The sequence below is a fragment of the Parambassis ranga genome, chromosome 1 (assembly GCF_900634625.1).
Source record: "Parambassis ranga chromosome 1, fParRan2.1, whole genome shotgun sequence".
In the NCBI taxonomy this organism is placed as follows: Eukaryota; Metazoa; Chordata; class Actinopteri; family Ambassidae; genus Parambassis; species Parambassis ranga.
This window is the reverse complement of record NC_041022.1, coordinates 2480924-2541871: the sequence shown is the minus strand read 5'-3', so window position 1 is coordinate 2541871 and position 60948 is coordinate 2480924. Positions and strand designations below refer to the sequence as shown.

Sequence of the window (60948 nt, the reverse complement as noted above, 5' to 3'; positions counted from 1 at the left end):
AGTCACGCATCACAAAGCAAACCACCATTCAGACTCACACCTACGGCCAATGTAGAGTCCTCAATTAGGACTTCGTGCCTTCCAGGTTTAAACCACAATTCTAAAACCTGTCCTTAAAAAAAACGAGCTGAAAATCATCCAGGAATTCAGTCACAGCCAACAAGGTGGAGGTGGAGGTGGTGGTGGAGGTTTAAGCCTCCCACACAGACTCTTCAGAAACCTGAGCTGTGAGCCTGTGATAGAAACACTGTAGAAACGTTTCCAGAGGACTCCTGTACAGTCTGATGCATCGTAGACTCTGAGGTTACTTAAGTCTGCCGCTCATCAGTGGTTTCAGGAAAAGAGCTTTAAAGTGATCCTGATCTGAGCTGAACACACTGTTGGCTCCTTATTTAGCCTCAACATGTTGCTTTCTTCTTTATCAGTTGCCCGTTATAATAATATGCTTCTTATTGTGTTGACCATTTTTGTCAGTTTGCATGACGTCACAGTACGACACACTCTCAGGTGTTTACATGCACATCACTTCACTTCAGGACATCCGTGTGCAAAAGGTCACAAACACTCTGTGATGCACAACAACATGCTTCATCCATGGTCCTCACAGAGGAAACACTACACACACTCAGCTTCTCACTTATTTCTCATGTTGCACAAAGCTGATGTCACAGATTTATGAAAAGGGTTAATCAGCTTCAGGTGAGCACGGCCACCAATCAGCAGTTAATCTGCACTGCAGCACAGTGAGCAGGTGATGAGCGTCATATTTACCTGCTGTGACCTCCGTACAGTCCACTCTGAGATTTGGGTTTGACATCAACAATAAGACAGTTTGTCACTTTGCAGGCTTCCTTTGAAACTTCTACAAGGCAACAGGAAGTGGAGCAAACACTTCCTGCTAACCTGCCAATCAGGAGAGAGAGTCAAGGAGGGACAAATCTTAAAGGGCCGGCAGCCTATAGTACCTGTCTGGTTATAAAGGAAGTGAGTCCTTAGATGTGTTCAATGATACAAAATGTGACCAAAAGTAAACGGACACCATGTGTGGTCTGTTTCAGTCAGTCTGAAGCTGATGATCGCTTGCATGATTGATCAGTTTTCTGACATTTTATGGACACATCAGTGGAAAATGTGCATCCAATGACTGATAGCTGCAGCTTCAGAGCATAGAATGAGGATTGAGATTATAACTTTGTGTTTGTCTGCACAAAAAAGCTCAAAGAAATCATTATCCCTGTTTCCCTGTTCCGACCTTAGCTCGCCACACATCTGGCCTCATCACCCTTCATCAGATTTTTACAAATGCTTGACTGAAAGGAAGCAGGTGGACACAGACAGTGGATGGGTGTCCTCACACCTGGACATGGACATCTTGTCCATGTGTCCCAGTAAGTGGACTCAGTAACATCATGACAGAAAACTGCAGACACACCAGCTTTCATTTGAAAAATATAAAACTTTAATAAAGGCTACATCTCTCAATAATTACAATAATTATAGGTCCATGTAAATCTTTAAATGAAACTCTTTATATAATGTATAATTTACAGTTTAGATAGAATGAACCAAAACAAAATAAAAAGGCTGTGGTGTAAAAACAAAACAAACAAAAAAACAACATGATTACAGGATATTATTAAAAGCATAAAAATATCTTTTCAACATAAAACCCTTCTGAAAACCAAGGGATATATATTAAAACCCTGAAACAGGGTAGCACATGGTATGGCATCCATGTAGGCACAGGTGCTGTACTCATAAAACACCAGCGATCGTGTGTTTCTGTGTGTGTGTGTGTGTGTGCATCACATGTGTCGGTATCCATACTTCAAAATGCATAATTACAATGTATACAGGAGCTTTGCTATGTACGCTGTTGCAACAACATTCAAAAAGATACTGGAGCCATAATTCATCACTTCTGTTGTTGTTGTTGTTGTTGTTGGTGTTGTTGGTGACCCAAACGGATTCTTGTTAGCACAAGTTATTTTGGTGTGCGTAAACACTGCCATTATTAGATGGTACAACTTGTGCTGCAGGTCTCCTCTGTTTGTGTGTGTGTGTGTGTGTTCCCCTTCCCTCCCCTCCCATCCCTGTGCAATGCCTGGTTTACAAACAAAGGCACAACAAAAAAGATTGAGCTCTGTTACCGGACCGAGAGAGAGAAACAAAAAGAAGAAGAAGAGAGGGGAGGAGGAGGAGCAGAAATGCTAGTGTGACGAACGTTTCAAACTTATCAGCAGCATATAAGACTGGAATCCAACGTTAGAGCGGTGGAAGGGGAGCGGCCTCGGACAGAAACCACCGCGAGGGCTGGCGACAACACTAGACAAGGTTTGGCCTGACTCTGGGCATCATTTTTGGGCCTGATTTCACCCTCATCACCGGGGCCAGTTTGTAGCTTGTCAAAACCAAATGTGTGGTGTCGATACAAGCAGCATGTTGCATATTTTTACAGCTGACAAACATGGCGTCAAGCAACACATCCAGAGTCAGATGGGAGTGCAGAATTAAAATGCAATAAGGCCAAAAAGTAAAAGTGTGGCTGTAACAGGTGGGTGGACATGCTAATGCTAACAACGTAGCAACAAATTTTAGCATCGACCGAGAAATCAACATTTGTTTGCAGCTCTGGATGTGAAGCGTCGGACAGTGGATCGTCCTCCATGTTTGTTCTTCTGATATGACCATCGTCTAGTGTGCAACCAGCCTAAGTCTGGGTCAGACGTGGCTAGAAGGCTATGGGAGGTGCTAGGCTAGCGTCATGTCCTCTTGTGTAACATTTTTTAGATTTAAAAAAAACAAAAACAAAAACAATATCACCACAGTATTCTCCCAACAATCAAAGCAGCTTGCCCATTGGCTGGAAATAAGGAGGGAGGGGGGACACGGGTTTAAGAAGGGAGAGAAAGGGGTTTCAATAAATACTTAATAAAAACTTTCAACTCAAAATGCATCTATATATATAATACATGTATATATACATATATGCATGTATGTATATGCACACGTACGGACGTTTTCTGTCGGAGTGTAATGTTAAGAGCAGGTCGGTGGTGCTGCCTGTCTTCAGCGCCCGCCAGTCCGTCGCACCGCCACCATCACAACAGTCATCTTCAGTGGTTATATTCAAGAAGAGCCCAAGCTCATCATCCTCATCCTCATCAAGTCTCTTGTGTCATTCCCTTGTGTTTCTAAGGCTGATTGGTTGAGAAAGTCAGGGAGGGGCAGCACCTCCTCTGAGTTCGGCATACTTCATTGGCTCGTCTTCCTTCAGTCGCTCCTCTTGTGCTGGATATATTAACTCTGTTTAGCTTAATATTAAGAAATACAAAACAAAACAAAACAAAACAAAAAAAAGTAGTTTTTTCTTGTAAATTACAGAGTCTGTTGCTCAAGTTTAGCTTTTGGTTGGTGTGGGGAAACAACAAAAGTGGCCTTTAGTCCATCCTCTCCACCTTGCCCAGGACTTTGCCCTCATACATGGGCAACACAGTGGCATCCTCCCACACCTCCTCAAACACGGCGCCGCATTCAAACTCATCGCTTGCCTTCTTGAAGTAGTACCTGAGGAGGAGAGAGGAAAAAAAAAGACAAAAGAGAGGTTTGTGATTAGAAAACGTCAAGCGTAGGTGAGGAACAGAAACCCAAGCTGACAGGACGGCAGCAGGAGTGCAGCTGATACACATCATCGTCGTTTTGAAAAGGGCTTTGAGGCACCTACACGACTAAATACATATACACGCTTGTGCACAGCTCCCTTTAGTCCAAATCAAACACACAGACTCTGAGAGCCAGAAATGGATCCTGCTCAAAACAACTTAGTCATAGCCTTCAATGACATCCCAGCGCACTTCAAAGGTGGAGGCTGACTCCACATCACACCGCTGCACAAACAGAGCTGAACTCTCAGTTTAAACACCCCCTGTGATAATTCAAGCTGCTAGAGAACAGCCTGTGTGTGTGTGTGTGTGTGTGTGTGTGTGTGTGTGTGTGTGTGTGTGTGTGTGTGTGTGTTCATCCATGTGTGCTCCTCATCCACTTGTTCATCTCGACTGCTGACCATTCTGCAGATGCTTATCTGTCCTCCAAAGGCCTTATTAAAGTTGAAGGGTTAATCAGAGGCTGTTTTAAGGCCCTCCCCTTGTCTCTGTCTCCGTCCCTCTCTCTGTCTGTCCCTCTCTCTCTCTCCCTCTGTGTCTCCATGGCTTCTAATTGGGCTGGCTGTCAAATGAAGGGCCTTTCTGTCACACAGGTTGACATTTCAGGTGCCTGAGAGTCTGCAAGACCACACTCCGCTGCCTGCACATGAACTCACAAGCTTTCACACACTCACTGTGTCACACACACACTCACTGTGTCACACACACACACACACACTCACTGTGTCACACACACACACACACACTCACTGTGTCACACACACACACACACACTCACTGTGTCACTCACACACACACACACACACACACACACACACACACACACACACACACACACACACACACACACACACACACACACACACACACACACACACACACACACACACACACACACACACACACACACACACACACACACACACACACACACACACACACACACACACACACACACACACACTTCAGGCAGCTTTCCGATCACCAGCAGAGAACAGAGGGTGGGAAAAAAAGAAGGGAACAGGAAGGGAAGAAAGCGGAGAGGAGGCCTTCCCTGGCTCCGTGAGCGGGTGTGATAGGTTGGATGTGGGCCCGAGTCTGAAGGGGTTTTTACCCCAGGAAGGAGAAGGAGGAGGTGGGTTGGGGGGTGGCGACAGTCTCCTGGAGGTCATGGGTCATCTAGCTAGCCCACTCTTCTTCTTCTCTCAAGCAGAGATAACTCCCAGGGTTAGCCTGGTCCCAGCGACTGTGAAGTCTCCTGGAGCTCCTAATGATTTCTCCTCTCTACTTTAAACCCAGCAAAAGATCAGCGGGAGGGGATTTAATGATAAGCTTTGTAATGGAAAAATGCCTCATTTTGCCCATGTGTGCCTGCGTTCAGAATATAAAAAGGAAAGCAAGGAGGGGGAAAGGCTCAGTGTTTTATGAGCTCAGCGTAGAGTCATTCAAACAACACATGTACACAAGGGTGTACAAAAAAAGCCTTATTTTCCATGTTGATTGTAATTGCACACAAATGAAGGTTTTTGCTTTATCACAGCTGCAGAACTTTCTTTAATGATGTGGTGTTTCAGCAAACTTTCCCTCTGCGGGGCATGGTTTCGCCTTTTTTTATTTCCATTTCCGACTAAACAAATGCATCACAGCAGAAAAAAACGCCACATTTTTTTCTGACAAAATAGTTCAAAGTCATCACTTTGTTTTGAGACAGAAAAAGACAGAAGGAGTCTTTCCATTGGAACATGTTTTATGTGGCAGGGTTTTTCTCTCTTCGCAACATCTGGCACCAATATCATCTCTGGCAGAGCCGCGGCATACTGTTCTCCGCTGTACCGCTGCCATGTCCAAATTAACCAACTCCACACATTCTGCTGCCATTGAAGCCAGACGCTTCATCCCACACCCCCACCCCCCCTTTTCTGTTGCTCGCTGAAGAGTTATGGGATAAGCAAGGGTGCAGTGACTTGTTTGCAGACCTTTGTCTTCTTCTTTCTTTCTTCCTCTCCTCTGCCTAACACGCAGATGTGGCAGAACCCTGATGTTGATGTCATGGCCGTGCGGCCCCCAGATGGGGGGCGGTTATTCGACAAAGCAAGGCTACACTTTTATGATTTATCACCTTTCTCCATAAATGATATTCTAAGTTTGCTAACAAGTCTTGATTGTGTCCCATGAAGGAGGTATTTTTTTGCAGAACAGAAAAAGCTGCTTGCAGCATTTGATTTTAATGCCTGATGCAATAGTGTGGAGGAGGAATTTGAAGGCCTTGCAATGGTCTTTGTGCACAAAATAAAATGGCTCAGGCTTCAAAGCCATATTTATTAAGGCTGCCTTAGCATGGAAATCAGTACCAGATGTGAGAAAAAATTCGCTCCAGAACCCCCCCCCCCCTCCTCTTCCTCTTTCTCCTCCTCCTCCTCCTCTCCCCTCTCGCTCCCTCTCTTTAAGCTCTGAATACAGTGGATCTGTCTGGTTTCTTTTCAACTAGTAGTCTCCAGTATTTCACACAAACACACAGCAGCACCACACACAGATAACTACCCCCATCCAAACATGTTTAAATAAATATTCACTCGTCATTCTTACCGGTAGTTGCCTTTCTTGCTGAGCTGTTCCTTAAAGTGGCCCAAGGTGAGGCAGTGGGTCTTCATCATGCTGCGATAAGGGATTTCCTCGCCACAGAAGAAGTAAGTGACCACCAGCTCCTTAGACCTGAAAAACATGAAGAAGAAGAATTTTAATCCTCAGAAACCCAAAAAAAAGAAAAACAATTTTACTCTTTAAGTCATATTTCATCAAAATCACTTTATTTTTACATGTTTGAATAAAAAATAGTGATAAAAGAAACACTTTGCACAAAAAAGGTTCTGTAGAAAACAAAGAATTCTGCCCTCCACAGCACAGGAAGGCGGCCAGGACTGGCTCACATGTGACCAGCAGCCACATGACAAACAGAGTTTGTAGCAGATGTGCAGACAGAGTATAGAGTTGTAAAAATACAATAAGTTAAATTGGTATAACTACCTGTGGGCATACATAGATTTATACAAATTTAAGAAATGTATCTTTTTTTATGGCTCTTTTTACTGCACAAAGACATGTCTGAGTTGTCTCTACTCGTGGCCATGATTGTGCCGTTTCCAAAAAGGTGCAGGACTTGATACTGCAGTGAACAATAAGGCCATACTGACAAAAAAAATGAGAGCCATACCCCCAAATGAATTGTGTTATAGAGGGTTAAGTGGCTGCACTTTTGGGGTGAGTTATCTGAGTAAAACTAAAAGTAGCATCCAACAACAAACGTATGATGGGGGCCGATCGTTCCGAATAACCAGGGGCGACTTCACATCTCTGTTTGGTTCCAGTGGTGAGCGTGTGTGTTGGGAGACGGGTGGGAAGTAAGGACTCAGTATTAAAGCATGTTTAATCTTAAATGATTAAAAAAGTGAGAGGAGTTCAAAGACATTGGTATGCTGACTCACAACATCTCTTTGAAGGGAAGAGCGAGAAAATCTGGGAGAAGAGGGCAAAAAAAAAAAAAAAAAAAAAAAAGCTGGGAGAGCGAGGGAAAGCTCAAAAAAAGCATCTCGGAGAAGAAGGATGTTTGGAAAACTAGAAAGTAAAAGTGATAAAAACAAGGAAGAAGAAAATCCGTACTCGTCTGCTCCGAGTCCAGAACTGGGTAGAGAGTTCCCTCCAGCGGGAAAGGCAGCTGCTGGATGGCTCCTGTCTCTCTGAAGGCTGTTGGCTGCTGTTGAATGCCTGTAAAAAAAAAAAAAAAAAAAAAAATCAATGAATAATCAGTCCGCATATTGTGGAAACTTATCAATACATTTGGATTCATGTGTAAAACTGGATACACACCTTTGTTTTGGCGGCTTGGATACCTCCTCTAGTCTGCGGCAGGCCTCTTCCAGCTGTGCCAGCGTGTTGGGTGGGGGAAGGGGCGGCATGGCCGGGTCCTGGATGAAAGGGTGGCCTGGGTGATGGCCGCGGAGGTGAGCCCCATTGCCAATGCCGCCTCCACCCCAAGAGGTCCGTGCAGACAGGGTCTTCGAGTCGAGTGGGCTGGACTTCTTTAGGCCTTGAGTGCTGTTAAGATTAAAACAGACCGATGAGCTGGGAACTGAGTTCTGTCTGTGGATGTTGTGGATGTCCATGTGGGACTCTTACCTGTGTGGCTTGTGCTTGCCCTGCCTCTCGCTCTCTAGGATCCACTGCCAAACATTCTGAGAGCGGTCGGTGGCGACGAGGGGAAGGCGCGGTGAAGACACGCCCTCATCAGAGGCCTTGATTGGCCGCCTGGACAAAGTGCCGCAGCGACTGGAGGAAGGTGGAGAAGCCAGTTAGGACCAGAGACAGTGGAAGGGTGAAGACACGAGACAAAAAGGCAGAGCTGAGACTCACGCAGGTGTGAAGTCGGAATAATTGGCGCCCCCTTGAGGGCAGAGGCACTGCACGCGCTGAGCCGCCTCGGCCTCGATCTGCTCCTTGGTCTTTGGCCCAGCGTGGTGATGGTGGATGTAGTGGTGGTGGATGTGCTTTGTGGACTGCCTGCCCGTCATCAGAACCTTGGAGGCCCCGGGATAAGCACCAAAGAAAGGCCCATGGCCAGAGGTCACCAGGGCGCCCGTCCTGTCAGGGGAGCGTGAGCGCGGCGAGTGACGGACCACGCCCGGAGACTGACAGCCAGGTGTCTTCAGGACACGCGATAGGTGCTCGTCGAGAATCGCCTGGGGGTCTTCCTCACACTGGCTGCCCGCTGGGAGCAGAGGGTGGTGGAGGGTAGTGCTGCCAGTGAGGTCATTGCTGTCCTCCCTTTCCTCCTCCTGGACGGGCAGAAGAATTTTTATTCAAAAACTGAAAGCAACCTCATGTCACATGTGGGGAAAGCAGCCAGCAAAGACGTTTCTGTCTCAGCTTACACCAACTTATATCTATCATCCTCTGAAGTCAGCGAAAGCAAATGCCTGGATAACTTGATTTGAGTTTCCTTTTTGCTGCACTGTTATCTTCGCTAACAGGCTTTGGGTGCACTTCATCTATAATGCAGAGTGTGCCTGTGCTTCACAAAGAGACTGGCACTACACATATTCAGCAAACGTGCCACTGGAGAGTAACTAAGTGCTAACTATTTGAAGGAACTTCAAGTGTGTCTAGAAACACAAAGTTTGAAAGTTCCTGCAGATAAAATAGAGGAGGACAGAGAGGGAAGAGAAGAAGAAGAAGCCAAACCAAGACAAGACTTCTAAATCCCTTGGTCGTAGCCGGTTCTTCGACATGCTACTTTGTAATACAGAAGCTGGAAGTAGCAGCGATGGGTGAGCGTCAGAGGTTCAACATACCTCCTGGATCTGCTGCAGCCTCTCCTCCAGTGAGCTCATCGTGTCCTGCTCTCGCTTCAGCTTCTCCAGCCGGGCGATGAGCTGGGCAGCGAAGGCCGACGGCTCGACGGGGGTCATCTCCTTAGGCAGCCGGTGTGTCCTCTGCAGGGGTAAACAACACAGGGAGAGAGATGGACACTTTAATGTGTGTAGCTGCTTAGTGTTTCTGACGGATGCAATATGGTGCATTAATCCACTGCCCTTGCCCTAATCCTATCTTGTTCCAAAAAAGACTGCTACTATTCCAAAAGTCCTAATCCACATGCCCTTGCCCTCGAGCTAACCTGGACCTTCTCCGCCGCCCATCCCCTCCCTAGATCCTCTCATGCCCAGTGCCCTTGGCAGTGCCAGGCTGCTGGGTGAAGGGGGGGTATAGAGAAATGGGTAGCAATGGCGGGGTAGCAGTTGGTCTCGCTCGGAGGGGAGGCCCCCTGCCTGCACCCTCTGTAGCCCGACCAAGCCATCAGCTAGGCAGCCTCTGAAGTCAGCACACTTCAAAGGGCCCTTGTCAAACATCAAACGCACACTAGGGGTGGGAGGGACACGCAGCTTTAAATCTCCGAATAAAAGCCAGATATCGACAGAGAGTAAGAAGAGGAGAGGGGAAGGAAAGAGAGAGAGAGAGAGGGGGACAAAATTAACAGCATGAAAAGAGGGAGAGGATTGAGATGTGCATTCGTGAAGTGGCAATGGTGGCACAGTGAGAGAGTGAGGCAGAGGGGGAGGAGGAGGGAAACGAGGGAGGGAGAGGATAGAGGAGTCAAATACTGGGAAGATCTGAGGGGAAGTAGTAATTTATTTCCCGGCTGCATGCAGGGCAGCTCAGAGGTACTCTAGTCACATTATCCTCCTTTTTCTTTAACTATATGCGCTGGCTTCTCCCTCTCTCCCTTTTCTTACTTTTTTTTTGTTATTTGGCACACTGGCTTTCTTGATTTTGACTCTTTTTTTTGTTGTTCCTCTCATCTCTTTGTAGACACGATGAAGGGAAGAAGAAGAAAGGCAAGCGGAGCTGCTGGCAAAGGAGCGCCAGCCCTGCACGGGGCCCCCGCTGCCTGGGGCTGGTGCATCATGGGAGACAGAGCCATCTCCAAATCAGGAGGGAGACATTAAAGGAGTGCAAGTGGGAAAGGAAAAAGAGAGAGAGAGAGAGAGACAGAGAGGAAGAGAGAAAAAGGAGGGAACACTGTCAAAAAGCATGCACACACACACACACACTTTCACATACCTGTGTCTGGATATGAAGACAAAAGAATTTCATATTTACTTATTTATTTATTTATTTTGCCTCCTAACCTGTGTCAATCTGTCCTGACCCAGTTCCTTAAAGCTTCTCACAACAGCAGGTCATAAAAGAACACACACTGTTTGACCCAAATACTGATGAGACCAGATACTGCTTATATGTTTTACTGTATACAGAACTCATTAGAGCCATAGGTGTCTTTAAAACATCTGACACCAGGAGGGTTTATGGCATGCAGACAACAAAAAGTTTATATTAACAGAAGCTACAGAGATGGGAGAGGAAAGGGGGAGGACGAGGAGGAAGAGGAGGGTGCATGAAACACCAACACAAGAAAAAAGAAGAAGAAGAAGAAGAAGTAATATGCAAATCCTGCCTTTCATTTACCCTGACTTTTATATGTGAAACGAGCAGGGGAAATGAAATATAGTATTCTGTCACAACACGAGCTGGGAAAATAAAGAAAGAAAGAAAAAATAAAGCACAACTCCTTGAGGGAATCAGGACCCAGTTGTCTGTCAGTGTGTGAAAGTTTCAAACAAAAAAAAAAAAAACAACAGGAAGTAGAACTTACAGGAAAGTGGGGTAGCGTGACCTGGCCATTGATTTTGACGCTGCGGTGTATCTCTCGTTGGAGCAGCTTCTTGGTGCCCAGCTTGTATGGAGGGATTCCATCTCTGCAAAAAAAAAAAAGGAAGAAGATTCAATAAAGATCCATCAAAAGGTAGCACTAGTCATCAGCCCATTGGGTGGAGGTTTTGATCATCATTCAGGTCGCGACACCTCCAACAAACACGTTGGCGCATTAGCACCATTAGCCTATGTTTGTGGAGAAAGGGCAGTTTATCATTGAAGTGACCGACACAACACCAACCCAGTGATCACCCACTGGGCACATTACTGCTAAATCAAAAGGCTGGGCAGGGGGAGGGAAGCACACAGAACAAAACACACCGAGACAATGGCAGAGATATGCTAAACAAGTCACTGTGGGCTTCAAAAGAAGAGCCCTGCCGATAAGATTACATCAGTCCCTGTCAACTCTGACAGCACACAAGAAAACCCCAGAAGAATTAGCGCTAACCTCAGTAGCAGACCAGCGCTGGCTAGCAAATGCTGTTCAAGAGCTTGCTGGCTTTATAGCTCTGACATATAAATATGAAAACAGAGATGTAGCTAGGAATACTCCCAAGTAGTCTCAGGACAATTAGGCATTTATTTTGGGAATCTCGTTCTCCGTTTTTTCCTCATTCTGTCTGCTAGCTTTTCCAGTCCGTTGCCACTTAAGCTGGGCCAATTATCTTGGCCGTTTTGGCTGCTCAGAAGTGTCTGACCTAGCCCAAACGCTACTTTTTCTGCTGCCTCTTTGAAATCTCACACTCATGCACATATGCACCCGCTGCCATCTTCGTTTGGCAAGCGCTCCGCTGTGAGCCTCTGATCTCAGCAACATCAAAAGGCTGGTTTGTAAGATAAGGTAATGTTTGAAGTTGGTGCAGCAGCATTCCCCAGCGTCCAAGTAAATCCATAAATAAGATATAAGCAAAAAGAGAAAAAAATCCCCCCTCTTCTTCTTCTTCTACACCCCCCCCCTTCTTCCCAAATCCTTCTCTTCTTGTTCTTTATCTGGGAAATGAGATTCAAATTTGCTGTGTGTCTTTTAAGCACTATAAAAGGACGTACTAATCAAATTGTTCCCTCGAATGAGAGAGAGAGAGAGAGCTCAGGGAAGATCTCTGTGTCAAAGACCTATTGAGAGAATATGACTTTGAGGACAACTGCTCCATTTTCTCATCATTTCTGTGTGACATTGGCGAGAAGATTCAGCCGAGCTGTTGATATATATATATATATCACCTGTGTGGCAGCTAGTTTCTTGTAAGAAAGAAAAAAAAATCAATGCTTCACAAACTGTACCCTTGAGATTACACGCCATCATCCCTGAAGGCGCAGGAAGAAACACAGGAAACTCTTCAAAAGTAAAAACTCAACAGCCCAGAGGAACTTGCTAACAAGAAGAACCCCAAACTTAACTGCAAAACAAAAGCTCACCAACTTCCCCTCGCATGTTTTTATCAATCCCCGCCCAGGCCAAAAAACAAAAACATGTGACGGTGGGGCGCTTTGTCCAGGTTGGGGAAGAGAAAACAGCCGTGGACTCTTTCATGGTTTCATGGGCCCTTTACTTTATGGGGATCTCCTATTCAGTTGTGCAAGTCATTTTCAAAGCAGCCAGCCACCCTCTTATCCCGCTAAGCTCCCCTCACCTAACAATAGGCTGAAAGCGATTCAGTTAAGCCCTTTATACTCCATGCACTTTATTTTCTCACTCCCTTGCACTTCGAGCCTCACCACTCCTGCTATTGGCTATTGGACGGGTGGAAGCTGTGGAGGTGATTTTTTTTTGTTTTGTTTTTTCTTCAGTGTCCTAGTCTGGCCAGAGGGGGGGGGGGTTCCTTATGTCTTGTCCCAAGGTCTAGAAATGAGTAACCCCTGTGAAAGCCTCGCAGACACATGATCTCAGCACGCCGCAGAGGCCAGTGGCAGGAAACCGACCCACCATGTGAGTAAGCCTTCTTTCATTTGGTGCCAACATTTTTCAATGAGTTTGTCTTGAGGCCCGAATGGCCATTTCCCTCCAACCTCCCCCCCCTCCTCTCTCTCCTCCAGCTCTTCAAAGGGAAAAAGCGATTAGATAATATGAAAAAAACAAGTCTGTTGTGGCAGAAGGGTGGGTGGGATGGATACATATCAACTTTGAGGAAAATGAGGCAACGCCCCCACCCACATCAAGACGTTCTCATTTTTCCTCTCTCTCTCTTTTCTCCAGCCTGTAACGCATCAGAATAAACTTCAAAAGGTCTTCAGACATAATGACTTTCCCAGAGTTATCTCCCTGGAGGCTACAGCAACAACTACACATTAATAGAATTACCTGGAGTCAATCATAGAGGATAATTAAAATACATTACAGGCCATTATTTCCAACCGTGAACTCCCTTGCCCCCCTCCCCAAAAAAAAAGAAAAGCTGAGTGTGTTGAAGTACAAGGCCAAATATTTTTCTTCACACCCCTTCGACTTTTTCCTGGAAAGGTGTTGACTGAAATCTGGTCCGTTTAGATATACAATGGAAATAATAAAAACTCGCAGGGCTCTGGCCGCGGTCAGCTGAATGGAAATGAGCCTTTTGAAGTTGCTGCTTTATCTCCAGAGCCAGCTGGGGGTGGGGGGTTTAAATGATGAAAACTGATCAAGCACACTTACACACTGCTGTCTGTCATCGACATGGAGTCATCTGTGGTGGCATCGCTGGAGATCTCGCTGTCATTGGCACTGGTGGCGGGGGCGAAAATGTAGCCGGAGTTGACAAAGTAAGGGCTGGCGGGGTCTCCTCTGCGGTGGGACCTGCGGGAAAAACGTTTAAACAATGTGATGTGAAGACATTTATTTCATCCCAACTGTTGTTTACATTAGAAAAGCTTGGAGTTGATGTGCAGATTTCTGTAATTAGAGCCACTTTAATGGGAGTTTGGAGCCTGAGGCATGCAAGTTTCTTTCTCTTTCTTTCATGTCCCTCCTCCCTAAAATGCAGGGATTGTGTATTAGGGGTTTCTTTCTCGTCTTCTTCTTCTTCTACTATCACTCCAGCCTTTTGTTTGTGTCAGACTGTGTGTTTTCTCCTCCACGTCTATCTCTTGCTATCATCCAGTCTGGGGCCCCCTTCTTTACCGACTCTTTCCTTTCTAAACTCTCTCTCTCTCTGTCTTTTTACTCTCTCCTGCTGTGTTGCATTCCTGTTCCAGTAGTGAAGGGGGTGGACAAGGAAGAGGGAGGGAAAAAGAGGAAGGGGGAACTTGAGCTTTAGAGAGGGAGTGAGAAAGAGAGAGAGAGAGAGAGAGAGAGGGAAAAGGGGGAAGGAGGGCCCCTTTCTTTATGAGAATGCCTTCTGCCGGGAGTGCTGAGGAGAACCCCAGCATGACTAAAGCCGTAGGCCCCAAGCACAAACCTGACCTTTGGAAGGTCCACGCAAAGAGTCAGGTATTTAGCACAGCTGGGCTCTCTGCACCCCCCTGCTCTCTTTCTCCATCCCTTTTCTTTCTTTCATGATCCCCCCCCTTCCTGTCTTTCCCCCTTCGCCTCCTCTTGTCTCACCCTGTCTCCCTCCAAAGCATGCTTGGATTTTTCTTTCAAAAAAAAAGTGGGGGGGGAGAGAGAGGAGAGAGATAAAAGTGCTGAAAAGAAAAAGAAAGGAAGGAAAACACTGATGGCAAAGTGGGATCGGTGGTTGAAGCTGCGGAACTGAGCTGAGGATGTTTTGTTGTTGTGTTTTTCTATCACTTTCTCAAAAAGAAGGAGAAAAAAAAAGAATCTGTGCAATGGCAAAATTAGTTCCACATGTTTGAGATGGAAATTGGTTGACCTAAAGAGATGGTGAGGGGGCAAAGGGGGGAGGGAGGGGGAGGAAAAGAGAGGGAGCGGGTGACGGAAGGGAGAAAGAGGGGGCTCTCTCTCTCTCTCTCCTTCTTTTCTTTCAGTGAAAAACAAGAATGCAGGAGATCACACCAGGAAAGCAGGATATGCCCACATGTCAACAAACCCTCTGCTTATTGGTTCCTAACTCAACATGGCCACTTCCAAGCAAATGAGCAACTGTGCTGTGATGTTATCCGACATCTGCTCCAAAAAAAAACAATCCTCCAGGGAGCTCTTAGATGGAGTTATTACACTTAATGAATTAAAAAAAAAAAAAAAAGCCACGCCGGGTGAATGTTTAGACAACTTGACAGGGATAGTATGGATTATCTATAAATTGTACTTGTTCTTACAAAAACTAAAAGACACTGTCAAACCTCTAAGTAATAATTGCATCCAGATGTGAGGACACAAAAAAATTTTAAGCAGCCTTTGATGCTGGCTCATGCATAAAATCCAGTTTTTGAAAATGTTCTTGGCCTGAAAAGACTTGGACAATGTGTGGGACGAGCTCTTAAGATAAAAGCCTGAATGCTTTCCACAAACAGTCCTCCTGCTTTCATCTCTGACCAGCAAACAATATCTGCGCTTGGCATAAGACTGACTGCACGAGTTCTTTTAGCATTTCTCTGGATTAAAGGAGATTCTGTGACAACAATAACTCTGTGGGCTTAGTGTGAGCAGAATGAGAGGCACAACTTTACAATAACATTGCAAGCGTTTCATGTAGCTGTAACAGTCGTGAGGCTTGGTGTCTGACTTCATTCCTGAACCGGAGGAAGGGTTTCAAAGCACAGGAAACTTGAGCAAGCCAGCAGAGGGCTGCCTGCAAGACACCATTTACTTAAAAGGAAGGCTCAGATGCATTGATGTTTTGTACCCACCCCGCCCCTCCAACCCCTCTAACTGCAAGGCAGGAGGGCACAAATATACAGGCATGTTCCTCTGAGACCCTTTGATCAAGTGTCTTTACCGCTCTCTCTGAGGCATTTGTGGAAAAAGAAGCCCGCCACACTCAGAGTAGTTTAACTTAATGATCTAAGGTCTATAAATCAACAGGACGAGCATCTTACCTGCAAGTGTTCTCCAGCACTTCAGCTGCTGTCCGGATGGTAGCAGTAGCCCTCAGGTTTTTCGCTGACAGTCCAATCACAGACCCTAACGTTTTTGCCTTCAGGTCATTACAACTCCACTCCTCTTCCTCCATGAGAGGAGGAAGGTATCCGCACATCAGCTTGAGGCTGCCGAGTCCGCCGTGGTTCATGTACGCAGCGTTCTCGCAGCCGGTGCGCACGTATTCGAGGTATATGTCAGAGGTCAGAAACATCTGGTACGCGTTCTCTTCCATGTTGGACTGAATTTCCATCTGTGCCTGGTCAAACATGGCAGAGTCTATTTGCTGTTTCTTAATACTATCCCTTATGAAGGTCTTGGTGGCCGGTTTCAGCTGCTTGGAGACAATGCTGTTGTTCTCGATGTACCGCTTGAAAATAACTTTGGCAACTCGCAACGTTTTGGTATCCTTTAAGTCCATTTGCCTGAAACCGTTACAGGCGAACCAAAAGTCCAAAGTGTCCACGCAGTTCTCCCGCTCCAAGAAGGTCTTGAAGAGGTGAGCACCGTCTTGATCGCCCAGGAGAAAATGAAGTGACTTTGTCCACCGAACTAAGGGCGAGTCCGGGGACGCGCTGCCCTCTGGCTCCCCGAGTCCATCCTCGTTCCTCCGCGGTGTGGAGCCGGGAGGCGCGGCGGAGGCGGCGGCGGCGGCGGCAGCGGCGGGGGTATCTTTAACCTTGCTCTGGGCTCTCATTTTGGCAGATCTGCTTGGGTTGTAGCATGACGCCTCTCCCTCCTCCCCCGGTACCGGAGGACGAGGAGCATCTTCTCGGAAGCTACTGCTGATGTGCTCCGTAAGCGCCCTGCTCATGGCTCCAGCTCTGGTTGCCGTGTGAGAGTGCCGTCGTGCCTCCACTGAGCTCCAGTCCTAATCCTCCTCACTCTCTAAAAGCAGCGGGGGAGCTTCTCAGCTCCTCTTCACTCTGAAACACACAAAGTATTGATCTAATCAAAGCCAGATCCTGCTGAACTTCAAAGAAAGACATCAAGTAAACAGTCCCTTTCAAAACCCCTCGCCGGGTTCACAGAGAAAGGAAATATGAAAGGCTTTTTTTTTCGTTTCATTTATCTATTTATAATCTAAATGAGAGATCAACTGCAGCCTACATTCTCAACGTGCATTGATCTGCCACATCAAAACACATTTTACAAGAATAATCATCGCGCACACGCCTCACTCTTCACCAAACCGGATTCTCACAACTGTGGCTTACACGTGTTTTCCTAACGAGTCCATGTCACAGGCTTCAACTCCAATTAATTCCCAATCTGTTTCGGACGACCGTACCGTACCCCTGTCTGCATCTCTCTCTCTCTCTCTCACACACACACACACACACTTCCACTCGGAGCCCACACTTGTCCTCACCATCCCAGAAATGTTACAGACGAGCAGCAGCATCTGATCTGCACCACAATGACCTTAAACGTTGTGCGTAAAAAGCCCCCGCGGGAGAAACCGATCGCTCATGCGTAAAATGTAAGCGATCAATCGGCCTTAATATCTACCGGAGAAGCTTATTACAGCGCATTATTCAAGCCACGGCACCGGCAACGTGTGTGAACTGCAAACACCAGACAAATACTGTGGAGTAGCTAGAAGAAGAAGCGATGCCGGAGCGATGTTAAGCGGAGCCGCAGCAGCACCACAAAGTAAAAAGCGGCTACACAACGACACAAAAAGCGTCTGACTGGCCGTTACAAGTCACGACTAACGTGCACAGAAACACTGCGAATCCGATGGATGGATGGATGCACACTGGATATACATGCGTAAAAAGCAACGTACCATCGCAAAGCAGATCCAGCGCGTAAAACCCGTTTAAAAAAAGTTCCGAATTATTACTCCATGTTCCGTGTGAAAGCAGTCCAACAACAAACGGTAAATCCAACACACACACACACAAATAATGATGATGAGGGAGACTCTTCACAGCTCTGCGCCGTGCCACATGTGTCCTGTGCGCGCTGTAGTCTCATGTACCCTGTCCCATTCAACAACTGACCTCGGAGTAGGCAGGCTCAGTCCCTATGTAGATCAACTGGGGGTGTCAAAATCTGGAGGAGGACGAAAAAGGAGGGGAGGGGGGATCCGACTGAAGAATACATCCCACTTTTTTCCCAACGAGAAGACGCACCAACCTACAAATATTTTTTTCCACACTCTCTCTCTCTCTCTCTCTCACACACACACACACACATAAGCTTCTTATCTATCTCACCGTATTTTCTCGCCCACAAACAAGAAACATAGCCTGCATTTCTCAACTTCAAAGCTCAGCAGCAGCACATCAAAGCGGCCAAGAGAGGGGGCCTGTGGAACAGCTTTCCGACAACTTACCATCCGTGTACCCGAGTAGCCTCCGTGATTAGCAAAAAAAGTAAAGTAGTCCAACAACAGGCTGCGCGTACAACAACCCGCCCCGCACCACCACCACCACCACCACCAATACCACCACAAATTTAAAGCGAATCAAAAAGAAAGAAGAAGAAGAGGAAGAAGAGGCTTCTTCTCCTCCTCTCTGCTTCTTCCTCCTCAGGTAGTGTTTCAAGGAGTCATGGCAGCGGGCGGCGCGGCTCCTCCGGGCTGTTTCTACACCAACTGGGCTAAAGGTTTAACTGTGGACTTCAAAGTAAAGAACCGCCGGCCTGGTCCCGGAAGATACATAAAAAACGCAGCGCCGCCTCCAACCGAACAACGACCCAGAAATAAAGACACACGGACAGAAGCAGCTGCGAAATGACAGCGTGTGTTCTCTCTTCTCGAACTGTAGCTCTTAAAGGTTTTAATAAAGTTTTTGTAGACAGAGGAGGAAGGGGGAGAAGGATTTATCTGTGCGCCAGGACCTTATCAAAGACAATCTCGAGCCAACTCCCCGGGGCTGCGCGCGTCAGGAGTAAAGTGATCCGCCGCGCCAATGGCGCTGCGCTGCGCTCACAGTGCCACAAAGTTTCAACACAAACACAACGCAAACACAAAGGCGATACTTTTGTTGCCCGTGGCTTCTTCTGCAGACAGGAGTGCAAGGTAGCGGAGGAGCAGCCACTCACAGGGTTTACATGTAATGCAGTAAGACAGTGGACGTTTGAATATTTAGTCCTGATTTACCGGAAGTGACAGTAAATAATGCAAATAAAATGTTGTGCACAATTAATTCTTCTTTAGTTCTAATTTGATCCCACTGTCAAATCATTTACATATTAGTCAGAGGATTTTTAGCCACAAAGATGTCAACCTAACACACTCGCCTGTTCCACATTCAGGCAGAATGGCACAGCATGACATTTTGATTGAAATTGGACACAGAGCAAAGGCAAGAGCTGTTCTCTAGTCTTTTAATTCACATGACTTCCCTAATGTCATTGTGACAGAATCTTAAAGAGCGGGTTAGACAGTGATCCAATCCCATGGTACTTCAAAGGCTATATTGTCCCTTTGATGTTGGAAAATCAACTTTAAAGGAGAATATAATTATATAAGTCGGAGGATTCAAATTCACAAAACTCTCCTGATGGCACAGGACAAGAGAACTAATGAAATCCAACAACTTCTGCCGAGGTCCCTGTGTGTGTGTGTGCAAGGAATTCATGTAGAGAAATACAAGCGTGCTGTGTGGCGGCTCCCATGTGGATTTACAGCTGTGTCAGCAGCTTTATGTCCAAATATTGGCCACGTCTTTGAAGGGTCACAGTCTCATCCTGCTTTGGGATGCTGGCTGACTGACCTTTAGTAGTTTGGAAGTAGTTTTTTTTTTTTACTTACGACCCGTTCCACAGACAAAAAAACCCAAATTATATGCAGATGACTGACTCTGTTCCCATTTTCAGTAGATGTGTTTGCTTCTTTTGCTGTGGCATGTTCAATGTTACCAAAAATATGGATGGAATTTGTGGCACAAAAAGCGTGTGCTACTGTATGAAAACAGACGATCATCATGGAAAAATGCACTGACTCTGTTAGCATTGCTATGATGCTGAACCAGCCCGCTTTTTTTTTTTTTTTTTTAAATAATTAATAATAAAACTGCCTAAAGCTACCCAGCAAACACCACCACACACCAGTGAGTGCACTGGAGGCAATGCGGGTAAAGTGCCTTGCCCAAGGACACACAACAATGACTAGGGACTTCACTTCAAAATCCAACTAAAATTGTGTATAGTCTTCAACAGTTGCTTCTTTTTAGGCAACGGCTCCGTTCACACAGGGGAAAAAAATCTGGCTAAAGCGGGATTCGGGCCTATCCAGATGTTTTTTTTTGTGAGTGTGAACACCTCGAATCCGGCAGTATCCAGTTTGATTTCAATCGGGATTGATAGCCGGATTGGCTCAAATGTGGCTCAGGTGTGAACGCAAATGTGGCTAGCGAATCCGGCTTGTGATATGCTACTTCCGGTTAGTGACATGCTGCTTCACGGGGCGCGACACGGGACAAAAAAAATCGCACGACGCATGCGCACACGCGGTCCTACCGCGACCTGAATGGACTGTGTGTATTACGAGGCACCACCTAGTGGTTTGGAGGACCGCAAACACGCTGGATGAAGCCGGATTGAGTGCGGACACAAGTGTGTGCTAGCCAGATTTGAAAATAGGTCTGAACGCATCCAGCTTAAAGGCTGTCTGGGCTCAATCCTACTCTAGCTGGAATGACTTTCTCCAGTGTGAACGGGGCCTATGAGTGAAAATGTGTAGCGATTTCTTAGCCACTGTCCACCCCTCTGTGGAATTTAGGTGTATAAAACATGATATTCTCGAGTACCTTTAGCGTTGTTGTTTCTTACAAATCTATGTGCACTAGCAAAACCTTTCTGGTTGCCGACCACTTCCTCGATGGCGCGTCCATTTAAGAAAGTTTCTCTGCAAGGTGTTATCAGAAAGCTGTACAACTCTCTGTTTGCTTGTGTGTGTGTGTGTGTGTGTGGGTGTGACAGTGTGAATAAGTCATTCATAGCCACTGTTTGTACTGGAGGGCTCTGCAAAACAAACGTCACTGCCACAAATCCAAACAACCTTGCACAGAAAGTGAAATCACAAAACGTTGGTCGGTTGGTGCCGCAGCGTTGGAAAGGTCAGAGCACTCTGCTGATGAGCGAGGCCCAAATTAAAGCCATGAAATACGGAGCCATAGTGTTATCTGTATGCTAACTGCTTTAAAGTCTGCTTTGAAAGGAGAGTTGAGATACAGAGGGGTTATAAAATGTAATATTTGAAGTGCAGGACAATCTTAAAAGTGGGATATTTCACACTGTGGATAAGATGCTATCTTTATTCAAATTAAATTAGGCCGCACGTATCACTGGGTTTAGTTTCTGCTGACAGGCAGGAAGCTTCACTCAGTCTCTGTGTTTTAATGACATGTAAAGTTCTGACTGTTCAGCATCATGAGGGTTCTTAAGATGCAGCTGAGGCACGAGTTACTGCCCATTTTAATTTATATGGAAAAAAGTGTCATGAGACCACACCTGTTGACCCTTCAATGTGCGCTCTTGTGTTTAGCTGCAACAAAAGAGAGAGAGAGAGAGAGAGAGAGAGAGAGAGTGGGTGCTGTAAAGTAGCCACAAGAAGCCTCTCTTTTTTTGATGTTGACCCTGCCCTGACCCCTTTGTTAGGGCCCTAACCATTTCACAGGAAGATCCGAACGCTTTAAAAGCACAATGCAGGATGAGAGCGCTGCCACTGACTTGCTATGAAGACCCTTATAAAACAGGGGTGACCTGGAGGCTAATTGAGAGCTCGTGGTTGTTGGGGTTGGGTGGGGTGGGGGGGTAAAAGAAATTAAAGGCATCTGGTGTGTCAGCGCAGGTTGGAAATGAAGCTCATCTTTAATAAAGTGCAGGATTCGACTGCACAGGTGTCACACGTGGGGGAGACGTAAATGATGATGGAGGAAATGTTTTTATTTGTCTTTGCTTTATTAGCACTGCAGTCTTTGACACTGCATCATTAGTTGCATCAGTCAAACAGTAGGCCTGCCTTCTTTTTTTTTTTTTTTTTTGTTGCGTTTTCATAAAAACCTTTGGATTTGCATCATATCACAGCCCACAATGCGTACAATAAATTCTATAAAGCCCGCTTTTATCGCTCAAATCCTACACTGCACAAAAAGAGAGAGAGAGAGAGAAGAGGGCGGATAATTGCAAATATTTGGGAGTTCAAAGGCTGTGAGTGATAATTTTGGCTGAAGCATCACCATAAACACTAATAAAATTAAGTGCGTCGGTGGGAGGAGGGGGAGGAGAGGGGGGGGGGGCGTGTCCTGGCGTCCCTTTGAACAGACCCTGTGATCAGTTCCCCCTCTCAATTAGCGTATTGTCCACTTCTCCTTTCAGCTGGGAGGGAGGGGGCAGCAGCAGTCCCCCTCTCCTCACCCCCCCCCTCCCTCTCCTCACCCCCCCCCCCCCAGCTTCCCTTTGAAGTGATTATCCCTTTATCTCAAGCCTGAGCGAGGAATATCTTGGGGGACAATGGCAAATTAAAGCCCATATGGAGAGAAGCGTGAATGTCTGTTTGTAGGCTCAGAGAGAAAAAGAGAAAAAAAAAAGAAGAAGAAATAAATAAAGTGGGAGCAAAGAGAGAGAGAGAGGGAGGAAAGAGAGAGAGAGAGAGAGAGAGAGGGACAAACAGCATGGCTCTGTTTGCATGAGCTGAGGGGTGAGCGGTAGATGTCAACACTCATCCAAAAAAAAGTAATTTAGGCCTCGTGCCTGAGCTGACACTTGTAGCCGAGTCACTTTAGAAGAGCTGAAAAGGAAAGAAGAAGAAGTGAGAGAGGGGGAGGAGGGGGGGGAGGAAACTCCAATGACAGATGGAGAAAGAGGGAGGAATGGAGAGATAGAAGGACGAGCATGAAGAAGAGAGAGGAGTGCAGTTGTCAGCAGAATCAGATGGCGGTCAGGCAGACAGGCTTGAAGAAGATACAATTAAAGTGTGGAGTTAAGACGGGCTTTGAAGTCCGACATGGTGCATAACACCCTTAAAGTTTGAGAAGGCAGCCATTCATCCGCTTGTTATGGCTTGTTAGGACCATTCCTTTTAAAAAGAGCCAATTTGAGAAACTTTAATTTCAACTTTTGCACAAAAGAAAAGAAAAGATCTAAATAAATGAAAAGCGACAACAATCAGGTGGGAAAGAAAAAACACAGGATGGTCATATTATTATCTGAGGGATTTGGTAGAAGGAGCTGACGGGGGAGCACGGAGCACTGTGAGGATGAATAATTACTCTCTCTTCCCACTCTCCCTCATTTTTTCCCCCCTTCTTCTTACAATCCTGTTTTTCGGTGGCTTAAAAGTTTAATAATGTATAGAAACAATGCCCGTGATGCTCGGCCTAATCCGGTTTGGCTCTGCAGACCTTTGTGGTAACTGAAACTCTATCAGATGTGAGCAAATGTTTGCCAAGCCGCTCTGTACGGATAAACAGAAGTCTGTTTGTGTTCCGTTTCTTTTCTTTTTAATAAGGTGTGCAAAGCTAAAAAAAACCCACTGTCTCCATGCCTGAATGAACCAAACATATGATATTAGCCATTGCAGTACATGTTCCACCAAAACAATTCTACGTTTGTCGATTTCTCACGCTCCACAAATCAAGTGATTCTTTGTATGATTGTAAAAGCGAGAGAAATGTGCGCTTTGAGCTCAGTTAGCCGTCCTTAATGAACATCAGACAAATGATGTTGAAAAATGCTTGATATGAAACAGCAGTCAGGCCCATTAGAGGCAGAACCAAACTCGTTACAGACCGACACAGCAAGACACTGACGGCGAATCCCTGTCCTGATGAGACTGATACTGAATTGATCCAGCGACTTGACTCCTGGACAGGTAGAGGCAGGAAGCGGCCGCAGCGGCACCACACACACACACACACACGAAACACAGACGGCGACAAAGGCTCATTGTTTTAATTTAAACGACAACCTTTGTGATGTCAGCGTGTCCACATCCTGCCAGTTCCACACACTCCCGACAGGAAAGCATGGCTGTGTCCACACACAGTGTGTGCTTAGCATCGAGCCGGCAAATATTCCATCACCTGTGTTATGATGATGATGATGATGGGATCGGCCCTGGTTGTCATTTTTACAACCTGTTTTCTCTGTTCGCACGCTGCTGCTGCTGTTTGCCACAAAGTGTTTTTTTTCACGGGAGCTAAACTCACAACCAGAGGATGTGAGGTTAGCAGGAGAGTTAATACAAACAAAATGAGGACTTACAAAAGCAGCTACACGCACAATTTAACCTGATTAGCAGCTTTTAAAATAAACTACTGACTGGCAGTCGGCTACTGCCAGTCAGCTACTGTTTTTGATTTCTTTATTATAAACACAAAAATAACTGAACAACAAGCAGCTGGTGAATGTCAAACACCCTGCTGAAGTGTAATCAAATAATCAACGAAAGATATGAGGAAAAACCAGATCAACACTATTGAGCTAAGTCACAGCTAGTAAACTAGTGGGCTTAGCTTCCTTGCTATGGATAATTGAGGTCCATCATATATTTTGGGGTGGTGTGGTCATTGAAAGAAATCATAACATTACATTTTTAAATACTCACTGCCATATAAGCTGCAGACAGTGTGTTCATGTTAGCTGTAAATTATTTTAGCAAGCTAGCAAATGACACAGGTGGTGTTTTGCAATGTGACATCAAGCTAAGCTACGCTTAGGAAGTATTGGTTCCTTAGGCCCCGTTCACACGGGAGAATCCCTAGCATAATTCGCTAGCCACAATTGCGTTCAGACCTAAGCCAGATGTAAGCCAATCCGGCTAGATTCACCTCCGGGAGGGGCATTGAAATCAATCTGGATCCGGATTCGCATTGTTCAGACTCAGAAAAAAACTATTCGGATAAATCCAGATACGGCCCGAATCCCGCTCTAGCCAGATTGATTTCCACAGTGTGAACGGGGTCTAGCTTCAGTATCCTGCTACATGTAGTATACCCCGTTCACACTGGGGAAATCAACGGACTCTGTATATTACGAGGCGCCACCTAGTGGTTTGGAGGACTGCAAACAAGCCTGATTAAGCTGGATTGAGTGCGGATGCGTGTGTGTGATAGCCAGATTTGAAAATAGGTCTGAACGTATCCAGTTTAAAGACTATCCAGATACAATCCTACTCTAGCAGGATTAACTTTCTCCAGTGTGAACGGGGCCGTAGTGAGCAGTTATTATCAGGCAGGCTAGCAACACTAAAATTAGACATTTTTTACAATTAAAAGAGTGCTCTGCAGATATTTGCAAAAAAAACCTTTGAAGGCCTGTCTTCATTTAACTTATTGAAATTCTTACATATGGAACCTTAACCTGCAGTAAACTGTTGAGAGACAGCAGCTCAACCTGCACACATTCGCTTCTGCTTTTTATCCTCATACAGGTTACACAACTTTCTGCCTGTCTGTGTTCTTACTGTCTGAAAAATACTGTCTGACTTTGCTTATTGTTGTTGAAAGGACAGCCTTGATGTTGTTGTGTAAAAAAAATCTTCCAAATAAAAAGGAAAACATTTGAGTATAAGAGCGTGAGGCTGTGATCGTCTTCATTCAGATGCAAATGACACCAACGAAACAAGAAGGAACAAATATGCCTGTCATAAAAAATGCATAATTATCGTACTTGTCAAATGGATATTATGGCACAAGAGCTGATTACCTGCCAATCATGTGCTGTTTTGTGTTATCCTAAACGTTTCAGTATGTGTTTAGCACGCTCTGCTACACCAGCTCCTAATGAGTATCAGCTTTCTTAATGATTGTTTAAAATGTGGCTCATTTACATACTACTTCTTCGTTGTAGATTTCATTTTCATGCTGTTCCTGGGTCTGTGTGTGTGTGTGTGCTAATACGCATGAAAATATCACGTCTGTGTGTAAACACTGGTGAGTTTTTGGTGTGTAATGTAAATTCAGTCAACAGCACTGGCTGCATTCTGTGTAGAAGTAAACTAGTACTTATGCAGACTTTCATGGGTTCTGTGTGAGTCATACTCTTTTAAGGTCATGCCTCACACTCTGACAGTCCCCACAAGTATCTCATATTAAATCACAAATTTGTAGCATTTTTTTAGTCAGAAGCCACGATGACTCATGTGTGTATAAACAAAATGGTTTGAGAAAAACAAGACTTTTGATCTTAAAATAAGAATCAGATTTTCTTCTTTTGGGTAAATATAACATGGAAATCAAATAAAATGTTGAAGCTCTGAGCAGAAACTGAGGAGTTAGTCATGTTGAAAATATCCTAAGAAAGTTTTGTTATCTTTTTTTTTTTTAAATCACAGCTCCACAACAGTGAAGTAAACAAGTCTGAAGATGGAGAAAGTGAAACACATTCACATCTGTGGATGTGTGTGTTTTCCCAGTGAGTGGCCTCACTGGGAAAACACACACAGGACTCCAAGACCGGTGGTTATGAATCTGGCACACACACCTATGGTCACATATGTACATAACTTCAGGTGTAGAATGGGGTGTAACTTAAAAAGGTGAGACACGTTTGACACATGATGTTTCATGACTTTACATTAACAGACGACACTGACTGTAAATTAATGAACGGACTTCTGTGACAGCATGTGAGAGACATTTTGTGTCTGTGCAGGGAGTTCCAACCATCCCCATGTTCACCTGAACTCAACGTTAATCCGAATACAGGCAAAGAAGTGTAGCAGAAGCTAGCCAGTAGCAGGCATGCTAATATGGTTATATCAAAATTCACCCATATAAAAAGGTACATTCTCAGCAGACACCAGTTTTTGTACCAGGGTGTATTAAAACAAAGGTCTATGGGAATTGACTCATTTTCGGAGCCAGCCTCTAGTGGCCACTGGTGGCCCTGCACTTCTTTCCGTGTTTTCACTTGGTTTAACAATCTTAAACTTAAGCTAACCATGTAGCTTTAATGCCTTATATTAACTGCGACGACAGCATTCATCATTTAAAAAAATAAAATAAAATCATGGTGCCACAACGGTAATAAAAATACTGGGTGAAAGACACAGGACAGATGTGTCATCCTGGCCACATGTGACCATGCAGAATTTCATAGGTAGGTAACCACTGAATGTAGAGTTATATACAAATGTTCTTACAAGCTGTGTGTACAATTGTTAAAGTGCTTCTCTGAGATGATGATACTGTAAATAAATGAAGGGTTAAACCCTCCCACTGTGAATAAAGGCATTCCCGGATGCAGTAAAAGGGAGCAATCGTCTGGAACCTCGGCTCTGGCCAGCTGCATATTGTTGGTTTATTCCCAAGAGAGACTCTAAATCCATAACTAAAACTGAGATAAAAGTGTTCTGACCCCATTGTGGGATGTTTCCCAGTGTCACGCAGCTACGCAGCAGGTGTGCAGAGGGAGGGTGAGTTTCAAAACACACTGCACAGCACATCGGCAAAGAGGAACATCAACAAAGCACTGCTGCTCTGCACCTCACTGACAACCGACGGGGAAAACATTCCCACAGAGAGAGGGAGAGAGAGAGAAAAGATGGAGGGAGGAAGAGGAGAGATGTAAACTGAAAGACAGAATGAGAAGAGGGTCAGAGAAGACAGAGGAGGACGGAGGAAGACAAGAGAAATGAGAAGATTGATGTGTTGTATCTTGGTTATATGCTTTAAAAACACTGAATCTGGGATCAGAACGTTCATGTCGAGCCAGAAAATAAGACAAGTGAAATCTGAGGTTGGAGAACAGCAGAGAAAAGGGAGGAGAGAAACAAGCAGAGAGGCAGACAGAGCACTGATGGAAGGGCTGAAAAATCCACTGTTGTTGTGAAAACATGTGCCAGTGATGTGCAGCTGGTGGAAACTCAGCAGCAAGGAATCAGCTTTATGTGATCATCTAGGACTCCATAAAACAGCACATTATTGATATTTATTAATCCTTTAGGACCTAGAGAGGGTTTATATGTTTGGGTTTATATGCCGGGGCACACATAATCAATATGCATTTACAGTTAGGATCAGTGTACCAACCTGGACAGGTCGGCCTGCTCTGCTGAAACACTGATCCATGCATGGTCACGTCTAAGCCTCAGTAATGCAATTTATTATTATCAGGATGTCAAATTAACCCTGAGAAGTCTGCAGCTGAACCAAAATACTGCAGCCAGTACATCCCCTGTGCCAGCTTCTCTTCTGCTTACCAGGTCCTCAGTGGCTGAACTGCACTGTAGTGCATAGTGCACTGTCCATTGCAGGAACTAACAGTGCCAGACTAACCCTTAACTATCATCTTAGCTGTGTTGCACTGCTTTTGAACCCTAGCGTGATCCCCGCTCTTCTCTTCTCTTCAAACCGACACACATTTGTAATCCAGGTTTTCTGATGTCATTACCTGTGTGTCCTCTCTCTCTCTCACTTCCCTTTGCCTCCAGAGCTGCATGCTGACCTGCAGTCCATCCTTTACTGTCTGCACCTGTTTATCTTTATAATACTAGTACACTTTTCCAACAATAATCTGTAACCTGCCCTGGTTGTCCTCTGTAATGTATGATGTTTGCTGCATGTTTGTTCCTCTCATCTGTCTCCTCTTCCTCCTCCTCCTTCACAGACTTTGCTGACCATCAGCTGTCCTGGGTTCTTCCTGTTAAAGTGGAGTTTTTCCTGTCACTGTTGGTTTAACTGTTTTCTCTGGGGTCAGGCTCTGGATGTCTGTAAAGCACTTAAACATGTAAAAGACTACACAGATATATGATTTTCAATTAATCAGTTCATGGTTCATATTCCACACCCTTGGCTGAGAGGTTAGTGTTCCAGGATGTCTTCACCATTTTATTACTTTATTAGGCTACATGATATAAAGATACTGATCAGAAACGAGGCATAAAGTCATGTGTTGAGGAGACACGTACTGCGACTGCACTTTTATGTGAGACAGAAGTTGATCTGTGTCTTTGTAGCTATATTTCTATTATTTTGTCCACCTCATGTAATGAGAAAAAAAAAGACAAAGAGGAAATAATTTTCAAACACGTCACGATTCACAACAATAAATTCACAGACTTCACTGCTCGGCACTTTTGGAAGCACTTCTAAAACCTTCCTTCAGCCAATAATGCCACGCTCAGTCCAAACATGCAGCTACTGGGAAGTCCTGACAGTGGGATGGGAGAATAACAGAGACTGTGGGAGCGCAAAGGTCATCAGAGTTCACCGGGCCTCCTGTTAACGAGCAGCACCTCCTCAGAGCTGAGGAGGAAGAAGGCCGCCAGTCATCGCCGCAGAAATGTGTCAACAAAGCTGTGTGAAGGGAGCATGCTTCTCTGTTTGCCCTCCCACACCTGAAGACGATGTGATAGAGGAGTTCAGAAAGAGAGGGAGGAGGGAGGAGGGAGGAGGGGTGAGGAGGAGGGGGCTCCCTCCTCCTCACCCCTCCTCCCTAAAATCCAGTGCCATAAAATGTGAATGCAAACAGCTCCTCCCCAGCTTGTCGGGGGAGTTTGTTTTAAAGTGGAAATGAGGCTGATGGCGCACTTGGTGATTAGCCCCGCGGCTAACATGAAAGGAGAGGAAAAGACAGCTGCTAATTTTCTCCTTTGACCTTTGGCTCCCGCTGGTATTTCATACAAACGCTGATTTATGGAGGAGCCTAACAACTCACTGCTATTACAGTGAGTTGTTAGGCAATGGATTACCGTAAGAGAAAAAGGACTCTGACCTCTCAGGACTCGCAGCATCAGAGTCCATTCATTTCATCTTTTATGACTCTGTCCTTTTTACTTCACATGTCCTTCTCCTCTCTCCCGTATCTCTTTGTCAATTTTTTCTCTCACTTCTGCCTTAATGGATTTCCAGCTCTTTATCTTTTTCTAGCTGTATTCTATCTCTGCTCCCGTCCTTCATCCTGTCCGTCCACTCACCTCTCTGTCTATACATCCAGGATATCAGGGACACGTACGAGTCCGTGTCTCACTTTGTCTAAAAACAAACCCAGACATCCTGACGCCCCGTGGTGCAAAAATAAGAAAGATAACACTCATCCTCTGCTCATGCAGTGCCCACTTCTGAGTGTGTGTATGTCCCAGGACTTTAGCTGCAGGGAGATCCATCAAAGTCAGCTCCATTTCAGTTTCCAATCATGTCAGGAGGAGGAGGAGGCCCTGAAAATGGCCTCTGGGGCAGCAGCAGCAGCAGCAGAAAACACCCAGGAAGTGCAGATCCGGCTGCACATTCCCCCCCTCTCTCCTCTTCCTCTGTCTTTATGATCGTCTGTCTGTTGTCCCCTCCATTGTTCCCTCAGTGTGCCAAAGGCTGGGAGAGGTGCAGGCAGACAACTTTCAACAACAGCCATCGCTGGAAAATCCCCACTTCAAACGTTCAGGTCGGATATTAGCTGTCAGGTGGCAGCACGATTCATTCTGTCTGCATAACATAAACAGTTGTATTAATCTTAAACTGTGTTTATATGAAGACCAAGATGTACATATATATATATGTGCTACCATAGGGTTCTTATAGCCTATATACAGTCTCTGTATATACGAAGATGCATTTGTACATATATTGAAGGGATTGTTATGATTATTCTGAGCATTTACAGCCTGTGCTTTCCAGTTGAAGTTGAGTTTCTTATTTTTCTGGTATGTTGTTTACTTATCCAGCACAGCTGTACAGTAAAACAATTTTTTACTCGAAAAATCCTCAAATAAATACAATTTACTGGCCTTTATGGAATAAAAAATGGCATGAAGAACTGATAGGGAGGTGGCTTCTACACTAAGAAATTCCTTTCAGGTTAAACAACATGCTCCAAGACAAAACACATCGGCAACACAGCAAATAAACAACAGGAGGAAGTGAAGGAGTCGCAACAGAAAGCAGCTCCTGAGCGACACACACAGACACAACAACCAGGACACAACCAGGACACAACCGTGGCGCAGCACACGCTACACATGTAACACAGGAATTCTAATTTTCTCATATTCAAGAGGGTCTAACATGTTAAAAAATGGCTTCCAGGCCACTGCTACTGGATTTATTACAAATACTTTTTCTTCGAAATGTGAATCAACCTCACAGATATCATACAGGGTCTGTCATTTTAATTAGCTTAGCATGCTATGACCATGAAAACTGAAAGATGAATGCAAATCATATCAATGGAAAAACCACCAACCGTTACTGTAGCCTCACACTATTATGATCTATATATGAGGGTAATAACAGGCCAGCCATGTTCACACACTGCACTGTCTGCACCGTCACTCTCTCTCCACCTTTTGTTCTCGCCCTCCGGGTTTCATTCAGAGTTCAAGCAGGTCATTAGCAGAGTGATTACAGTGGGAGAGAGGGCGTCCATTAAGAAAAGTGTGTGTGTGTGTGCACATGTGCCTGTCTGTGATCACCATGTGAATGTGTGCATGAATGTGTGCACCTAACAGTAATCACAATGCATGTGTGTGTGTGTGTGTGTGTGTGTGCGTATCAATCACTCCAGTGTGGGTGACGACGAGGAGCTGTTTGTCTTTCTCATAAAAGGGAAAGGGATCAAAAGGGCTGGTCCACCAGCTGGACCTTCAATCACACTGGGACAACGTGACTTTAGAGCCCTGGGCAGCTGGAGCTCTGGGGACTAATGGTGTGTGAGAGTGTGTGTGTGTGTGTTGAACCCTTTTAATCAGGGTCCCCGCACATTTTCCATCTTAGAATTCCATGCTTATCCTGCACTTTAAAGGGTAGCTCCTATTTATTACAGCTTAGGTCTTTCATCCACAGTTTTGGCCGTCATTTTTACCAGTTATGATGACTTTGTAGACACCAAGGCTTCTTCAAAGGTTCGTTTTATCTGACCAGCAGTCCGACACCCAGAGAGGTTTCATTTATTTTCATATGTGAGCATCGAATCCTACAACTGTAACACTTCAGTATAACTGTAACCAGAAAAGATTTACTGATGAGGTTTAAACGCTGGAATCTTTAACATATTTTTTAATCTACAAACTTGTTGGTGGATAAATGTCATCATCAGAACATGAATGTGAGCCTCTGCACTTATATCTATGTATCCACTAATTTGTCAACACACTGTAACAGCTAAAGAAGTGCAGGCAGTCCATTTCAGCCACAATCTGTAAAAGGTTTCAAAGATGAGTAACAGATATGTAAGTGTGCATACAGGTATGTACTGTACTGTAGCTGTCACAGACACAGTTAAACAGTTATTAGCTTTTTTTTCGAATATTTCCATGTTCTTTTTAATAGAGCAAAGACATTTCACCACATTTCTACCTTTGAGAAAGCTTTAATTTTCATAATTTCCTTCATACAAATCAAAACCTACCAGGCTCAGTATTATCAGCCCTCTGAAGAACCGTCCTCTGTGTTCATCCATAGTACAGATCACTGTTATCAATGACACTATGTGTTCTGTGCTTTACCTGAGTGACCCTGTAAACATTTGATTTGTGCAGCACACACACAAGAAACAACAACAAGAAACAAGAAACATTTAGTCTGAAAGCTTCATGACAGAAGTGACAGAAATAACTTCAGAGCTGATAAAAAGGCTTGTCAACGTCTACAGAGCAGGAGAAGGACGTACAGTACAGTGGTTCCTTGGTTTGTGAGCATAATTTGCTCCATAACCATCCCTGTGATCCAAAGCACTCAAACTTCCCCATAAGAAATAATGGAAACTTGAAACCCACGTTCACCATCATCAAGAACCACAGACTGGAGTTGTAATTCTGTGACGCTCAACGTACGAACCATATACACACAATATATGTCATATTATAAGACATCGCTCATTTATCAATTTGAAGTTTATTTAAAATTTGTGCTCGTCTTGCAAAACACTCGCAGACCAAGTTACTCGTAATCCAAGGTTTTAATGTACAACTTCATCAAAGAGCTTCAACTGCTGTGAGAGGTTTTATCAAGAAGTTCAAAGAGAAGCAGACTGTCAGAGACAGGAAGAGCAACATGTGGAAGGTTCTGGAAAGAAAAACTAGTGAGAGATGAGTCTGAAGAGCCGAGAACAGCTGCAGAGACACCAGTGAAGGGATTTACCCAGGTCTGGACCTGAAGAGTCAGAGACCGTCACTAGTCCTGCACAGGAATGGAATGCCAGACTGCAGAGAGGACATCTCCTCCACACAGTCCGTAACCTCCGGAGTCCGTAACCACGGCATCATCTTTGACTCCTCCCTCTCCTTCAAATCTCACATCAGTAACATCACCAGGACATCGTTTTTCCACCTTTGTAACATTACCCATCTCCGCCCCTCCCTCACTCACTCTACAGCCCAAATACTCATCCATGCTTTCATCACTTCCAGACTTGACTACTGCAACAGCATTCTCTACGGACTTCCTTCCACTGACCTACAAAAACTACAGTCTATCCAGAATTCAGCTGCCCGTTTACTCACCCACACCTGCAACAGAGACCACATAACCCCTGTCCTTAAAAAAAACCTCCACTGGCTCCCTGACCTTCTCCACCGCCATCCTCCTATCCGTCATCTTCGCTCTGCTGACTCCAACCTTCTTTCCCCCATCAGAACTAAGCACCGCACCTTGGGTGACCGAGCCTTTTCTGCTGCCGCCCCAACCCTCTGGAACTCTCTCCCACAAAACATCAGGAACTCAGAATCCCTATCCACCTTCAAGTCACTGTTTGAAACCCACCTCTTCAAACTGGATTTCCCTTAATTACCCCCACTCCAGCTGTTAATGTTTGTTTGTCCCTGTGCGTTCATTGTATGTTTGTAAAGCGTCTTTGGATGTCCTAAAACGCACTATATAAGTTTGATGTATCATTATTATTATTATTACCACCAAATCAGACTGAAGTCTGCTAGAGACCACCTGGAGACAGAGCAGACAGACTGGAAGTCCTTAAGTCAGATGAAGCGGAACTAGAGCTCTGTGCTCACAGAGATGTTGTCTTCATGTGGAGACAGAAAGGAGAGGCTAGAACCCAAAGAACAGGCTTCATGCAGTCAGACATGGTGGTGGCAGTATGATGCTGTGACTAAAGACCAGGGTCCATGTCAGGAGACCATCATTGTCTCCTAATTTCAACCTGTTTTGTAAAATAATGTTGTTTCTGTGTCCAAAGAAAAACACAGTAAACATCCTAAATAAAACTAGTTTGTCTAACTGCTGTGCTGTTTGTGACGAGCTTTGTAAAAACATCATACAAATTGTAACTGTATGATGTTTAAAGCAGTCCGTCCTCCAGGAGAGGGTAAAAAGAGGCCACTCACGACAGATCATAAAGCACTGAAATAAAGGAAAGCTCCATGGCCTGTCTATTCTGGGAAAAGGTGACCTAACTCATGCATTGGCTCAGTTTCTCCCCTCAATTTCTGTCACTGTCACTTCCACAAACATGGACCCAGAAATATGTGGAAACAAAAACAGAAAGCTGAAACCAACAATCGAATGCAAATCGGTGGCAAGCAGTGATGCCTGCAAAGCATTCAAATCGATCGTTACAGAGCTTTTCAAATCCATGAACATGTACTCACTCAGTGCTGCGAGTAAACTGTTTTTATGACGTCTCCAACATCTACCCGACACCTGTAAGACACACAAAACACATTATTAAGTAAACAAGATGAAAACGCCCTGATCTCTCAGCACCTTCGTTTCAGCTCCGTGCTGTTTAAAGAAAACCTGGCTGCTTGTTGAACAGGAATGCCTCAGCTTTTGCAGAAAAAAAACACAGCAGCTACACAGATGAGGTGAGAGTTCAAAACCTTTGCACATTCTTGCTGAGACATTCCACAGACATAACTTATCACATTTCCTTTCAGAGCCCCGTCTGAGCTCCAAAACGTCAGCCGACATGCTTTTCTGCCTGGAATAAATCACCTCCGTGCTTCACGAATGACAGAGGATTTCACCTGTGTGTGTGTGCACGTGCAGTCACGGGAGTGTATGAATGCATGTGTACATACAGTACATCAGGGCGGCACGATCAAGGTGGCGGGAGAGGCGTGACTCCGGAGTTTAACATGAGCCAAAGTTCAGTGCTTTGAAGAACGGTGACTTTTCATTTATGGAAATACAGACATGTTCTGTTACTCAGAGCACAGACAGAAACATACCCCAGAAAAACAACAGGTGATATAACAAAGACCTTATTTTTGGGAGTTAGATGAGAGATGTAAAGTAACATAAATCAGAATAAGATATCGTCTAATTCTGCAAAACATTTCAGAGCTTTCAGTTCCCTTTCATGGTTTTATGTCGCTCAGTTTTTCTCTTTTGATTCATTTTAGTGCATTCAGTTAAAACAGACTGCATAAAAGTTACCTGCTTGCAACAGCAGAAGCTAAAGCTAAAGAATGTATCGGCTAAATCCTCTAAAAAATAGAACGAATTTGAAGTTTAATTGCAAAGACATCAAGACATGTCAAAATGTATGATCTGGTGAAGCACGTCCTTTTTTCTCATTAATCCAAAGAATCAGCCTGATCTCTGGGACAGAGGGGGCAAGTACCAACACACACAAAATAAACACAAAAATTCAGATAGACAAAGAAAGGAGAAGGGAAGCATGCGACGAGGAAAGAGCGACGACCAGAAGGCATCGACAAAGGACGTCCAAAACCGCATGCAATGGTATGTAGGTATGAAGGTGAATGAACCAAGGTAAGCAGCAAGACCTCAGACCCTCCTGTACTCAAGGGAAGGGATTCAGACTCATTTCATTGAAACAATTTTTACCAAGTGAATGCGTACAGCTGGCCAGGCTTTATCTGGTGGACTACAAAGCCTATTTTCAAATTTTTCCTCATGCTCAACTTAATATCGACTTTTCTTTTAACTTTTCTCCACAAGATTTATTATAAGTCCATCTTTTCAGTAGCAAAACAACCCTTTGTACCCTCGGTCTTTTTCAGGTTATTGTCACTTTCGGCCTCTTATCTTGGTCATTGTAAGCGCTGCCAACATGCTGTACCTTGTTTTTTTCTTGGCAATCCAGATGTTCCATAATTTAATACACCTACATTTTAATAATAGCCTCTATATCAAGGAAATGTATTGTCCAGAGTTTGTCAGACAGACAGGCAGCAGGTATCTCTAGAAAGGTCAGGTTGTAGTTTTTGGTGTTTGAAGCACCTCACTGTAAAAAAATATTTCTAAATATATTTAATAGCAAAAAGGGGGGATTTCAATTTGGACGCCCCATGCATGCATTGGGCTCTTAAGGGTTAAATGACCAAACAAGAAGTTGATGTGTGTCATGACATCACCCACTTTGTTTCTGGTCCCCAAGTGGGGAAACAGGTTGAAGGACAAGTTTCCAAACCACACATCAGAGGAGGAGTAAGAGGAAGACGAGGGGGAGGAGGAGTGTTACAAATGATCCGAACTACAGACAGCGCGTGAAAGAGATAACCAGAGTGACAACTGCAGTCCTGCCAGAAAGCCCTCCTATAAACTCCTTCAAAGATGGAAGAGAAGGTTGATGCAACATCTAAATATGTCCCATTGTGTGTTTATATAAGCAGCTGTGTTGTTACCTTGTATGTCCAGTTTGAGTGGAAGAGGAGGATTGAAGGATTAGAATATGTCTTCTTTGGATTTAGAACATTTTTTGAAGCCAGGACTCAGAGAAATCTTTCAAAGCCTGTTGTGTAATTTTAAAAATGCATGGTCACCAAAGTAAAGCTTAGAATAGTGAGAAGTCGGTGGAAGGTTTCTGACCCTGCAGCAGTCATAGCTAAATGCATGGACGCAGCTTGGGAATGGGTTCAGACACATTCTTTAGGCAGCCTCTAAAAAGGTTCCTCTTTTTTTTTTAGTTCCTTTGGAATCTGAATGATATTTCACTCAAAAGGCGAGAGCCAAAGCTTGTGGTTGTGTGGGTGAAATTCGGATACCATCCAATGTTCAAAGCCTTGAAATACATATGCCACACAATGTTAAAGCATTCCTTTTCACAATTTACAATGCATAAACATGATGGTTTACAGAGGCCCAGGGTGATTATTTGCACAGAGGTCTAGTTTCAGCTATTCCAGGTTTTCTTGAGGCTGCTGCCCCGCAAAGTGATTCTTGAAAGTGTTAAACCACAGTCTCCCCCTCCCTTCACACACACACACATACACACACTGTTTAGACTTACCCTACACAGATTGACCAGACAGCACAAACTACAAAAAGCAAATCACTTTTGGTTGAAAAGAAAATAAATGTATGTTATTCATGTTCATTCAGGGCTCTCATAATAAACATTTCTAATTAAAAGAGATGACAGATGTCTCCTCCATGTTCTGAGACTGAAACATACCAAGTCAGGATGTTGGGTCTATTCTGTGACTATATGATCTGAATATGACTAAGGACACAAAACTCTAGAAAAGCTATGGAAAAGATGTGGTTCAACATCTCACAACTAAGGCCCCGTTCTCACTGGAGAAAGTCAATCCAGCTAGAGTAGGATTGAATCCAGATAGCTTTTAATCTGGATACGTTCAGACCTATTTTCAAATCTGGCTATCACACACGTGTGTCCGTTCTCAATCCGGCTTAACCCAGCCTCTTTGTTGTCCTCCAAACCACTAGGTGGTGCCTCGTAATATACAGAGTTTAGGCCGCGGTAGGAGGACGTTTTTTCGGTTCAAAAAGCAGTTTATTCCTTTGTAGCCCCGTCAAAAATAAACTCGGGGCAAAGCTGTCGTAGTTTGACGGTTGTTTACATACGGCTTTTGTACGCGACCCGGACACTGTCCCTGTGAACTGGAAGTATCATGTTGCTAGCGGGATTCACTAGCCGCATTTGCTTTCAGACCTAAGCCAATCCAGCTAGATCCACCCCCGAAAGGTGGATCGAGATCTATCCGGATATATCCAGATATGGGCTGAATCGCCGGATTGATTTCCTCTGTGTGAACAGGGTCTAAGGAGGTAAATTGGCAATGGCTTAATAACATTATCAGCTAAAAAGTCTTTTACATAAATGAGTGAATAACTTCAACTATTTCTGTTATTTTATCATCTATAATTTTAGATGGCAGGCTTCTGTGATGGCAATCAGTGTGGGTTCAGGAACACTACTGAAAAAACTGTCAAACAGTGCATCCACATGGGAAGTTAAAACTCTACCACACACAGAGAGATGAAGAAACGCTGCTGCCTGCTTTGGAAATCATACACTCCAGGTTTAATAGCTTGTTATTGTCACTGAGTTGAAAATCCTGAATCTCTGGTGTGCGGTGTACAGAGATATATATAATATATATACCGGTTTTGGTGCAACATCATTTCCACAAGTGAATGCCAAACCACAATATGAGAGTATGTCAACAGCATGGCTCTGTGTGGTAGAGGTCTGGATGCTGAATTGGCCTGGAGGCAGTCCGGATTGGTCATCTGAGGCCTCGACCTTAAAGATGAAGCTGATGAAATGTGCCATCAATTAAATCTAAGCTAACATGGGAGCATTAACAAACTGCAGTTCTGCTAGTGGCCACTGGAGGGCTGGTATAGGTGATGAATCATTACGGAGGAGATATGCATTATTAAGCCAATGATGCCTTTTAATGAGAGGAGGTCTTATGACTGCCTCAGTTCCACTGTGTGCGACTGCTTTGCTCGTATTTGGATTAACCAGGAGTTCAGGCAGACTCAGATGATGGCAGCATCAAAACCAAACTTCAGAAAGCCCGTTGTTGGCATCAAAGACCGTTCTTATACTTTGTACTATAAATATAGGTTTAAATGAACGGCAGATGATTGCAGTCTGTTTCATTCACATTTCACATCAAAGACTTTATCTTACACATTCCTTTTGAGATGGAGTCTGATGAGTTGCACTTTGACTCGGCTTTGCTCCGGGTCATGTATTCATGCCGTTGTCTTTCTGCACACACACGCACACAACATGAACTTACTGTCAGCGGCTCTGATATCACCACATAGAGAATGTACCAATTTCTCATTTTTCAGAAAAAAAAAAAAAGTTATGAAAAACCTAAGCAGAGCAGCGTCTCCACACGGGCCTCACTGATCTATCTTAAAAGACTGTGACTTCTCCGTTTGCATTTGATTCTGTGTCTTTTTAGCAGCCGTGCCAGAAAGCCAGTTATGGGAAAACTGAAAAAGGCAGAGACAGGACGAGCTCCTGGGCCTTCAGAAGTCTTGTCAAAAGCCTTTTCTTCTCCTGCTTTGTCCCACCGATATTCATCTTGCCAGTTGAAAAGTGAAGACGGCAAAAACTTTGGGCTTGAAAAGAACTTTTCAACTTCTGAGAGACACCTCGCAACAGGATTGAGTATTTGACAAAAAAAAAAGGAAAAAAAAAAAAAAAAAGGAAAACCCGAAGCAGCAGGATTGGAAGGGACTTCCAGACAGAGAGGCGTGTTAAAGAATCAGATAGCATGTTTGGAAAATGGAGCAGAGAGAATGTGGCATTGTCTTCTGGTCAAAAGAAGAACCAGACACATGCAGAGAGAGAGAGCAGATTCTGGTGTGCTTTGTTGGTCTACATCCCTAAAAATCAATCCGACATAATAAACACATGCTTCATCCTTCTGTATGTGAGACAGAGGCTGTGTGTGTGTGTGTGGTGACGGCCGTGTGTTTAGCTACAACCATCAGTTACACATTGTTAAGACAAAATTCTCCTCAGAAGTGTCATCCTGCAGCACGCCGCTAAAAGAAAAGTTTAATAAAGTTTGAACAGCATTTACTTCATCTCAGAGATCAGTGGGGCCTTTCAAAAAAAAAAAAAAAAAACTTTCACTCCACATCCCTCCACCTCGACTCCGCTCGTCTCTCTAAAGAAAGCTGACTTCATCACCGCACCTCAAGAGTTTGACGAAAATGAACGCTAAGCTCCGGAATCCTTTCTTTCTTTCGCTCAATGGCAAAATGAATAAATGATATTCCTGCCTTTAATCGACGCACTCAGCAATAACAAAGAGACTTTGAGACACTTTGAGGACACCTAACGATCAGAAGCATCAGGAGGTGCTCTTCGTTTTTTCGATGACGGACAGGCAGATCAAAAAACGAGCCCCTTAAACGCTTCTACCCACTTTAGAATAATCTGCCTTCTCCCACTTTCAAGCACAAAGTGGGAAGAGAGAATAATCGTTTCATCTTTTCTCTCTTCTGCAATTTCAAAGTTATTTCGCCCGTGATGAGGCGCTCTGTATTGACGACTTCGAAGGTGCCTTGTCTCTTGAAAGAAGTGACATTTTATCTATATATAGTGTTAGAGTGTGCTTCAATTTAACTTTGTCTGGCGCAGAGCACGTCTGGTGTTGATGTGGCTGACAGCTGCTGGTTGAAAGACGCGGGGAAAGTACTGAAGATTCAAATGAAGTTTTGCCATGACGACAGGGGCTTGATGTATGCTAATCAATCGATGGGAGTAGAAAATATGCTTGCCGGTAGAGAAAGGAGAGAAAAAAAAAAGAGGAAATGTGAGTGACAGAAACTTGTCAGACAGCACTCACAGAAATATCAAAAGTCACAAAGTTTGCATCGCCGCACAAGAGCCCAAATCGCATGTGGTATATGCAACAAAAGGTTCGACTTGAAAAAGAGCAGCATTTGATATAAAGCAAAGGAAATTGGGACAATTCTCCATATGGTGTGGCAGCAAGCAAGGTTCTTCTTCTTCTTCTTTTTTGACAGGAGGGGGGGGCAAGCTTTGTCTCCATGACACCTACAGTGAATTCCTGAGAAAATTCTCCATCTGAGCCTCCTCCATCTTCAAAGGACACGGGCCATAGGATGCTGAATTTACATTACAAAAGAGCCTGAACTGTCTCAGCGAGTTAAGCTATAAGACGTGATCAAACAGACGCATCAGATTAAATACATCAAGCATCAATACATCCAGCAGAACAGACTCTGGAAGATGGACACGAATCAGGCAGGGCTCAAAATACACTTTGCAGTAATATCGCCGCCATATGGTTACGAGTTTACCACCTTGAAGGGACTCTCCAGGCTACCTGAATCCACAACATCTGAGCTGCTGCTGCTGTTCATTAAAAAAAAACACACACACACATTCCAGATGTGGATCCCTGTGGAATTCCAGGACACATACACTGATCCACATACACACATGTCTCCTCCGCAGGTCAGACGTGGCTAATTCGGTCAGGAGATACTGACACATACAGCTGCTGGAACTGGATGGGATTTGATCATCTAACCATTACAGACAGCTACTGTTTCAAAAGTAGTTCTTCAAACACCAAAGAGGTGGAGCGTGAGTTGAGAAGGGCGGTCACGAAAGCAGGAACATTTTAAGTCTTTATATAATTTAAACAAGTTATAAAGGAAGAACAGCAACCTTCGGGGGTTCGGACTTGAAGCCCATGCGGAAGTGTCAGAACTTGTAGTTCCCCCTGCAGCCTCTGGGGGCAGGCTCCAGAAGCGAGAATTTTATTTATTTTTTTTACAACTTACTCATTTTAATTATATTCAGACTTAAAATTATGCATAATTATGGCCGTTGCCGCTTTGAGTGACAGGTGCTTGCGTCGGAGCGTCCCGGAGCCTCCCACCGAGCCTCAAAACGGCTCACGGAAGCTCTGTCCATAGCTTTACTGTCAATGGGATTTACTCGCTTTTGGAACCTGCCCCAAGGGGCTGCAGGGGGAACTGCACTATTTGACACTTTCCAATAGACCTTATTATTATTTCTCAGACAAGCTCACTTTGATCAGCTGATCACTCAACAGCAGTGATCTAAAACTCATGTCAAAAGTATGAAAAGTCAAGTAATAGTACTTAATATAATACTTAATAACTTCAGTACTGTTTCTACCTCATATTTATTGAATGGATGTGCTTATGTGGCAAACACACACACACACACACACACTGAGAAGAAACTGTGTTATCACCAAATGTGATTAACGCTGTAAAACGATTAGCATCAGAGTATTTATTCAAATCCAGACATCAAACACATTCTTTCTTTTTTTTTTATCCAACACATCACAGAAGTTACTGTCGGGGGAGAGAGGCGCCGTCCGATCGGCTCGCCGTCCAGCGCACCTCGGGCCAAACAAGGCCCGCGCTTTCAGCTGCTCTCTTTCATCATTTACAGAGGAAGCGTGCCGTGCCCCCTGCCAGAACAAGGCCGCTCACTGTCAACCGCACAATGAACAGTAGAGCTGGAGGTGGCAGTGGACTCATTGTGATGGATGATGTCATCGACATCAGACGATGACACTGCCAGACACTGAGCTAAGGGGTGAGGGGGGTCAAGAGCGAGGGCGGGCGGTGATATGGTAAACAGAGGCACGGGGCCGTGGGGGTCAATGGGGCTGAATGGAGGGTGTGTGTGTCTGTGTGTGTGTGTGAGTGTTCACACACGCTGATAGAAATACACTCTGTAGATAAGCACAACATACAGTAACACATATAAACAGGAGTTCTGATGAAACAACCGAAAGTCATTCCCACCATACTCCTCAGCACACAGACACTTTACATATTCATTCAGGCACGCATTTTTAGCTGCAGCACAACCAGCTGTAAATAACCCTTTATTCATATACAGTAGGAGGCAGGATGAGCTGTGCTTCATCTTTGCCTCAGATAACCCAGTTGCATCAAGATTTTGACAGTTTAATTTCTTAGTTTTGCAGATTTTAGAGGCAGCAGCAGAGCGTGGTGAAATAAAAGTGTCAGATACACTCGAGGGCCACAAAAAGCATTTTTAAGTAAATCAGTCTGATAAGGGCCTCGCCTCACACTCAGGCCCCCTAGTGGCACATTAAATGTACATTATTGCAGTAGGAGGGCTTTTACTGTTTTGCCAATGAAGAGTTCTTTGGGGCGAGGACATCAGCCTATTAAAGGCGTCCAGTGATGGTTTCATGCTCTGCAGGATGGCATCAGGAAATGAAAAAGCAGTCCACAGTGTGCAAACAGCAAAAAGACACAGTGATGGCTGCAAAGCCAGCTGGAGAAAGTCTCCTATAGTTAATATATATTTTACTTGACAACCCTTTGTGTGAGATGGGACTTTAATTACACCATGAAGTCCCCCTGTCTACGTCAGCTGTCCTCACCTTTCTCAATTAAAGCCCACCTAATTATGCTTCAGTCAGTGCCTGTAAAAGAAGTTCTGGCAACATTTAAGGCACCAAGCATTAGTGAGAGCAACAATGACTCAATCACTGACAGGATGGAACCACAGACTGTGAATACATGTGAGTGAACTGCAACAACATTGTTCAGAGTGTTGTTGTCATGTTGTTTACACCTCCAGCAGCTCTTTCGGGGCTGTTTTGGGGGCAGAAAAAAGGTACCTACTGCAGGGTCTGAGCAGCACTAAAGGCTGTGAGGGGTGGAACTGGTGGCTAAAGTCAATGCTACAGGCCCCCCTCTGGTTAAACTTGGAGGTAAACAAAAGACACAGTGGAGGAAACACAAAGACTAAAATACACCAACAACAAATACCCCGTTCCCCCGAAATAAATCTGGCTAAAGCGGGATTAGGGCCACATCCAGATGTATCCAGATGTTTTTTTCTGAGTGTGAACACCTCGAATCCGGCTGTATCCAGTTTGATTTCAATCCGGCTAGATCCACCTGCGAGAGGTGGCTCAGGTGTGAACTCAAATGTGGCTAGCGAATCCGGCGACGTGATACTTCCGGTTAGGGACATGTTACTTCTGGTTAGCGATATGCTCTTTCCGGTTAGCGATATGCTACTTCCGGTTCACGGGGCGCGACACGGAACAAAAACCTGCACGACGCATGCGCACACGTGGTCCTACCGCGGCCTGAACGGACTCTGTATATTACGAGGTGCCACCTAGTGGTTTGGAGGACCGCAAACAAGCCGGATTGAGTGCGGACACGCTGTGTGATAGCCAGATTTGAAAATAGGTCTGAACGTATCCAGCTTAAAGACTATCCAGATACAATCCTACTCTAGCTGGAATGACTTTCTCCAGTGTGAACGGGGCCAAAGTGAGGTTTGGTTGGCGTATTAGGCTGAAGATCAAGGCACTAGATATTAAAAATGCAAACTCAGAGTTAGCAGATAAGGAGGCCAAGAATGTAGATGTTTGCACAACATTACATCAGATAACAACAACCAGACGCAACACACCACAACACTGCCAGGAAAGTATCCTGTCAATCAACATTGGCAAGACCAAGACACTCACACCGGATTTTGGAAGAAAGCACCAAGACCAGAATGAACTAAAATCCTTTTACACCTGCACCACCTGCACCACCCTCAGCCCTGCAGAGAGCGGTGCGGACAGCTCAGGACGTTGTTGGACGTGAACTTCCCTTCCCCTCCAGGATGTCTACAGCAGACAAGAAACTCACCAGAGATTCCAGCTGCCTCTCTGCCACCAACAGGATGCAAGACGTCAGAACTTAGACCACACTGCACTGACTCTACACGGGTTTACACTACTGTTCAAAAGTTTGGGGTCACTTGGAAATGTCTTTTTTTTTTTTTTTTTTTTTTTAATGTTTTTTTTTTAATGAAGACAAAATTACAGTAATCAGACACAGTCTGTAACATTGTTAATGTGCTAAATGAGTATTCTAGTTAGAAAAGGCTGATTTTTAATGGAATACGTACAAAGGTATACAGAGGCCTTTCCCAGCAGCCATCACTCCTGTGTTCTAATGCTGCATTGTGTTAGCTAATCATGCTAAAAAGGCTCATTGATGATTAGAAAACTCCTGTGAAATGATGTTAGCACAGCTGAACTGTTATGCTGATCAGAGGAGCTGTAGAACTGGCCTGGAGACCCCAGACTACAACAGTAGTGTACATACTTTCCTAATGTGTTCTTGTCTCTGAATTGTTTTCATATGTCACCTCTGCTGAGTAACTGCAGAACTGTTTTTTTCACCTTCTGCACACCTGCACTTATGGGAAGTGACAGTAAAGCACCAAATACGTCCACACAAGGCCGACACACATCACTAAACAAATAGTCTCACAGCTAATACTGTATGACAAATATTTATAAAACACACATGACTTACTGTCATTATTCACACCTGTCACGGTAGATATAGAATAGATATCTGAAGACCAGATGAAAATGTCAACGAGGTTTAGCAACAACAATGGAGTGTGTGTACCGTACTGGTCATCCCAAACACTGCCTGGCACTGATAGCGCAGCTGTTTGTTCAAGAAATATTCCGAACACTGACTGTAACAGGGGGTAGGAAGTCCTTATCAACAGTGTACACTATCACAACAATGTGTTTTAATAGAACGTTACATGCACAGCTGGGTGACAGCAGTCTGCTGTAATGTTAACTGCATGACAGAAATCAATCTTTATTTTCATGTTTCTCCGTGTAGAAAGTCTCTCAGAGCTTCTGACGTGGCCCCGTTTAACACAGCGGATGTTTAACTCCAGTTACAGCAGTGATTATAAGCAGCTAGCTGCTTCTAGCTGAGGAAAATACATCCAAATAAAAAGCAAAAAATGCCTTCAGTCAAATTTTTAATCTTATGTTCAGCTGTATAAGATACCTCAAATGAATGAAAACAGTGTGTGTGTGTGTGTGTGTGGGAACATCAAAAACAGTTTAATTGTGGCTAATCCTGGACTAAGATTATTTCTAATGGGAAATCTTCACTGAAGATGCTCCTACTCAATTTCCATCTGGGATTATTGAACTCTTTCATTCACAGGCTTACATCTGAGTGTGGATAATCAGCCTCTACTGAAAAAAAAACAGAAACATGATATATATATGGTGTAAACGCACATCCTGGTGTGCACCCCCACATGCGCACACTTTGTTTATCTACTGTAATGTGCTGATACTGTAACCTTGCTGGATGAAGCTGAGTGTGAATTTCAGATGTGTTCTTTTTTTTTTTTTGCTGCTTTGGAAGGGAACATGAGGCCTAGGACGCCCATGTAGGTCAAAAACAAATCCTGCGCCTCAAGCTGGGAAGCCAGAAACTTCTTTGAGCATCAGAGGGAACGGAGCAGGAGCACTGAGTTTCTTCCAGGTGCTGCTTTTCACAGTGGTAATCCTGCCACGGCGTGACTGTGATTTTTACAGAAAATCTCTCCAAACAGGCCCCAGATGGTGGGAGGTAGAAGCACACACACATACACACACACACAGAAAACACATCCATTCACAGACACACACACACAGAAGACTTGTATACAGACACAGCTGTACACTTACAAAGTACAAAGCTCTCTCCCTCTCTCTCTCTCTCACACACACAGTCCTGACTAAAGGTGAGAACTGACTTGTTGCTCCTGGGTGGTCTCTGTGTAAAGATAAGGCCGGGCAGGAAAATCGTCTGTTACACTGAGGCACAAGTTTGGGACGGTTCCTCTTTTATACAAACGTCTGCATAAGAGTTCGAGTCATGACAATGAAGCCACGTAAACCTCCTCCTCCTCTCCTCAGCTCTGTTTGTGGAGGAGTGTCCTAATGCAGGAGACACCTCTACAGCTTTGTATAGAGGTGCTGGTCAGGCGTGAAGATCCTGACAGTGGTTATCATGTGGAGGACGTTTGAAATGAAGAGATAAAAGAGTTAATCTTCTTCCGTTTCTAAAGCGATTCCCTCCCTATTTATGTGCAAGGAAAGGAAGAAGAAGAAGAAGAAGAAGAGGGGGGAGGAATAAAAAAACTTGCTCCATCTCTCCGAGCCTTTCTCCAGCTCTTTCCGTTTCATGTGGTTACTGGAACAACAATGTACATTCTGAGTGCGAGGCCTTTGATGTTGCTGCATTCACCGAGCCGTCTTAAACCGGAGGAGAAAAGAGAGGGCGAAAAAGACGCAGGAGAGATTCTGTGGTGTGCTTTTGCTCTCTCTCTCTCTCTCTCTCTCTCTCTCTGGCAAGGCATCTGACATCTCCCGGCAAAAGACAAATTCGGTTTCGCCTGTTAAGTCGTCAGTCAAAGCTTCGCAAGACTGTTTTTTCTCTCTCTCTCTCTGCCTCTTTCTCTCCCTCTCGCTCTGTCTTTGCTTCATTTCCGTGGATGCGGTATTGTGAAGGCCGCTTACACGCTTTTCAAACAATAACAGTTCACCCCACCAGCACCACCACCACCCCCCCAACCCCGCCGCAAGTTTCCTCTCTGCCAGAACCCCACTCATGCCAGCACATCCTTTAGAGAGCCTTGAACCAACAACAAACGTTAAGCATTTTCACCGCCGAGAGAAAAGAGAGGCCCATCCGCAAGCCCCTGTGTAATTAAACTAGATCTAATACTGTTATATGTTTCTCTTAGTGAGAGGGAGCGTTTCAGGGGCCTGCTCTTTCTCACAGCACTGAATAGCTACTTCCAGGTCAGCACAAAGCCCAGCACACAGGACCGGTAGGAAAAGGGGGCTCTAATGAAGCTTAACCCACAAGCCTTAGCTGCCTCTGACCATCATGTCCACACTTACAATCACTGCGTCTGTGCTCATGAAGACTGGTGATGTCTTGGTTGATAAATGTCAGCGTTTTAAAGGGCTATTCATGTTTATCCATGCGCCCTCTTGTGGTTGTGTGAATAAATGAATATGTGAATCGATGAAGCTTTTTGTAGGTATAATGTAAACTTGTAAAAGGTTCTATTTTAGAGCACAGGCTGAATCCAACCAATCAGTTTAACAAACTGCACAAGAGAAAACACAACAAGCTGCTGAGGATCTTTAAAAGCTAGTGAGTAGCATGTTGGGGGACACTTTCTGCTGTCTTTGGAAGGAAACTTTGAGCATAAAAAGCAAAACGTTCTCACCCTGAGCTGTTAGCACACTACTTCTGAACAGAGAGCTGGTGGGTCCACAGCCCCTGTGGCTACAAGCACATTATTTGAAGCTTGGCAAGATGATAGGAAAAACTAAACAAAACTAATGTAAGAAAGTAAAGTAAGAAACAAGTAAAGCAAGAAAGAGCTTTCCAAGATTTCGTGTGTCCAGAGTCTGTCCACTCCCGCTTGAAATTGTCCTAATGACCTGAAGGTTTTATAATTTGATCACATGAAAAAAACCCATTATGCTTTCCTCTTAGAGGGCAGGTTATGCCTCCCTTAAAACACTCGTTTTCTTTAATGGATGCTGATTGGTTGGTTAAAGTTATGACTAATTGTGACAGGTAAAATAAACTTGAAACAGTCCTCAGTTTTCTGTAGGGGCCCTGCTGCTGCTCCAAATGTCAGATGCTGAAAAGTGGCCTGTTACGTTTCTGGACTGTCTCTGGAGCGCCCCCTGTGGCTCAGGAAGTGCAGAGAACAGGAGTTCTCTAGGAGAATAGGAGTTTTTCTAGCATTAAAACAACATGTGGATTTGGCCTTCATCAGAGATCCAGGCCCAGTTATTCTGAAGGGACCTTATTTATAACAAAGTACAACAACTACCTGCACGGTGGGCCAAGTCATTCCCAGCACCGTGACTCTATCGATGCTAATTATACTCATCTTAGTTTTACTACTAGAACCCTTTACGGCTCGCCGTTCTGTTTGAGTGAACCCGTAAAAACCAACATTCTTCCACCGCTCCTGTTCGTCACCTTGGCAGAACCATCTCGATCTCCCCTCCAACCCCCGGCAGCTCGCTCACCATTGGTTCACCTCCGCCCTGGTGCCCCCTCTGCCGCTTATACCGAAATTCAGGAGGCGAACATGAAAGACACAATCAAACGGGAGGCATCAGAGCTGTCGCTGGCGCCTGCAGAATGAAAAGTGTTATCAGAAATACTGCTGAACCTGATCCTCTGGTGCTCCGTCCTTCCCACAGGCAAAGTTATCCTTTCAACTCGCTGTGGCTTTTCAGTAACACACAAACAAAAAAGATGATGCTGCTGTCGACAACTTCACAGGCGACTCTGTGTGTGTGTGTGTGAATGCTCCGACAACATGAGAACAGTGCTAATGGTGCGATGAGCAAGATATGTTCCGAGAAAAGCTGAGACAGAACAGCCCGAAGAACATTTCGGTATTTTTACTCTGTCATTTCTAAATCTAAGTGACAATCGGCAGAGCGGTGGCTCTATGGCCTCTTTGAAACACTGAACACAGTGGCGCTATTGTCACAATAAAGGGGAGGTGTGAGGATGTGCACAGAGAATACCCAGAAGCCTCAAATACCCCACTGCCGCTGCAGATGAAAGGGCCCCACCAAGCCAAATCACTTTATCAGCCCGAACAGCCTCTCTTATTGTAGGACGGCTCTCAGACGCAGGGTGCTGAGATGTCACACCACTAATTGAGAGTCACAACAAGGACCCTTGTTTGGCCTGCTCCACCGGTTTCTTGTGTACAGCTACTGTAATCACCACAATAATTTGGCTCTGCCGAAAAACATCAAATGGCTGCGTGGAAGCTGCAGGAATTTGCATTGCAGCCTTTGATCTGGGGAAAATTTAAACAAAGCCAGCTCTCAGCCTGCGAACGGCGTGAAGGTTACAACGTCCCGTCTGTCATTCCAGTTTCTGTCTAAACTACCTCTGCTGTCGTAATTATTTTGGCTACAAAAGCAACGGAGCGATAAAAATCACACGTTAAAGACAAATATAACCGGCGCCTGACCCCGGGGGCTTGTTTATCTATTACACGCAAACGGAGACAGGCGTCGTTTGTAGGGCGACATACCAGCAACAGGCTGAAAAAGTCTTTATGGTGGCGGTTCATGTTTCAGAGGAGTAATGTGGTGGAACAAGTTTTCAGATCCTTTAAATACACGAGTGCTAGCGGCAAACTGTACCAAAATGCTGCTGAACGCATCAGCGGAGTGTTTTTGAACCGCAGGGACAGCTGACGAATCAATGAGTGCTCATCATGTGATCGGTGAGAAAGTAAAGAAAGTAAAGAAAGTAGTTCAAGATCACAGATCTTTGACATCACTGGAACATTTACTGAAATCAAACCATATGAGATGCTTGGAGGGGGAAAAAATCATGTATTTGGTGGAGCAGCTCACACACATCTGATGCAAGCCTGACACACTGTGTGTGTGTGTGTATGTGTCAGCAGTGGTGTTTTAATGCTGCAGTGTCACGTGTTTGTTACTTCTTGTACTTCAGGCTAAACCTGAGCAGACCATGTTTGAACAGGAGACAGTAAAACAATTATAATTCTTCTTCTGTTAGCTTCAAATAACACATGATCCACTGGCTTCTGTAGCTGCACACATGAAGGCTGCGTTGTTCATCATTTTTCAGCTTCAACACCTACATGATCTGCTCAGTTTCAGGCGCCACGTCAGAGAGACGAAGAGAGGAACAGAAATCTACACAACATCAAACCTGTGCTGCTAATTTACACACAAGTCTGGTATCACCAGGCGAATGACTAACACACCAATGTCTGACATCAGCAGGCGTGTGCAGTGTTTTATGTGTAATTTCATGGCCAGAAACTATGTTAAAAATAAGATTAACAGTAACGAGTGGCTTCAAATAGGAGTTAATCCACATTAAATAGCACGTATAGCTTGCAAAATGCATAGATACTGCCAGAGGTGGAGGAAGCACTGCAGCTTGGTACTTCAGTAAAAGTTCAATTACCCAGCAAAATATATACTCTAGTAAAAGTAGAAGTGCTGCATCAACAATCCTACTTAAGTAAAAGTCTTAAGTACTTTTAAATGCACTTAAAGTACTCACACTGAATATATATGATTGATTTCCATTGCAAAGGATCTGAACAGGTTAAAATAATCAAAGAAATCATCTTAAATTAAAATGGACCATGTATAGAAGCCATCTATGTTAAGCTGGAAAAACCTTCCCTTAACAGAGGTGGTGGCCTCAGACATCATCTTTCCACCACATACAATGCAGTGATTCCATCCATTCCCAGGAAGTTTGCACATACTCACAGTAAGAACAAAGGGCTGTCAACCAGTCCCCCTCCGGCAGTTTCATAGTCGTTAGCCAGTCGTCAGACACACCTGGCCCAGTCAGCCAGAACATCACAGGTAAGTATGGAAACATTTAGTGCTATTGTTTTTAGGTTTTTTAAGTTTTACCCAGACCCACCCACATAGGTCTGTAACCACATATAAACCATGTTTCCCCACCAAACAGTTAGAACTGATGAAGCTGCTTGGATGAGCAGCGAAACGTCTTCTAGAAAACTCCACAAGTCCAGACGCCTTGCTTCAATCTTCTCTACGTTATGATTCATGTTAATCAGACATTAATGGATGGACCTGTGTTAGCAGACAGCAGCTAACTAGTTAGCTAACTGAGCCAGAGCACCGGCATCATGACTGAGGCTCATTATAGAAACACAGCCGGCAGCGTGACACCACCTCCATGCAGAGTCTGACCTCACATCAGTCCAGCACTGTGTTCATCACATGGAACAAGGAACTACAGACACTGTAGAAATGTAGTGGAGGAGAAAGTACAGGTGACAGCTGCAGCATGTAATGGAGTAAAAGTATTAAGTATGCACTATTATTTTTACTTAAGTAAAGTACAAATACTTAGTTACTTTGCACCACTTGATACTGCATACAAAAAAGTTCTCCAAAGGGTTAAAAAAAACAGCTTCTTGGCTACATATGGTTGACAGCACTCCCGTCCAGTCACTGCACCTTGCAGATCATCATGTGTTCAGTCGCTCAGTCCTAAACCAAAGCAGCTTTTCCTGGAGAGAGCTGTTGCGATCAGAGCTCAGGTTATCAGCCGAAGCAGAAAAACGTAGCGTGATGCTGATATAAGAGTGTTTCACAGTTCACTCCCTGTTTGGACACATTTAGATCTCAGATGTTGAGAACTATTGATCGCCTGGGCACCAGGGAGCTGTCAAGAATCCATCAATCAGAGGCATTCACTGAAAACCAAATAAGCACGCCTGCCCCTACAAAGCTGCACATGTGTACGACGAACCATGTAACAAATACAACTCATCGCTGTTTTCACGACGTCCATTCTCAGACAGGAGCAGGATGGAATCAGGGCTACAGTAACCACACAGAAAGGCAGAAAAAACACATATCAACATGTTGCCTCATCTGCATTCCTTATCTGCTTCCCCACTTGACACTGATTTCACATCATTGTCTGTGAGCGACCCCCCCCCCCTCTGTGGGATCTGTGTGCTCACTCAGCCATGCGTACTGACGTCTAATCAACAGCAATTAACCCTGGCCTCTTTCATGGGCCGCGGAGCTCGGAGATAATGAAGACGCTGCCGTGCGTTGTGTTTGGTTTTGTTTCTTTTTCACACCCAGCTTTTTGTCGTCTGCCTCCATCATGGCTGACCGACACTGGAATGTGATGGCGGTCCGATGCCGGGAAAAGTCTGACCTGGATGCTGCTGCGGGTGAGGCTGCTGAAGGCAGAGTGGGAAGCTGTTCATGATGTTATATAGATTAGAGTCTTAATGCTGCAGCTGATTGATTGTCCATGATTAATCAAGATTTTATAGGCAAACAAGTAGAAAATGTCCTAAAACGTCCCTGTTTCCAGAGCCAAACTTCCAATTATTGGCTAATTGTTGCAGTTTTAGAGCAGACGGTGAAGATTCGGAACAAAGCCAAAGAAGTGATCTTCCCAGTTTGCTGTGAAGGAACCTGCCTGTCTGACCTCAGAGCCACCTGATGATGCCTGACCTACCCTCCATCAGACCTTACACATGCCTAACAGAAACACAGAGGCTGGCTGTCCACATACTTTTGCACACATAGAACACATAGGAAGCCGGGAGCCTGTGGTGCTGAGGTGTGACAGACCTTGTTTTGTGTGTTTTAATTCCATTTCTTTCTCCTCGTCGCTGAGATAATGGAGTTTTACGGACAATCTTTCCCCCTGCAGCTCTGGTCTGGCTCCAATCGCTCCCTCTCAGACTGTTAGGCCGACCTAGAAAACAAACAGGCACAAGACACATGCATGCGGTCTTTTGTTTGAGACAAAGGTATTTGCATAACAGAGTTTTCAGGCAGATCTCAGATGGAGTTTCGGAACAAACGTGTTGTAATCTTGTGCAGAAGAACGATCCAAGTGTCAGTCAATCTCCCCTGTGAGAAGCAAGCTGGCTGCTCGGAGCCTTGGATGCAAAAATAGCATGGGAGATGGAGGACACCCCTGCTCTACCCCCACATCCGACCTTTGGCCCTTTGAAGAAAAATGTCTACATCAAATACTCTGAATTATCTATTCAAATGCCTGGAAACAATCTTTGGACAATGACACATCAATCAGACGCTCCCTGAACCGGGGGTGGTTGTTTATATAAATGTTGTCCATCTGGGGGAGAGATCTCAGCAACGTTACATCTCATGTTCTGTGGGGAGATGGCAGAAAAAAGAAAGAAGGAAGTTCATAGAAAAACTTAAAATTCTGCTTTTCTCTCTCTCTCTCTCTCTCTCTCTCTCTCTCTCTCTCTCTCTCTTCTCAAATCCCAGCGTGAATGTGTCGGCGAGCTCGTGGTATGCACCAAGATGAAAAGTAGAGGCCATCCCTTTGAAATCCTCCTCAAGTCAAAATTACCATTTCATTTCAACTCCAGCCAGGAAACGGAGAGCCGGGCCACTGCTAACTGCTTTGGGCATATCGTTATTTATTGTGTGTAAACTTTGGAGGAACATTGTTGCCTGGGAAAATGTGTTGTGTGGGTGGTGGAAGTGAGCAGTTGGAGCAACCACAAAGGGAGAGATCAGGCCTATTTTCTCTGTAGGAGGAACACATAAAAGTGAAAATAATGCCCATTATAACAGAAAAACAACATCAGCCTCCTTTGCTCATAATTTTAACAGCTAAGAAGTCACTGCTGAAGCTAAAAACAGCCAGCCAGTTGACCCTATTTAGGTAGCTGCATTATCAGTTTTTTTTTCTTTCTGCTCTGTTAATTAGTAAGCTTTCTGTGCTTAAGTGGCCCATTATCTGTGCTGGAGCTAACTGCTTTTTCCACGGTGGTCACGTTGAGTCTGTCATGTTGTTTCATTTGGTCGGTTTTTATTTACCTCTGCGCTGCAGGGGTTAACCGTACCAGACTCTGCTGTATGTAAAAAAAAAAAAAAAAGGTGGACGTAGCCTCCGGGTCTGAAGCCAAGGAGGAGAAGGCGGTGCATTCTTTCTAATGGCCACAAGGGGGCTGCAATAAGAAGTCAAACTGTAAATTCCACTATTACAGCATGATGGTCAGGAATACAGAATTCATTTGTATTGGCTAAACAGGAAATTTATATTATTTATATTACTGTATGATAGTGAGGAAAAATCACTTTTTCACATTTTTAGTTCTAGCCAAATAAAGTATTAGAAAACACCACAATAGTTTATATTGCTAACTGTTTGTCTGTATCATGATTTAAAGTTAGTTAATAAAGTTAGACAAAAATAAATATGTCTTCTGTTTTAATTTTATTCACTTTGCTGTTAACGACGAATAAGTTGCATTGTCATGCTAAGAGTAGAGCTGGGACAGCATTGGTTTGAGCTAAAGGACAACATTAGCATGATAAGATAGTAAGCTAATATGCTAATGTTTACCAAGTGTGTTAATTACCACTGTTGGCTTCATGTGTTAGCATGCTAACATCCCTGACAATGCACAGAGATGCGATGCTCTGAGCTAAACGCTAGCATTAGCATGCTAAAATACACACAATGTTAATGCATAAGGAGCAGAAACCTGAAGCTAAACCTCTAGCCCGTTGCTAACACACACACACAGTGAGTGTTATCTGTCTGAGTGACACACCGGTGCTCAAATCATGAAGCGAATCCTGTTGTGACATCACAAACATGGCTGCTCCCATCTCAGCTCTGAATCTTTTAGCGTGACACTGTTTTATGTTTAGACCTCACCTGGTCCAGAAGGTGTGTGAGCTGAAGCTGAGTCCCCTGGTTCAATCTTATCCTTTACTTCCTGTTTATGACACTATCAAAATAAAACACTGCACAATCACACCACTGTGGGGCGATAGAGGGAAGTCAGTGTTTGGATTTTCATAGATTTTGCAGGCATGTTTGCTAACACCACTTAGCCAGTGTATACATGTCACTATAATGCTTCCATTTAATCTAGTGCCTCTGAATGGTGCATGTATGACGACACATAAATGAACACATGATGATTCGTACACTGTGTTATCGGGGTCTAATAGAACAGAGGGTGTGGACAGAGCCCGGTTGATTCATGATCAGCGGGGAAGCAGCAGAACTTTGTTGACTGTGTTCTCATCTAACAAAAAGAGTACATCTAATCTTAAACATATGGCCGAAGCCGGGATTCATGCATGACAGCATGCAGAGTATGGAAAAATACTGCTGCTGCTTTTTTTCCACTCCCAGGAAATTTATGTCCGCTCGCTCACGTTCCAGGATGTTTCTGCAGGTCTTAGATATTCGGAGATTCACTCAAACTTGTGCAACAGAGCTCACATTTTGTGTGTTAAACGTTAGATTGGTGAAACATATTTGCGAATACAGCTACACTCCGTTTTCCGATGCCAGTTCTGACAGTGAGAGATGATGTGTTTGTTGTAAACCGTCAGACACCTCACTTGTTAAAAAAAAGAAAGAGTCCTTTCCTGACTCATCTCTCTCGGAGAAACACATCAGCTGAAGGAGCTGAAAAGCAAGCTGGGTGTTGCATATATATTTGGACTAGGAGGGCTTGTTCGTTTGTTTTATCTATCCCACTTTTTGTGTCTTCCACAGACATTTATTTGCACTGGCCTCAGCCTGGCCGGACTTGGCCGCAGCACTTATATATTTAAACAAGGGGGCTGTTGAGGGTTGAGGGAAGTGTTCGAATAAACTTAAAAAGCCGACTGCTCCTCCAACATTTCCAAAAATGTTTTACCTCGGCGGGGTTTAGGGTACGAAGCGCCGCCGCTCCGATTCGGAAGAGGTCTGGAAGAAGAAGAAGAGCACAGAAGAAACGAGTTGCGATAGGTGCGCGGTGGAGACAAAGGCGAGTTCGCAGGAAGTAAACAAACACAAGAAAAGGACAGATGGGAACAAAAGGGAATCAGTTACACAAGACTAGATCATCTTACAGGAAGCACACGCTCTGATACTTTAGCCACTGACCTCAGTGGGGGTGGAGGCGGCGAGGCCCCCATCTGCACACCTTGTAGCCCCGGCTCTGTGGCCATGTGTAGCACCTGGCTCCACGCCAGCGCCCAACGCCCCTTTTGTGGCGGTCGGAGTGGCCGGTTGGGGTCTGCCTTTGATCCGGGGCCAACTATTCATCTCTAAAGGAAGAGGAAGAGCAAAATAAAAAAAAAGATAAACAGAAAAAAGAGAGAGGGGGAGAGAGAGAGAGAGTGGGAGAGAAAAGTCAACCTCTGCTGCCAATTATTGGAAAAACATCAAGGTCTTTTCTGTGTGTGTAAAGAGACAGAAGAGAAAAAAGAGAAGCAGAGCCGGCCGTTTGATGGCTCGGCTCAGTGTTAGTCGGAGGATTGTGGGGAGCGGAGGCAGCAGCTGACCTGCAGGAGGTGATTACAGGTGGAGAGCGGTGTTTGTCTGGCTGCTCAGGCTCCTCTTTTTTTTTTCTTCCTGTGTGCCCTTTCTCTCACTATCTCCCTCAGACTCCCCCCTCTCTCTCTCTCTCTCCCTTGTTGTCACCATCCTTATCTGCGCCTTTCTTTTCCGTTACCTCCATGTGCTGTTAAACCAGTTCACAAGGACAAGTAAAGGTCAGTCCTCTGTCTCTGTCGGGGGGGTCTGTCTGCCTCCTCTCCGTCCGACACATATTTACCATCCCTGTAGAAAGGAGGCGAGCGTGAACGGCAGCCCGCACACTGCAGCGGCATGTCAGGCAAATGATGAGGATGTCATGACGACAAACACAGGAGAGGATTACAGTGTTGTTAGTAAGCACGGCGCATTCTAAAGCCCGTGAAGAGCAGAAATAATCACATAAATGATGCAGGTTACACTTCCACAGTGACTCTAACTTGGCCTAACAGGCTCAAGGCTCTTTCTTTTATTCCTTTTTATCTTATTCAAGCAAGAGTTTGGCTCCATTTTCATGTTCTTTTTTTGGGAAAGGAGCTTCACAGCATCACAAGTCAGAACACATCTGCTGAATGTGACGATGCTCTCTGACTACTGCGTATGAAGGATCCAATAACAGGGTTAAATGAGTTATTCAGAGCAGTGGTTTTTATTACAAGAGAAGAAACACTGCCAACGCCGAGTGCATCTAAAATATATATATACACACACACACAACTCCTTCTACTGCACTGAGTTCGGTTTCATTTCACAGTTAACCTTCATATTTCTGCCTCTAAAGGCTGAGAAATATATATTTAAAGAAAAACTGCAGTTCATCAAGTGACCACTAGAGGCGGATCCCAAAAGAGAGTCAATCAATCAATAGACCCTTAATAGCAGATATGAGCATGTTTATAGCCTGGTACATGATTAACTGTAACCAGTGGTGGGAAGTAACTAAGTATTTGTACTTTGTTACTGTACTTAAGTACATTTTTATGTATTTGTACTTTACTTAAGTAAAAATAATAGCACATACTTTATACTTTTACTCCATTACATGCTGCAGCTGTTACCTGTACTTTCTCCTCCACTACATTTCTACAGTGTCTGTAGTTCCTTGTTCCATGTGATGAACACAGTGCTGGACTGATGTGAGGTCAGACTCTGCATGGAGGTGGTGTCACGCTGCCAGCTGTGTTTCTATAATGAGCCTCAGTCATGATGCCGGTGCTCTGGCTCAGTTAGCTAACTAGTTAGCTGCTGTCTGCTAACACAGGTCCATCCATTAATGTCTGATTAACATGAATCATAACATGAATCTACAGCAGGAACACTGACACAGTAAACATGCTGAATGCCTGTTTGTTATCAGCAGCCTCTCTGTTCACTTGATGCCCACAGCCTGCCTCATGACACACAGACCTGTCCATAGCTGCTTCTGGACTGAACATGTACATTAACTACACATGGTCCATTTTAATCTTAAAGGTCGGGTAGGAGAGTTCATTCTGATGCACTTTTTGTTAAATTAGTGTAACTTCTCTTTACAATCCGATAGGAACCGATTAGTTCGGCAGTTTCACATTAAAACGAAGAATATGAATCATCTGAAGCTATAAAACAGCCGACACCAACAGACTCAACACGCTCATCAGGAAGGCTGGCTCGGTCCTGGGAGTGGAGCTGGAGGAGTCTGTGGTGGTGGTGACGGAGAGGTGGATGCTGAGGAAACTCCTCAGTATTGGTAACAACACGTCTCACCCCCTGCAGGACACACTGCTGTCCTACAGGAGCACATTCAGCGGTAGACTGAGACTATGAGGAGCAGCACAGAACGCCACAGGAGGTCCTTCCTGCCAGTGGCCATCAGACTGTGTAACTCCTCCCCTTTCTGTAGGGAGAAGAGCTACATGATCATGTCAGGCATCACTGTCATTCCCTCCACTGGTCTATATTTATGTTTACTTAGCACCATCTCCATATGATTTGGATTTTAGTGACACTTATACTCTTATACTCTGTACTTAACTGCATTTAATGTAACTTGATACCTCTGGCACAAGAATTTCCTTCAGGATTAATAAAGTTTTATCTTATCTTATCTTGAAAAGTTAAACATAATACATGCTCCTAACAAGTAATTTGACTTAATGTTTTTTTTTTATCACAGTTGAAACACAATAACTGAAATCTGGATCTGTTTTGTCCTGTTCAGCTGCCCTGATGATGACCCATATGCCGTAACACTCAGTATATATGTGCATCAATAATACCAGTGATCAATACTAGTAGTGAGGAACAAGTCTTATTATTTTACATCTTTGCAGTAACATCTATCACGGGGCCACGGGGGGCTGGAGCCTATCCCAGCTAACTATGGGTGAGAGGCGGGTTACACCCTGGACAGGTCACCAGTCCATCACAAGGCAACACACAGACACACAACTATTCACACACACATCAATCAATATTAGAGTGACCGATTAACCCAACAAGCACGTCTTTAGAATGTGGGAGGAAGCCGGAGCACCTGGAGAGAACGAACCAGGAACCTTCTTTGCTGTGAGGTGACCACTGCACCACCGTGCTGCCCTCTCTGCAGTAATGAGTACATCAGTTATCACGTGACTATAATTAGAAGCACCAAGGTCCGGACATCAGGCAGCTCAGTGGTAGCTTCATGAAAGGTCAAAGGTCACTGTGGCCTCACAGTCTGTTGATGAGTATCATCCACAAGTGTTCATTCAAAGATGAAGTGATTAGTGTTTGTTTGGTCAAAGGGTCAAAGGTCATGGTCACGGTGTCCTATGTATTCAAATGAAAGTGTTTACCATATATTATTATTACATGAGTTCAGACTCCTTATTATCAGCGGCCATGTTGTCATCAATTAAGCAGAGAAGTAGAGACACAGGTTTACTCAGCCACCACATGTTATTGCTGGCTTCCATATTTTGTTTCTGGAACATTTTCACTGGTTTGTCCATCAAATGTCAGAACACATTGATTTATTAATGATGGACTGTCAGTCAATAATGCAAACAGCCATCAGCGGCAGCATCAAGATTTCCACCTTTACAACAACACTTGCACATGGCGGTCACATTGTGTCACTCACAGTGTAGCATCCAACTAGTAGAACAACTGACAGTGGCAGCAGCAGCAGCAGCAGCAGTGCAGTTACTCGTTTGCCCAGCTTGTGGTCGGGTGTTTTGCTATAAGAGCCCTAAACTCAGCTCACATGCATCACTCGCCTCCTCTCGTCTGCCTTCGTCCTTGTGGACAAAGAAACAGAACAGACAATAGCGAAGGCATTGATCACCAAGGACGAGTTTCTATGGCTCTCCCTCCCTCGGCCTCTCCCTCTGTCTGTCTCTGTAATTTTCCTTTCATGGCTGTTTTTCCTGCCGTCTCCGGAGACCTTCTCGGCCGACGAGAGAAAACACAAACCCAACATTAAAACGCCCCGCAGCCCTTTAAACACTTGTCATTTGTCCTTTGTACAAATCATGGTGAGAGTTGCTATAGAGACCGTTCTTTTTTATCTACTTTATGTTTTTTTTCCATTAAGTTTGCTGCTGAGGACCTCAGTCAATTATGAGTATGGAAGAATGATCAAAAACGAGCTGTTTAAAAATCCAATTTGCCACGGGGGCGAGAGATGAGAAACGAGTGAAGGACAGTCCGTGTGCTGCAGATCTCTGCGGACATATTGACCAAATGTAAAGCTGCTTTTTCTTTGAGAGGAACCAGATGAAAGTCTGCAGTTTATATGTATCCTTCTGTAATGAGGCTCCGAGTCCCCGCGTGTACCCTATTGTTTGAGTGTGTGTACTGCCCCGTGTGTTCATTAGCTCCCTCGTACCTGCGCCCAGCCATGGGCGTTTAATTCAGCGAGCAGGCAAGGGCATTATCACACACTATCATCACTAATCCCCCGTGGAATGAAACACTGACACTTTGATGTCTGCCAAAGAACACTGCTGTAGTATTTGGAGGCGAGACCGTGCATCACGTACAGACCGTAATTAACAATCTATAGCTGGACTGGAGCCAGAGAGGAGGGTGGGAGAGGAGAGGAGGGCCAGAGGCAACATGGTAAAGCTTTAAAGGATGTACTAAATGTGTGTGTGTGTGTGTGTGTGTGTAAATGTACATATATGGAGGGGGGAAATAGTTGCTCGAAGACATCAGTCACTACCAATGTGAAAGTGTTTCTTCACTGATCAATGCAGGACTCACACCGACACACACACACAGTGCTGCTGTCTCTGTAACAACCTGCCTGGAGCTCAAAGAACACAGGACAGCCAAGAGTATAAGTCTTGGACAACAAGCAACTGCTGGGTAGAACACAAACACCTGGACTTTTTCTACTCGACACCGAATACAAAATTCAGATCCAACACACACACACACACACACACAAAGCCAGATTCCTCATGCCACCTACACACATTCTGGTGAGAAAATGATATCAGTGTGTGCCAGTGTTCATCACAACACATGTGTGTGTGTGTCACACACACACACACACACACACACATACCTCCTGTAAGAGGATAAAACACCAAAAAACCAAAGACTTTCATCAAAGCAAGTGAGAGAGGATGTCAGAGATTTTTTCTAAAGATGAAAGCGAGGGATATTCTCTCATTTCAGCTCATCTCTCCTCTTTCAAAATCCTTGAAGTATC

At 44.6% G+C, this 60948-nt stretch overlaps 1 protein-coding gene and 2 long non-coding RNA genes across 3 annotated transcripts; 1 reads left to right on the top strand and 2 right to left on the bottom strand.

Annotated features, from left to right (window-relative positions):
• Positions 1–1781: 1781 nt before the first annotated feature.
• On the top strand, positions 1782–10524 carry LOC114437280 (uncharacterized). The gene is made up of 3 exons (XR_003670897.1): positions 1782–1794; positions 2040–2334; positions 10023–10524. It is a non-coding gene; the product is annotated as an uncharacterized LOC114437280 (long non-coding RNA).
• On the bottom strand, positions 2328–17872 carry LOC114437273 (axin-2-like). The gene is made up of 11 exons (XM_028407878.1): positions 17672–17872; positions 15840–16805; positions 13558–13698; positions 10867–10969; positions 9008–9148; positions 8070–8491; positions 7836–7985; positions 7527–7754; positions 7320–7424; positions 6249–6374; positions 2328–3567 (listed from the first exon to the last, which is right to left on the bottom strand). Exons 2-11 carry the CDS (start codon positions 16691–16693, stop codon positions 3441–3443), a joined length of 2397 nt encoding a protein of 798 aa, XP_028263679.1. The 5' UTR covers positions 16694–16805; positions 17672–17872; the 3' UTR covers positions 2328–3440.
• A 34731-nt stretch (positions 17873–52603) lies between these two features.
• LOC114441819 (uncharacterized) lies at positions 52604–55983 on the bottom strand. The gene is made up of 3 exons (XR_003671282.1): positions 55836–55983; positions 55606–55655; positions 52604–52655 (listed from the first exon to the last, which is right to left on the bottom strand). It is a non-coding gene; the product is annotated as an uncharacterized LOC114441819 (long non-coding RNA).
• Positions 55984–60948: the final 4965 nt, after the last annotated feature.

Excerpts from the sequence above, each read along its gene's own strand:
- LOC114437273 (XM_028407878.1), bottom strand. The coding sequence starts at position 16,693 with ATGAGCAGGGCGCTTACGGAGCACATCAGCAGTAGCTTCCGAGAAGAT. Across the intron at positions 8,492-9,007 it reads GGCTGCAGCAGATCCAGGAG|GAGGAGGAAAGGGAGGACAG; the intron begins GTATGTTGAACC and ends CTGCCCGTCCAG. Across the intron at positions 7,986-8,069 it reads TATTCCGACTTCACACCTGC|TCGCTGCGGCACTTTGTCCA; the intron begins GTGAGTCTCAGC and ends ACCTTCCTCCAG.